This window comes from Urtica dioica, chromosome 6 (genome assembly GCF_054948205.1).
Source record: "Urtica dioica subsp. dioica isolate 48M chromosome 6, U.dioica_male_clone48M_v1_H2, whole genome shotgun sequence".
Taxonomy (NCBI): domain Eukaryota; kingdom Viridiplantae; phylum Streptophyta; class Magnoliopsida; order Rosales; family Urticaceae; genus Urtica; species Urtica dioica.
Genome location: NC_142761.1, coordinates 38622307 through 38681948, shown reverse-complemented (window position 1 = coordinate 38681948; position 59642 = coordinate 38622307). Strand labels below are relative to the sequence as shown.

The window sequence follows — 59642 nt, the reverse complement described above, 5'->3', positions numbered from 1 at the left end:
GAATCCAGTTCGTGACACCCTGGAAAAACCTGGAAGTGTCACAAACTGGATTCACTTCGTGACACCCTGGAAAAATCGGGAAGTGTCACGAACTGGATCCACTTCATGACACTAGTGTCACGAACAGGATTCACTTCGTGACACCCTGGAAAAATCGGAATTTCAACAAAAAACACCATTTTGACAAACAAATCACACTCAAACACAATGGAACCTATTTCAACATGAATCAAAACAATTAAACATGTTCTTATATGTTAAAAATAGGATGACTTTAGTCTCCCCATCAATCTCAGATCCAAGGATCTCCATTTCGTTTAGATAGCTAATGATTAGCATCATATGATCTCTAACGGGAGTCCCAGCCTTCATGCGACATTTCATAAACTGTCGGACCGCTTGTTGCCTAGCTTGACGTCATTGCCCTCCAAACATCTCATGGAGATTGTAGAGCATATCGGTGGCAGTTTCGTAATCACGATGTTGTTGTTGCAACACATTGTTCATTGATGCCAAAATATAGCACCTCACAATCTCATCGGATCGAAGCCAGGCCGCCAGGGCGTCTTTTTCCTCTTGCGTCGAATCTTCATTCGTTTGAGGACAGGGGGTGATGAGAACCCATTTGTGCTTGTCGACAGTAAGGACTATGTCGAGGTTACGTTTCCAATCGACGTAATTGTCGCCTTCAAGTTTATTCGAGGAAAGAATGGTTGAGAGAGGGTTGAGAGACATTTTACCTATAAAAGTTGAAACAAGTTTATGATTAGTCTTTGGTTTAGGATTTAAGTTTTTAAACATTTTATAAAATCCAAAGGTGTATAAACTAAACGATAATTTACTCCTTCGAGATAAGGCCGCAAAAAATCTCCATTTATAAGTAAATGACACATCATTAATGCTTAGCCAAGATGTCAATACACCAATTTTGACCAGCCACCTTTTAAATTGGTTTGATCACTGACATCCTTTCGCAGGGCCTCGAGGGAGGATTACTAGGGATTGAGTCTAAGTGTGTAACCAACCACTTAGTACAAAAGATTGACCTTTATGTTTGTAGAAGTTTTGAATCTTGGATTTGCAAGAAGAAGAACCTTAGATCTTGAAGTTTTGATGAACAACCTAGGATTTGCAGGAAACTTCTTCAAACATTATTGCAAAATGGGTTTAAGATGAGTTTAGCATTATTGCAAAATGGGTTTAAGATGGGTTTACCATTATTGCAAAATGGGTTTAAAATGGGTCAAGGAAACTTACCGTCGACGAGCAAGATTCCGGCGACCCAAGATTCCGGCTGTCTCGTCAAGCAAGCTTCATCAACTTCTCCAGCTCAGACCCAAACGAGGGAGAAGAAAAGAAAAAAAAATCGGCCACAATAGGTTCTCAGAAGAAAAAAAAAACGTAAGTAAATGAGGGAGGGTAGGGTTGAGGGTAGATGGGGAAAAATTAATTTCTCTCACCTACCATAAGTACTACTTTTGTCAAATTTTTCATTTTGGGCTATATTTGGTAAGGGACATTCATATGGTATTATTTGTGTCAATTCCCCATATTATTTCGCACTCTTTGTAAACACCCACATCTTATTTTTATTTTGCCCTCTTTGATCTTAATTCAATCTTACATATTCTATTTTTCTATTGCCTAAAGTTTAAACAACTTTACATTTTTTTTAAACAATTTAAAATTAAAAATAATTTTGTTTCGTTAATGTTGTATAATTGATCTAGTACTATATTTAATCTTTTATTTAGTTAAAGGGGGTGAAATAGGAAACTATAGCCATATTGTCTGTTTTTTTTTATTGTCGATCATTGGACACTGAAGTTTGAGAGAGAACTAAAGGAGTGTTTGGATTCAATAATCTTGAATGAATGAAATACATAGTAAGTCAAGCTTATATACTTGACCCTTCAACACTAGAAATAAGGTGTCATGCAGGACACACTTACTAAAGCAAAATAGACCAATAAGAAAGCAGGAAACGTCCACGTCACTTAATAGCCTTAATAGCCCCCCTCAAACTCAAGTCGGTCAACGAGGCGACTTTGAGTTTGGACCATAGTCGAGGAAAAGCCGAGCTGGAAATAGCCTTAGTGAGGATGTCAGCTATCTGATCACACGCAGGAACATGCTTCACCTGAAGTAAACCTGAAGTCATCTTCTCTCGAACGAAGTAAAGATCCATCTCAATGTTTTTGGTGCGAGCATGAAGCACGGGATTAGCAGACAACATCACAGCACCCAAGTTATCACACCAGACATCTGGAACCCGCGACTGAGTAATACTCATCTCAGACATCAGAGAACAAATCCATGTTACCTCTGAAACAACTTTGGCAATACTCCTAAATTCAGCCTCAGCTGTGGAGCAGGAGATAGTCGGCTGTTTCTTGGAGCTCCAAGCAATTAAATTGCCACCCATAAACACACAATAGCCCGAAGTGGATCTCCTATCTTCACTATCAGCACCCCAGTCAGCATCGCAAAAGGCAGTGATATTGAAGGTTGGAGACCTGGTGATATGAAGGCCATGATCCACCGTACCCGCTAGATAACGGAGAATACGTTTCACAGCCACCCAATGAGACTGCAGAGGCTTGTGCATAAACTGACATACTTTGTTGATTGAGAATGACAGCTCCGGCCTAGTAACTGTGATGTATTGAAGACCACCAACAATGTTGCGATACAACTGAGCATCTTCAACACCATCACTGCCATCAGAAATGAGATGGAGACCACTGGTCATGGGAGTGTTGCAAGAGCGTGCAAACTGCATTTTTGCTTTTCCAAGAAGTTCCTTGATGTATTTGGACTAACACAGAAGAAGACCATCACCAGTTTTGAGCACCTGGATTCCCAGAAAGAAATCCAAATGGCCAAGGTCTTTCATGGAAAACATGGTGCCAAATCGACGAATCATGGTCTCCACCACCGTAGCATCAGTACCCGTAACCAGGATGTCATCTACATAGACAAGAATGAACATCTTGGAGGTTGCAGAAGACTGAATAAACAGGGACGTGTCATTCTTTGAAGCCATAAATCCCAATGTAGTCAAAGCCTCTATGAGCTTGCCAAACCAAGCACAGGGTGCTTGCTTTAAACCATAGAGTGGTTTCTTCAATCGACACACATGAGTGGGATAGTTTGGATCAGTGAATCCCTTTGGTTGTACCATATACACTTCTTCGGTCAAGTCACCATTTAGGAACCCGTTGTTCACATCCAGTTGATAAATCGGCCAGGAGAAAGACAAGGCCAAGGAGATCAACATCCTAATGGTAACATGTTTAGCAACCAGAGAGAATGTTTCATTATAGTCAAACCCGGCAGTTTGACTATAACCTTGAGCTACCAGTCTCGCTTTACGCCTATGCAGTGTCCCATCAACATTATATTTGAGTTTGAAAATCCACTTACTCCCAATAGCCTGTCGATTAGAAGGTAGTTCTGTCAGATACCACGTCTCATTCCTCATCAGAGCAAGGCACTCATCCATCATAACAGATCTCCATTCCCCTGAAATTAGTGCTTTACCAATAGAAGATGGTTCCACGGAGGCACTATAGACACGAGGCTTAAATACCCCATTCTTAGCTCGAGTGACCATGGTGTGAGTATTGCCAACAACAACGTCAGGAAGAGGAGCAGATTGAGTAGCACGAGGTGACTCGGCATGTTGCACCACGGGTTGCACACCTGCCACGTTAGAGGATGATAATAGATGGGAACTTGATCGCACACATTGGCCATTAGACCCAGAGGAAACAACTGGTATGACTAGTGAAGGACGAGACTCTGAGAGAGGACTAGGAACACACTGAGAGGGTTTGGGCTGAAAAAGGGTGGGATACGGAAAAAGTTTTCATCAAAGATAACATCACGAGAGACATAAACTCTACCCTTCCCATCTATGAATTTGTATCCCTTATGACTAGGACTGATGCCAAGAAAAACACACAATGTGGACCTGATATTCAACTTGTGAGCATTGTAGGGCCTGATATTTGGATAACACGCACAGCCAAAAACCCGGAGATGGTTATATCGAGGTAACTGCTTAAACAACATGAAATAGGGAGTTGAATTTTTCAGTGTAGGAGTTGGTAGACGATTATAGAGAAAAACAGCAGATTGGAAAGCATCATCCCAATATTTAAAAGGCAAATTTGCTTGTGCAAGAAGAGTGAGCCCATTCTCTACAATTTGTCTGTGCCTACGCTCTACAAGACCATTTTGTTGGTGAGTGTGGGGACATGGTTTTCTATGACTTATTCCCAAACTCTCAAGAAATTTTGTAAACGGTCTAAACTCTCCACCCCAATCAGACTGAATGCACTTAATTTTGTGAGAAAATTGTAGTTCAACATGAGCTTTAAAGTTTTTGAAGACAGGAAAAGCCTCTGATTTATGTTTGAGCATATATATCCGGGTGTATATAGTGAAAGCATCCACAAACGTGATGTAGTATCTAAATCCATTCCTAGATTGAGTAGGAGACGGTCCCCATAAATCAGTGACTACAAGCTCAAAAGGTGAAGTGTACACAGTCTCAGAATGTGGAAAAGGAAATTTATGTATCTTGCCATAGCAACAAGCATAGCATGTGTCCATTTCAGTTTTATTCAATGAACAAGGGATTTTACACTGATACATAACACTTTGAACTATCTTACATGATGGATGTCCAAGTCTATTGTGCCAAAGTTGAAACATCTCAGATTTTGGAACACACGTAGAAATGAAAGCATTACAACCAGATAGAGACTTTGTACAAGATTCTGACACAAGATTTCTAGACTTAGACTGAGAATTTAGACACACTTGATCCTTGTCAAACACGTACAAGCCATCCCTAAGCACTCCATCCAAAAGAGTAGTCCTGAAAATCTGATCCTTGACACAACAATGAGAGGAATGGAATTCAAAAAACACATTATTATCAAGGAAAAATTTAGAAACACTCATGAGATTTTTTGTAATCTTTGGAACATGAAGTAAGGACTTAAGGTTCAAGTGATGACTGGAAAGAGGAGACTGGAAAGATGATTGACCAATGTGTTTAATCAGTAATCCCTTACCATCACCAATGTGGAGCTGTACAGAGCCGTGGTACTCAGCCTTTAGGTCCAGATTCTGTAGCTCCGCTGTCACATGATTTGTGGCCCTGAGTCTGGATACCAGTCAGAATCCGGTGTGTACCACGACTGATCTTGATTGTACCAACTTTGACTTTGAACATCTTGAGGCATGACAGCGGTCTGAGCAACATTTCCTTGAACAACATCAGATGATTGGCCCTGACGACCAGGATTTTGCAGTTGACTTGGACCTTTGAACGATTCATCGAATCTGTAGAAGCATCCAAGAGCCAGATGACCTAGTTTTCCACACACTTGGCACCGAGGTCTGTTAGATTGAAAACCACGAGGTGTGAAACCACAACCACGACCATGATTTGAGCCGTGATTGAATCCAACACCTCTGGAATTACTGTGATTGTGATTTTGATAGCCGCCATTGTAGGACTGACCTCCGCCGCCACTGAAGTGTTGTCTCTGACTGTGATAGCTTCCTGAACTCCCTCATCTTCGTTCATTGTTGGAGTTCATGACTGTGTAGTGAGCAGACAGTGGTGAAGAGTTCTTTTGCTGAGATAGATCGAGGTCAGTATTTTTCTTTTCAATCCGAGCTTCTTGAGAGAGGAGAAGTGCTTCGATCTGATCAACAGTGAACTCTTCATTCCTGGTGAGTGAGGAGATAATGAGATTTTTGTATTATTCTGGCAATCCTTCACATATAGCTTCCACATGATCCTTTGCTGTGAAGATTTCACCAACCAGAAGGAGTAGATCTATGAGATTCCTAATCTTCAACAAGTAGTCATTCATCGTGATGTCAACCTTCTTTGTGTTCCTCAGCTGAGTTTTGAACTGAGAAACCTTCGCTCGGATCTGCTGAGCAAAGTACACCTCCAGAGTTTTCCAGATCTAAGCCGCTGTGTCGCAACTCACCATTCGAGATAGAATTGCTTCGGTCATGGAAGAGATGAGCCACGAGACCAATAGTTGATCTTGCCTCTCCCATAGACGAAAAGCAGGATTTATCTTCATCCGTTCTTCATCTCCACGTTCTGTAAACTTCGCCGGAATTTCGCCGGTGCCTAGGAGAAAATCTTGTAAATCGTTTCCTCTAACAGTAGAGAGAACCTGTTTCCTCCATATTAGAAAGTTGTTGAGATCAAGCTTCATTCCGACTGAATTGTTGAAAACAATCGGATTCGCTCTTTCTGTTGTAGATCCAGCTGTGTCCTCCATTGAAGTCGTCGATATGGTCGCCATGATCGATCTTCAATTTTTCCGAAGCCGGAATTGGGGCTCTGATACCACACTGAAGTTTGAGAGAGAACTAAAGGAGTGTTTGGATTCAATAATCTTGAATGAATGAAATACATAGTAAGTCAGGCTTATATACTTGAGCCTTCAACAGTAGAAATAAGGTGTCACGCAGGACACACTAACTAAAGCAAAATAAACCAATAAGAAAGAAGGAAACGTCCACGTCACTTGTAGCTGAGGCATGCAAGTCACTTCCTCCTCAGGCTTATAGATTAGACATAGCACCAAAGTATTTGATATTTTAGCCAATCATCTACCTACTCTGAAAAATCAAGCTCAAATTTCATTTAATTAGAAAAATAATTTATCAGATCGAAGTTAATTAAATTAAATAATTTAGTTAATCAATTTATTTTAGCTTAGAAGACTATTTTTTGAAGTAAATTAAATTAATCTAAATTCATTAATTTACTTAGACCTGTAAGCTATTTTATTAATAAAAATAAAATTTCGGCTATTTTTTAAAAGAATAATGGCTAATTGGACTATTGACCTAATTGCCCCTAATTAAAGCTTAGAAACACTTTCGGAGAACATTGGAGAAAAAAACTCTCGTGTGAAGATCAGAAGTTGTAGGATTTTATGAATTCTAGGGATGACGATACCGAGTCAGGATCCTTAGTCCAGGCGTTTTTTTTTAGCTCTCGAGCATCCAAAGTGTTTCAGGCATTCAGTGAGGAAGAGATATTTGCGAGCCAGATCTCGAGGACCTCATCAGGGCCGGCCTAAGGTTATTTAGCCTTAAATGAAAAAAAATTGGGACCGTTTCAAATATATTATAAAGAAATTGGGCCTTGGACATAGTTTACTTTCCAAAAAAATATGAATTTTTTTTCCCTAAATTTTGGTATTTTTTTTAAGGTATGAATAAATATTTGACTTTTTTCACTAAAAAAAATGAGGCCTTAGGCCATTGCCTAAGTGGCCTAATAGTTGGGCGGACCTTATCCCTCATCAAAATGGGACCATCTTCTTGTCATCCTCGAGTCCACCGAGCCGTCGAGCCAAGCGTCGATCGAATTCAAAATCAATCCAATCCCCGGAGTACGAGATCGCGAGGCGGTGCGAGCGAGCCAAGCTCAAGGGGTTCTCGAGGATCCTCTTTGAGATGGAAGAGGCAATCTGATTACCGGGTGAAGTTGCTTGTGGAGGAAGCTTCGCTGATAGAGGCATGGTTCTTCTTGAAAACAATAATCAAATTAATGTCGGGTCACAAGGATTTGATTAGTGAGAACTAAGACTCATGATGGCATGTTGAAAATCCTCAAGGATATGAGGCATATCCCAGATCTCAAAAGAAACTTAATCTCACTATGTATTCTAGATCAACTAGGATAATATTTCATTTTAAAATTGGTGATCTCAATGTGTCAAATGGTTCTATGTATATCATTAAGGTTATAGAAGTTGTAGTTATTTTCTTCTCAATCGTATCCTTATTGTATCTGATTCTTAAATGAAAAACAATGTTTTGAATGTTGTTTTGTAGCAAATGTCTCGCTATTATCCCATGCATGTGTCCGAGGTATTTCCGTTGCGATTATTGACTTGTTGGACGAGCAGTCCCAGGCTCGATACAGAGTTTCTGCGATGTCATGATTCTTTCGACGCTTGCTTTGGGGTATTATTTGAATTTGTTTATCATCACTATGGCGATTCACTTTTCGACTATGGTTGGTAATCTAATATCGAGGGTCACCTTGATCGCTTCGGGAGTTGATAAAATACAGTTGTTGAATCACCACCTACAGAAGATGAAATGGCCTTTCAGCTACTAATACGATCCTTGTGTCATTCTTTTCCTTTGACCCGGAAATATTCATAATAGCTAAATAGCTTAGGTACATAGCATCGAACAGATGGTGGAAAATGAAGAACGAGTAAGTGTGGACATTAAGGATTACATTTGTATTATTATTAATAATATCATTTTTAATCACACATTCAATATAAAGTTGCATAGATCGATCACCCGATAAACTTCATTTTACTTTTCATTTCCTTATTCTATCTAACATGAGAGATTATTGTAGGCAACGAAAAATGCTATATTGAGTTGACAAACCATATTTTAAACCTGTTGTTGTGAAAGTTGCAGTGAGCTAACGGAACACCAATTTACAATTTACAAGTTGTTTGGCTAATACAAAATCTTTGGCTTAATACATATTCCCCTAAACCTGAGTTTCTCTCAATTAAAGTTTTGACATGATTATAAATCAAAAGAAAACAATACCATGCTAATGACATGAAAATAAATCTCCATGAAAAAATAAATTATCATACAAATGCACTCGTAGTGAAAATCATTACTACTATGTTTTTATCAATATAAGTAAAGTCATATTTGAAGTTACCTAACGTGGTTAAGATGGTTGTTCAAGTTGTAGGTTGAACAATTGATTGTTTTTAAGCAAATTAATAAAGATGTTAAACAAGAAAACAATCAAACAGAAAACAGTAAATAACACAAGACAATTGGTAACCATGTTCGGTATAAACAACCTACTCAGGGGGACTGATACGCTCGGGTGAAAACAATCCACTACAATCAATCAATCAAGTTATAGGAATATTAAGTTTGACAAAGATCCATTTTGCAAACACATCTCTCTTTGATTATATCCAATGGATGTGAATCCGAGCTCCCCTCGGATCTAGAAACTCGATCTCTATGTTTCAAGCGATCTTCTCCCGAAGATCAATAGCACGTCAATATGCAAAACACGATCTCACACTCAGTACGATGGTACACAAGCTATGAGTTGTTTTAAGTCTGTTGTCGATGAAGATCTCTGGAATGTAGAGACATAAACAAGAACTAGCTCTGCCTGAGCATGGTGCTGAAGAAGGTTCCCATGAACCTCTTCTACCAGAACTTCTCAACAGAGGTCACAATGATTCTGAAGCATTGAAGAAGAAGCCTTCCCAGAAGAAATCCCGGAAGAAGACCTCTGCCAAGAGGGAATCCCTTGAAGAAAATCCAGATGGAAGAGATGACATTGGTAATGCTGATCCCAAGATGTTCACAAGGAAGCACACCAATGACATTGAAAGAATGTATGTTGCTCAACATGTTCAAAGAGATGTTCAACCATCTTCCTCCAGTGCAGGTTCAACATCTTTTGTTTCTTCTACAATGAGCCAGAGAATTATCAGGAAGATCGAGTCTTAGATCAAGGAGAAGACTGCAGAGATCAAGAAGCTAACTATATCAAGGTTGAACCTGACCAGACTCCTTTGCGATATCAAGTACCCGGTTAAAGAAGTTCCTGCAGAAGATGAAGTCCAAGAAGAAGATGACCCCGCTGCGTAGATGAATGTAATTTTTATTTTCGTTTCTTTCTTTTCTTTTAGTTCAGTATGTTCAGCTCTTTTTACTTTCAACTTAGACTGCATTACTCTCTTGCCTTGTCTTTTTATGGCAAAAAGGGGGAGTATATTTGTTGAGTGCATTTCGTTTGGGTTGTAATAGTTAGGTCTAAACAATGCTTTACTTCCTTTATTGCTTGAACATGATACTGGTTTTGGTTATTGGTTTTTTGCTCGAAGCACTCTGTGTAGTGTCTGTTTGTTTTGCCAAAAATGCCAAGGGAGATATTGTTAGTTCCTCTGTGGCATGGTATGTTTGGCAAAAACAATTTTATGTTAAAGTTGTTCGAGTGAAGCTGCAAGAAGATGTTAAAGACTCGGGCTAGTTGTTCTACGCTATTCTCTCGCGCGACCAAAACTGAAAACTTCATGTTTCTCAGTTTAAAATATATTGGGTATATATTATCGGATATTTAGTTTCAACTCCATAAGATACGCGAGAGATTTGTGACATGACCAAGTATAAAACTCCTTCTGAGTGAATTAGGTCATTGTCCTTGTTGGTAGGTAAATTTGCGCCGCCTTATACCTTTAGCTAGTCTATCTATACCGGAGATCTTCATCGACAACTAGCTATTGGTTCTTGCAAGTGTCTTGATCATCGACAAAGTTGAGCCTGGTAGGCCACGAAAGCTTAAGCGTCTTGAACGTGATGAAGTTATACCACCTGGAGCAACTCGCATGACGTGCAAGTATGTAACAATAAGATGCTCTTAGTGCGGGAAAAGTGGTCATACCGTAAAGACTTGTTTCAGGAGGAAGCAAGAGAAATTGGTAAGAAATCTATACAATTGCTCATTTTATGAAAAACATTGTAGTGTTGAGTTTCACTACATTTTGGTTTGTTTTACCAAATGTACAACAAAGTAGAAAGAGGTCCAAGTAAACCCCAAATCGAGGTCCAGCCAGATAAGGTCAAAGTCAGCAAGGTCAGAGTCAAAGTCAGCAAGGTCAGAGCCAAGTCCAACCTCGGCATGGCCAAAGTCAGAGTCAAGTCCAACCTCAGCATGGCCAAAGTCAGAGACAAGTTCTAACCCACCAAGGCCAAGCTCATAATTTAAGGGTAATGTTTACATTACTAATTCATTAACTCAACTAAATTAAGTAAAATACGTGAACTGAAGTTGTCATATTCTGTTTTGGCATATGAGTCCTAGATTTCAAAGAACTCAGGGACCACGAACTGGCATGAGACTCCAGCCACGCTCGTTGTTCTAGAATTGGCGTGAAGATTAGTCTTTTGTGACTGAAATGGAGACACATCGTGTATATGAACAAACATTTAAATGTTGTTCTCTTTTTGTTGCATTGTTTGTGCTTTTTTTGTTGCAGTGGCTATGCTATAACATGGCTAAACTATTATGTGTATTGTGTATTTCAAAACCTTAAATTCTGTCAAATATTGTGAATGAAATTGATATGCTGTATATATATCATTGTTTATTCAGATTCTGTTTGGCACAATAGTGACATGAAATTTAAACTGATTCCTAACAAAACACATTGACACATTCATTTTTTCACGCATTCAATCAGTAACAAAACACTTTACACATTCAATCAAAATGCAATACAATAACAAAACAAAATACAATTCCTCTCTGATTACTTAAATAGATTGATGTAAAAAACCATTACAATTATAATCATTAACCACAACTTCACTATCTTCACAGAACTTTCAATTTTTCCCAAACAGACATTAAGTTTCACACTGTTTACAACTACTTTGCATCCGTCGACATGCTTTTCGTTGCCGTTTTCCTCTTCGTACTTGTTTATCTTCATCGGCAAGCCAGTAATGACTTGAATCGATCTCTTACACATATTCGGGTCGACCCACTCCAAGAAATCACTGCCAACATTACCTTACCCTCTGCCAAATTAACTCACTCTAATTCATTCTCACCATTGAGGGTCAAAAGAAAAAAAAAAATTAAAAAAATATTACATATTAAGCCATACCTTATAATTAACGCACCCATAAAATCTTCGTCCAGGATTAAGATAAGTCCAAGATGTTCGTTGAACACTAGGGATTCCACATAAACATTTTGGTTGGATGTAAGCATCATTATCAGTCGTTGTGTCCCTGCTCAATGCACTAACGCACAGACGCAATCGTATCCTCGATCTGCCGCTCATGGATTGTGCCATCTCAGATACTGGCCCAAAGAAATCGAAACCCTAGATTCGCGATTTCAATTTTCACCCAAATTCTCGATTTTTAATATACCCACATATCGCTTTAATGAAAGGCTGAAATCCTATATTCTATTTATAATAGTTTCAATAAGGGTATTCTAAGAATTTCGCTAATTTAACCAATCACATGCATTACACATGACCTAATATTGATCACACCATCAATAAATGTTAACAGAAGGACCACAATTTCATGAATGCAGGATGCTGAGGTCTCAAATGCTATTTTTTTTAACTTGGGGGGCACGAGGTTAAATGTGTCAAAATTGAGGGGGAAAATATGTAATTTATCCTTTATCCAATTTTTTCGAGTAAATTAGCGTTATATTTAGTATGCTCATTTAATTTTTCTGTAATGAAAATGAGCAAAAATTTCTTTTAATTGCCAAAAACAACTAAACACATCTCAGACATGGGCTATGGGATTTCAGTCAAAACTCTTATGTTACGCTTATGTTAAACTCTTATGTTACGCTTATGTTAAACTCTTATGTTAAGCTTTTGAATAGATAATTTTGTTAAATCATACTACAAGCTTATTATCTATAATTAACAATTTAACTAACATGTCTTTTTCCAGCGTTGACCTCAACTTTTAAGAAAAATCTTCCAATTCCAAACTGACAATGACAAAAAAAATAGAAGCCCTCGAGAAAATTTTCCAGGAAAGAAAAAAATTAAATTACTTTTTGTAAGAAAAAAATAGAAGGCCTAGTACCAATGTTTGCCTTCGCAAAATGTCCACAGTTAATCTTCATTATGCTTTCATGGGTGAAGCATAAAAAATAAACAAAATAAAATAAAAAAAATTAGGCTAAATCTGCATAACAAAAGCTTGCTGAAGCGATGTCTAATCATAACTGCAGAGCTTTCTTAGTTTATTATTAGAATGTCCTACATCGATTGGATACTTGAGCAATGTGCTCCTTATAAGTGTTTGGTATCCCTCCACTCTTGAGCTAGCTTTTGAGTATGAGTTAGGCCCACACTTCTAATACTTATTTCCCAAGTCTAGCCGTTAGGTTTTACCGTGTTAAATATCTCAAGCGCAAATGAAAGATTGGATTATCAAGGACAACGACCATGGGTGATGCCATAAATTATTTAGGATGAGAGTTCTAAATAAAAAAAATTAAGAAGGCTATTTTTAAGAGCTGATCACTTTCGCCTACAGTTTTTTTAGGGGTGAAATCGGTTCGGTTCGGTTCGGTTTTGGACCAATTTGAAAACCGAAACCGAATTTTTCGATTTTGAAAATTTTGGACCAATGACCGAACCGAATTGGTCCAAAACCGAAAATCGGTTAATCGAAAATTCGGTTAACCGGTTTTATAACCGTTTAAAACTGGTTAACCAGTTTTAAAGATGTTACAATTATCCGAATCGGTTATCCGGTTCAAATCGGTTAACCGATTAAAATCGGTTATACGGTTTAAAACTGGTTATCCGGTTTCAAAACTGGATAAAAAAAATCGATTAAATAACCGATAACCGAATTTTTGGATTTTCAAAACCGATAACCGAACCGATTCTTAAATTCGATTTCGGTTAACCGAACTGAATTTTCGGTTTGATGACGTGGCACCGAATTTCGGTTCCGGATCGGTTCGGTTATCGGTTTAACCAATTTTCAATCAATTTTTGTACACCCCTGAGATTTTCTCTATTCCTTATGCAGTATAAATGTATGATATCACGTTATTTTGTCTTGCATTGTTGATAAATATCTTTGAACATCTTCAAGTACAAACAAGGGGTAAAAATAAATGAATTACAAAAACAAGACAAGAATATTGTGGCTCATATAAATAATGGAAAAAAAAAAGAATAAGAAGCTAAACAACGTGTGCGTCGCTTTCATGATGATCTTCCATAATTCAGTTCAGGACTGATTCTGTTACCACAAAATCTGAACTTTATAAATATATATATATATATATATATATATATATATATATATATATATATATATATATATATCTTTTGGTCTATTGTATCTATGCATAACAGTATGTAACTCTCACATGGTAGTGTCTTCCACTGCAAAATAGTTTTTATAATCAAATAACCAAATATGATTGCTACGTGAACAATACGTTACATTGATATTTTGTAAAGTATTTTGAGCCGGTGAAAAGGCAATTCGTAATGCAAATCAAGGTTTGAGATTATGCACAAGCGGAATGGTTTTTGCGCATGGTTTCTTGTGAACAGTGCATAATGATGAGTACATTTTATATGTGCAAATTTATTATTCCCGAGCGTGAATTTAGCAAGTTCTCAAGTGTATTTGAAATTATATTAGTGTTTTGTAGTGAATTTCAGGTTTTAGGTGCATATTTGAGCTTCAAGACATCACAGGAGTCATTCAGAAAAAACGGGAGTCGAAACGGAGCTAAAACGAAGAGCTACAAGAAAGTCAAAGCTGGTCAACAGACCAGCGAGTCGCGCTGCGGTGAAATCCAGGAACAGAGCACGGAAAATTACATTTTGCATCGCGCTGCATTGAAGCTTGAGCGCGGCGCGGTGGAGTCGCGCCGGTGACGATTCTTGAAGTGTTTATTTCTTGTTTTTGAGCGAATCTGAGCCATTGGATTTCATTTAAAGGCCTAAATAGCCCCAAAAATAACCCTTAAACCTATATATACTACTCTCGTAATCTAAAACCACAACTTTTGATTTCTCTTTATTTTTCTTAGGGTGTTTGGTTGTTTTTTAGAGCTTTTGGAAGAGGAAAAAGTTTTCTTTTCCGGAATTGACAACCCGACGGTCTCCGAACTTCAACTTCAATCGTTCTTTTTCTCTTTTAATGATTTTAAAGCTTTGAGTTACTATTGAACATCAATTTTAACTAATATGAATTCTCTTTGGCTTTCAATCTTTGTTTCATTGCTTTTAATTACTTGGTTATGTTTACCGTTGATTATGAACACCTTTAGAAGCTAATTATCTTATGGGATTGTGATTTAGCAGGATTGATAATGGTTGATGTTGTCGACGAAAATTGACAACATGGAAAGGTTCAGGCGGTTCGACCCAAGGCCGGACCAAGTGGCCGCACCCGAGCCAAGTGTGGGAACTCGAAAGTCTCGAGTTGTCGTTCTTCTAGCCCGGAGGCGTTATCTGAGGGAAGAATGGGGTGAATGAGGGGTGACTGCGCTTCTTGTGAGTTGCCTAGGTACCCGAGTTGCGGGATCAAATTATGACGTAGTTCAATGCGTATGTGTACGCTATTTGAGGCACGAAGCCTGAAGGGTGTGCTCGACAGAGGAAACAGAGCGCGGAGAAGTCCTTGGCGATGTTTCAAGACTATAGAATCGGGTGACCCGAGAGAGAATGTGTGTTTTCTCTTGGAGATGAGGGAAATCTCAGTAGAGAATTTTGTGCCTAGCAGTGTGCGGGGAGATAAAACGCTCGGTTGGAGAAACTGTGTGCAGAAAGTCTCTGGCAGCGTTTCAAAACTCTAAGAGATGAGTAATCTTGAGGAAGAATGAATGTGTCATTGACCCTCTCTGAGTGGGGTATTTATAGTGGATGTGGAGGCCTAGGAGTAGGGGTGGCAATTTGGGTTGCGTGTCGTGTACGTGCAGTGTCTTATTCGTTTTCATGTATTTTTTGACAGACCCAGACACGACCCATTTATTAATCATGTCTAGGAGCAAAACTCAAACAAGACTCACTATTTTTTTGTCAAACCCAGACCCAACCCACTAAGACCCATTTATTAATCGTGTCTCAATGGACCATGTAACCCACGAACCCACTTAGACCCACAGACCCATTTAGACCACTAAACCCATTAGAACACGCGAATCGGTTTAGGCCCTTAGACATGTTTACTTCAAAATATTGAAATTCTCTAAACTAAATTAAATAACAAATTAGTCAGAATAAGTAATTAATAAAAATACTCCATATAATCAACTAAGCCACCAACATAAAGAGAAGTTCAAACACAACCCATTGGGTCATTATGGGTCTTTATCGTGTTTACTCATTAACAACCCATTTAATATTCGTGTCTAATTGGGTCCCAATGGGTTGTCGTGTTCGTGTCATGTTCACCCGTTATTTAATCGTGTTCGACATGGATGGACCCAGATCCATTTTAGGTCGACCCAAACCCATTTACATTGTGTCGTAATCGTGTCGTGTCTCGTGTACGGCCTCAAATTGCCACCCCTACCTAGGAGGGCATCTGGACGCACTTCCAGGAGCGCGCGGAGGAATTTGGCGAGCACGGGGCGCGGGAGCAGACTGCGCGCGCTCCTTCTACGCTATGGCGCGCCGCGCCTTCTGATCGGCGCTATGGCGCGCCGCGCCACTTGTTAGGCGTAGCGCACCAGTCTGCTGGACGCGTGTGCGCGCCTCCTTTTTTTAGGCGCGCGCATGGTGGGTCCTTCTAGGAGCACCCTCCCCGCGTATGTCCACGCAGCGCACGAAGCTCGTGGCGCGCAGACTAGGTTGTGCATGGTGCAACGCGAGCTAGTATGGGCTCACCTCAGGCCCGTTTCGGGTGGGCCTTAGCCTTCATGGGCTTTGATGGGCTTTTTCATAGCCCGGTGTCCGTTGGGCCTCCGAATTCTTGATTCGATGCGGGCTTCATAAGTCACGAGGAATTTGATAATTTTCGAAAACCACCGACAAAAGTTGGAGGGTTCGTTATGGTTAGTTAATGCGTGTTTCCTTCTTTATTATGGATTGTCTCATATGAAATATGCTTAATGCTTTCTAGTGTTTGATCACCATTAGAATTGTTATATAGGATTTTTTAGCTACTCGAGAGAGAATAAAGAATTGTGCTTTCATTCATGTCTTCATTGTTGATCCTAGGTTAGTAGAAAATCTAGGCAATTTATGTAATTGCTTGAACTCTTGTCGTATTGCATGTGATTATTTTAATAGGATTAAAAGCCGAGAGTATAACAATCCGTCAATTACATCGGTTTGCTAGAACACTCGAGAGAGAGGCTAGTGAATATTGTTGGTAGAGTGAGATTAGCATTCATATGAATATATTTTGTTGTTCGAACCCGAAACCCCCGACCTAGTTAATTCCGGAGAATCGTGACCCTTTATTGAAAACTCGTGTATAATTTTTTTCTTTCGTTTCTCTAGTTTTTTTAATCGTCCTAAAACTCCTTCACTTTTTTCTTGGAATCAATTCGCTTCAAGTTAGAGTAAATCTTTAAAAATTGTTAGTTCTTATGGGTCCAATATCCGTACTTAAATCTATACTATTTTTGCGATACGTACGCTTTCGCGTGTGAATTTTTCGCCATACATAATCGGATTAATCAAGAGATTCCGGGTGCGGAATCCGCAATTCAAATACCGCTAGGCATGTGTAAAATATTTCCTTAGACCCGTGAATTAATCAAGAATCCCGTTCAGAAAATTAAAAAAATCAAGTGATTTTTTCGGCGAGAAACCCAGCAAATCCAACTCTAAATCTTCCATAAAACCACTACTCCGTATTTCTCATAATTTTTGGTCATTGGACACTATGATCCTTCTGAATACCTCCGAATTTGATATTTAGGCTTGGTCTTGATTATTTGAACTGATTTGTCGCATACTTTAATTTTTATGGTTATTTTTAATACATTTTATTATATCCAAATTTATTAGAACCTTTTTTATTTGTATTAAAGGTTTTTTATTTTTAGCTTTGATTCCGTGTTTTTTTTTATAGTTGGTTGTGAGTTTAATATGTATTGGAAGCTTCAATTTGTTAGATCCCTAATTATGTTATCCCAGATTGAATAAAAAAACTAACGACTCATCATTTTTTTTTTTGTAAATTGTATGTTAAACGATATGTCAAGTATTGTACTCATATGGTGGTGGTGGCAAAGGTATTCAATACGTTGCATCATACATATGATTTATCTAGACTTGGAAATGATGTATAACTTATAATTAAATAGTAGTTATGTATTTCTTGGAGTCTTTTTAGTTGTATTATTATTGAACTGTTGATTGCATTTTTGAAATGCTAACAAAGACTTTGTATAGATAAGTGCAATATCAGTAAGAGGGAAATTGTGTGCAGTCAATATTTTGGAATATAGAAATTTGATCGATAGTATATTAATCATTATTAATTGTAACCCCAGCGTTGCATAGGCCATGTGAATCGTATTCTGGACCGCGTTCTCGTCCGCTTTTGAGAGGATTTAGAGTGTGTTTGCGCACTTGTTCACAAAAAAAAAAAAAAAAAAAAAAAAACCCATCTATCTTAAAAGAGGTTGGAAAAAATTGTCAATTTAATATCTACAACAAGAATTTAGCACAATGGAATTGACAAGGAAGCACAAAAAGTCTACACTGCATATAGATCCTTTAAAATGTTATGAAATGGCTTTTGATAGGTCAAGCGGCCAAAATGAGTGAGATGATGAACCATATCATTAGATTGATCCGCTTCGTTTAGATGATAAAAATTAAAACTTGGATCCTAAAGTAGCTTAGGAGGTAAAATGTTTAGGAATCGATATCAATTAAGTTATGAATGAAGAAGTCTAGTATTAATGATAACACGTTAAGTGAGATAGTCCTTCCAAACATTTATTCCATTATTCAAACAAGTATTTACTTTTCTTTCTATGTTTTATTTTGTGATGGTTGTCATGATCATGTTAGGTTGTGGTGGTGATGGACGTGGAAATAGCAATAGTGGTTGTGGAAATGGGAGTGGCTTACAATACAACGAAGTTGTTGAATGTGACTTGCGATACAGAGTCACATGTGGCTCACAATACATACCACTGTCAGATGAGGATTACAACTGTTTGCGTACTATGCTTTATTAGCAAGATTGTTTTCACTTACCCTGAAGAGTTCGGAAGCAAGCTTCATATCTAGTGTCAACGTCAGGTTATGATTCCTTTGACTTACACAACAATCAACCACTATATATGTCACTCAAGTCATCACAGGTCTTACTCTTGCAACAAGTATCCACTTTCACTATTAGTCCCCGTCCCCTCCCCATCATCCATGTCTTTGTCTCATTCGGCATTCCATCATCATCTCGCTATACAACGACAATCAAAACAACTATGAGAACAACTTAAGATTTCGTTATCGACCAGGTTTTCTACGCTAGTCCTTTTTTTTTTTTGTAATTTGGCTAGATAGATATAATTATGACTGTCATGTAGAGACATACCTTACTACATATGATCATTCCATGTATTGGTACAAGTATTTCCATAATGTTTAACAACCAAACCTCACAAATGATTTTTTTTCTTTTTCGTTTATGTTGATGTAATTTAGTAGACAATAAGATATGATTTATTTTCGAGTATGTTGCAATGAAGATATTTGCATGTGATTTTATATTTCTAACAAATGTATGAAAATATTTCTTTTTGAATACCTTTATGTTTAGGGTCTATTAGGATAATAGCCAATTTAAACGTTTGATATTGCTAAATAGACAATGTTTGGTAAATCTTAGGTAAATAGTCATTTTCATGTATTTACGTACATAAATCTTAGATAAATAGCAACCTCCATATATTATATCACGTCATTATTTACGGCTATTTACCTAAGATTTACCAAACGACTACTTAGCAATGTCAAACGTTTAAGTTGGCTATTTTCCTAATTTTCTGTTATGTTTATCCTTCATTCTTTGGTTTATTCGTGTTGTAACGATTACTTTTTTCACCAAATATATGTGATTTACTTCTACAATATACAATTTATCTTTAAAATCAAAGTTATATTGCGGTAACAATTGGCGGTTACTCGAACCATACTGCAATTAATCAACGATTTTTGTGATATACCGGAATCCTAATTGTGAGAAAATAAGTTTATGCTATATTTATTAAGTTCAATGTTTTCCATTATCTTTTTTATAAGGATTTTTTTACCTCAACCATTATTTTTTTTTCTTCATATAATTGTCTCGTTTGCTTATAAAAAGTCAAACACCCACAAAACTCCAATTTCATTTCCAAATTAAAAACAGCATTTAATATGTAATTTTTCCGAAAGAAAAATGTCCTTCTAGCTCTCTGAGTAGATAACTTATCTCAGCAAGTCATGTTCCAATTCTTTTTTAATACCACCCAAAAAAAAAAGCTCACAAGTTTGTTGAGAAAATTAGATAAAATAATAAATAAATCGGTTACTTCACTAACGAGTATTTTGTTTCCTTCAAAAGAACAGAGAAGTGTTTTGTCATCAAAGCAACTAGCTAGTAACCGCTATTTTTCTTGTTCCTCGTAACAGAAAGAAAAAGAAGTAGATAAAAATTATATAAATAAATAAATAAATCATATTTCCAACGCCGAGTCTCTTTATAAATACTCTTATTTTAACGTATAAAAAAACCCTTCAAAGTCATTAACTGCACTGCAAAGTTTTCATTAGCGTCACTCTCATTCAGAACCATAATTATTATTTTTTTAAATATATATTCATTTTTCTCAAGGACAACCCGTGACACATCATTTACTGTTCATTGTCCATTTACTATCTTTAATTTTGATGGGGTTGGTTTCACTTTCACCGTGCGATTCAACAAATATTGCACTTCATTACTTGTTCTTGTTCCTATTGATTCTGAGCTTGAGCTATTTCAATGGGTGCGTCAATGGAGATAAAGATATTCCAACGACGCTTGAAGGACCGTTCAAGCCAATCACAGTGCCTCTCGACAAAAGCTTCAGAGGAAACGCCGTTGATTTGCCTGATTCTGACCCGCGAGTCAAGAGAAGCGTTTCAGGGTTTGAGCCTGAACAAGTCTCTGTCTCTCTCTCTTCACGTCATAACTCCGTTTGGATTTCTTGGATCACAGGTCTCTCTCTCTCTCTCTCTCTCTCTCTCTCTCTCTCTCTCAAACAGTCAAACTGCAAATTATCCTTCATTTATGTTTTCGAGAAAGTTCAAAAGTTTTTTTTATTTCATTTTCTTTTTTAATGAAAGAAGTTCAAAAGTTGGTATAAGTTTGTAATACGAATTACGAACTCATTAAAAACTCTATGTTAGTGTATTCGAATCATTTGACTAGAATATTTATAAGTTTGAGGGAAATTGATTTTAAATGTAGTTTTTATTGGAGAAATTTATTTCTAATGAATAATATAAGGTTTATATCCATAGGAAACCAATTTATTTCTCGTTACAGTTATATAACTAAAACTCTTGATGTAATTATATATATATAACGTTGATTAAATCAACTAAAAAAAGAACATTGATATAATTAACTTTATGACATAATAAGATTTTGAGTCGAGATTAGGATTTGGTTTTACAAACATGACATGCATTTTTGTATCATGGGTTTTGTTTTAGATTGGACAAAAAGAAATAACCTTAGATTCGTTAAAAACCTGAGAAAAAGCCAATCTTTTAATTTTTTCTTCTCTTTCCATGATCTATTCTATATTTCATCATTATATCATTCGTCATATTATGATCACTAAACTAGACAGTTAATGTGAACTTTGAAAACAAATTATGATTGCACACATTTGAATACATGAAAATGATATAAACAATAATAATATACAAATATTTATTCTTAAGACGTGCAAAACAGTCTCATAAATTAATGCACGGTAGTTCTTAAAAGTTTATTTAAAATTTAGTAACATACATCGCTGCCTAAAGTCTAGTTGTAGTTTTGTAGATGATAAAAAAAAATATCCAAACTTTTTCTTTGTATTTTCAATATATATTTGTAGCACCATAGCTACTAAAACGCGACAAGTGCAATGTGAACGGAATTGTGCGAACCCGCCTAACCTTATTTTCTCTCAGCGCTTCAGTCCCCCGCGACCGACCTAGTTATCAAGAGCTAGCGCCACATTTTAATTTTATAGTCAAATAACATTAATTTTAGCTTTTTTTTCATCCTCTCTATTATTTTGACCTTGTAGGAGAATATCAAATTGGGGAAGACATAACTCCATTGGACCCTCAAAGCGTTCAAAGCGTGGTTGCGTACGGACGCTATGACCATCCACTCAATAAGATCACAACGGGCCATTCTCTAGTGTATAGCCAATTGTACCCTTTTGAAACCCTTCAAAACTATACCTCCGGAATCATTCACCACGTTCGTCTCCGTGGTATGTTTCTCATTCACGCGATCATCATTTACGTATTTTTTCCATTGAATTTTCATAAAGATTTGCATTACTTGTAGTGCAAGCAACAAAACCGCCAAAAAAATGACGATTGTTTGTAACTCTTTTTTTTCCTATCTTTCTCAAAGGACTTAGGCCCAACACACTTTATCAATATAAATGCGGAGATGCTCTGCATGGGATGAGCGATTTGTATTACTTTAGGACTATGCCGGTCCCGGGACCTAAGAGCTACCCGAGCAGAATAGCAGTGATTGGCGATCTCGGCCTCACTTACAACACCACTTCCACGGTCGAGCACATGACAAGCAACCATCCCGAGCTTATTTTGTTGGTCGGCGATGTTTGCTACGCTAATATGTACCTCACTAATGGAACCGGGTCCGATTGTTACTCTTGCTCGTTTTCTCAAACCCCGATCCACGAAACCTACCAACCCCGTTGGGATTATTGGGGAAGGTAACAAAAAATAAATTTGAATAATCTTAGTTGTCTCTCAAGCATAAAAATGTTATTTCCTTTAGGTATATGCAGCCTCTAATTTCGAATGTTCCAATCATGGTGATCCAAGGGAACCATGAGATCGAAGAGCAAGCCGAGAATCAGACATTCGTGTCATATAGTTCTCGATTCGCGTTTCCGTCGAGGGAGAGTAGATCAAGGTCGACGATGTATTACTCATTCAACGCCGGAGGAATTCACTTCATAATGCTCGGATCCTACGCAAACTACAACCGAACATGTACGAAATTTGAGCCTTTATCTCTCAACCTAATTACATTTCCCCTAAATTATTATCTTTTTTGCTAGAGTTCTCATGACCTGAATGCACTTGGTCGGGCCTTGAAAGCCCGCTTTGAGACAAAATTTGATATTCCACGTAGCATAATTCCCGTATATTTCCTAGTATTTTTTTAAAAATATTTTTCCTTTGGTGTTTTTCCCTCGAATTGTAACCAAATTCTAGTAAATTTTTGTCTCATATTGAATTTTGTACTTTTGAAAATAATCTACTTACAACATTTTCTTTCCTTTGAACCCATAGCCGATCAGTACAAATGGCTCGAGGCAGACCTGGCAAGCGTGGACCGGGAAACAACCCCATGGCTTGTTGCCACGTGGCACTCCCCTTGGTACAGCACATACACTGCTCACTACAGAGAAGCCGAGTGTATGCGAACATCGATGGAAGACTTGCTCTACAAGCAAGGAGTTGACATAGTCTTCAACGGTCATGTAAACTTTTTCCCTCTAGACCTACACTTATATCTCAATCTCTCTAATTCTCACACGTTTTTTAAAACAGGTTCACGCGTACGAGAGGTCGAACCGGGTGTACAATTACACTTTGGACCCTTGTGGTCCCGTGCATATCACAATCGGGGACGGGGGCAATAGGGAGAAAATGGCGATCACACACGCCGATGAGCCCGGGAACTGTCCGGACCCGTCGGAGACAATCGATAAAATCACCGGCGGGTTTTGTGCCTTCAATTTCACTTCCGGCCCCGCGGCCGGAAATTTTTGTTGGGATGAGCAGCCTGAATATAGTGCCTACAGAGAGAGCAGCTTTGGTCACGGTATTTTGGAGGTACGGTTTCTAGTTTCATGATTTAAGATATCACATTTTTTTTTTATTTCTGACGAATTTTGCGGGCATTTCGAAGATTCATTTTGTCTAGCGAAAAAAAAAAAAAAAAATCTACGTTATTCAATTGCCAGTTTTCGTCCAAGAAAAAGAAAAATCGAAGACTTCGAATTTTTGAAGATTGTTAGAGGACAACAAGTACATTAATTTGAAAAATTGTGTGATTCAGTACTAATGGTTCCTCTATGACAAATTGAAAGCAATTTGAACTTAAGCACACATTTAAGAAACTCTGTTCAAATATATTGTTGTGTTGCAAGAGGGAAAAAAAATGTTTTTGACTGTATTGAAAATTGAGAGAGTGATTTGTTTATTTATTTTTTTATTTTTTTCAGGTGAAAAATGAGACACATGCGTTGTGGACTTGGCACAGGAATAAGGACGCGTACAAAGTTGCTGGAGATCAGATTTACATTGTTAGACAGCCTGAGATTTGCCCACACGCTTAGGCTTGTAGAAAATTGAGAAAATTCTGAAAGTGGAAACACATGCAAATATCCTAACGAATTTCGTGATCAAAACAAGACTTCATTCATATGTAGTATATATTTCAAGAGATAAAAAATTCAAATGTTATTTATTCTTCATCTTATTGCCTACAATTGTTTTATTTGAAGGCAATATAACTAAAATGTTATATATGCTTCATCTTATTGAGAATCCTTTATTTTTCCTTCTATAAATAAAAACAGCTAAACAATTTATTAAACAAAGAAAAAATAAATTAAGAAAAGAAAGCTAAAACTAAACAATTGTAATGACCGATGCCATATTTTCCGTGATACTCGAGCAATTCTCGTCGTTCGCCGCCGACCAGCTCCGGCGAGAATGGGGCCATATCACTGGCGCTGCGCGGAGAGTCGACGATCTCGCTGCCGATCTCGGAGCAATCAAGGCAGTTCTCGAAGAAGCCGAGAAGAGGCAAATCAGAGAAGCAGGCATCAGAAACTGGCTCGGAAGGCTCAGAGCCGCGTCGTTCGACATCGACGCCGCTCTGGACGAGTGGAACACCGCCATGGTTCTCCGCGCCGACCTCAAACTCATACACAGACTGTTTCTGCGCCGCCGAATTGCTCGGAAAATCGAGGCCCTGAGAGAAAACCTCGCGAAAATCTCCGCCGAGAAGGAGAATTACACTTTTTCCGTCCCGAGCGGTGCTCGTGGTGAGTCATCGGAGCTCAGATCGCCTCAGACCACTTCGTTCGACGTCGAAGCGTGTGAGGTTCGAGGACGGGACGAAGAAAAGGAGGTTTTGGTTGAGAGACTGGTCGGCGAGAGAATCGGGATCGAGATCGTCCCGATCATCGGGACCGGCGGGATCGGAAAAACTGCTCTGGCGCAACTCGTTTACGGCGACGAGAAAATCAAGAAGCAGTTCGAGTGCAGAGCTTGGGTCTGTGTATCGGATCCTTTCGACGGATGTAAGATAGCGAGAGCGATAATCGAGGCTCTCAGAATCCCCGACGGTGATAAATTGCTCGAGCTCGAAGCTTTGCTCGGCTGTGTCAATGAAGCCGTGAAAGGAACTAGGTTTCTTCTTGTTTTGGATGATGTGTGGTGTGAAGATGACAGAAAGTGGAGTCAGTTGAAGAATTGCCTCAACAGTGGCGGATCGGGAAGCAAGATTTTGGTGACGACAAGGAAGAAGGAAGTCGCGGCGATGATGGGAGCGGAGGATCGGATGATGAGCCTCGATTTTTTGCCCGACGAGGTCTGTTGGTCGATATTTCAGCGACAAGCGTTCTTCGGGAAAGAGAGGTATGAGAGTTTAGAAGAAATCGGGCGGAGAATCGCGGCCAAATCCAAAGGCTTACCTCTCGTGGCAAAGACTTTAGGGAGTCTCATGCGCTTCAAAGACTACAACGTGGAAGCGTGGGAGAGAGTCTTGAAGGACGAGCTGTGGAAGTCGAAGGAGGTCGAAAACAAGGTATTTGTACCCTTCTTGTTTAGCTACTACGATTTGCCTTCCCTTGAAAAGCTCTGTCTCTTGCAATGTGCTTATTTCCCGAAAGACTATGCGATCGACCGGGATGAGTTGATTCAGTTGTGGGTTTCGGAAGGTTACTTGAATGTCAAACAGGACTACAAGAGGAAAGGCGTGGACTGCTTCGAGAACTTGATGAGACGGTCTTTTCTTCAAAACGTAGAGAGAGACGAGGAACGGGATATCGTGCGGTGCAAGATGCACGATGTAGTACACGATTTTGTATTGTTTGTCGCCAGAAATGAATGGTTAAATGTTTCGATGAACTCGGAAGATGTGGATAGAATGAGCATCGTGGACGAGAAGATCTTTCATTGCTCGTTCTTAGTTGAGTCGGGAGCCCAAATTCCCACTTCGATGTACGACAGAAAGACTCTGCGCACGCTTTCTATCACCAACTTGGCCTCCAAAAAAACTTCGATCAGATGGGATTTACTGCTAAAGCTGACTTGCCTCAGGACTCTAAGCTTGGAAAAGTGCGAGTTTGGAAGTGTTCCGAAGAGGATCGATAAGTTGATCCACTTGAGGTATCTAAGCTTACAGAATGTTGGAGGGTTTGTCAAGTTGCCTAAGAGCCTCTACAACCTGATCAATTTGCACACCCTGAAATTGAATGGCTGGGCTTACGAGCTTCCTCGGGGGATCGAAAAGCTCGTCAATCTGCGACATCTGTATTCTGGGGGGTATATTCCTCTTCCGAAAGACTTGGGGAAGCTGACCAGCCTTGAGACGGTTGACCGTGTGAGCGTCGCGGGAGGCAAAAAGACGATGATGCTCGAGGACTTAAACGGAATGAATAGGCTTAGAGGGAGTCTTTCGATTTGGGGCATCGGGAAAATTGAAGACGTTGGTGGGGCCGAGAGAGCACGGCTCGAGGACAAGCAAGGCCTGGCAGCTTTGGTACTGCAATTCAACTTCGGTGATAGAGGCAAACAGGCATTGTTACTCGAAAGCTTAAAGCCAAATCATAACTTGAAACATTTAGGGATTCACATGTACGATGGCCCAACAGTGTGTCCGAGTTGGATGGCTTCGTTGACCAATTTGAAAAGCCTTTGCCTTAAAGGCTGCCTCAAGATCGAATCTTTCGGGCCTTTTTGGAAACTCCCTGCCCTCGAATCGCTTGCTTTGCTCTTCACACAGAAAGTTGAAAGGCTCGGGGTTGACTTTCTTGGAATATCCGGAGAGGTTGGTGATGGGTTGTCTGAAATAATCTCATTCCCGAAATTGAAAATTTTGAAGTTTAGCTACTTTCCCGTGTGGGAAGACTGGGAAGGCCCTAGTTGTTCAGCGCCGGCGATAATGCCACAACTTGTTTCGTTGACATTTGAGGATTGCAAGAACCTAAAAGCACCACTTCCAGAGTTCTTGCGCAGAGCGCCTCTGAAGACTTTAACCATCAAAGATTGTCCGAATCTCGAGCAACACTTTGAAGAAGGAATGGGAAAAGTGGAAAGAATGAAGATTCTCACGTCTCCAACTCCAGAGCGCAGAGCAGCCTGACCCTTCATTTGCCGGTAAACCTCTATTCCGTTTATTCAAACTATTCGCTGTGATTCATTCATAGCAAATAATGTAATGCATTAGAGTAAAGAACATTACATTAGTAACTGCCTGTGATCAGTACGATATGATTTGCGGATATTGCAAAGGAGAATCGAAAAGGAATATAATGTCTACTTAGTAACCATTGTTGATAGAAATTGCATTGTTTGGAAATAACCTTATATCAGTGCTCTCTTTGGTAGGGAAGTCTTGAATTTTCTCACCAAGCCCGTAAACCTTGAATTCACTCCAAACTGTTGGTATGAAAAATAAGTGAATTGAATCAACTCCCAACAGTTATTATGAAACCTTATTCCTCGAGGATTTATGTGAACAAAATTGCAAGATTATAAGCAGATGATTGACAATATCTATGTGTGGACCACTCCATATACACTATTATGTGGATTTACTAGCAAGAATTTACCAGTATAACCTTTCCCAACGTGACCAGTTCTATATTCTGCTTTTGTTGGTCGAAGTATATAACTACTTTTTCGGCAAGTACATGTATTCTTCATGGCAATATTTTTCTCTTTGACTTAGTCTTCAAACTTTGTTGTACTACAGTATTAGGTTGGAAAGCCTCTCTGAAGTGCTGTTTTATCTTGCCCAACTATTACTTGTAAGGTGGTTTATTTTATTGCTTCTGAAATAAGATACATATTTGGGATAATGATGGCAATTTGGGTATCCAATTCCATACTTGGATTTACCTGGTAAGAGAGTCACCGATCTCAAGACTTTTGGAAAGAAAGAAATAACAATATATGAAGAGAGAGAATAATTTATTTATTTATTAGTAATTTTTTGTTGTATGAAGTGGTATACAAGTGGTGTTTTTGAAATCATCAAGAGATCCTCATCTGACGGCCAAAGCTTCATCAGCAAGTTTCTCGGGTTTGAAGACCGTTGGATCATCAGCGAGAGATTGCTTGAAGGACACGTCAGCATAGCAGGGGTCTTTATATACAAGCTTGTTGTAATCCTTGTAATTAGAACATATTCACAAACTATCTGAGATTACATTGGAGAGAAAAATCTTTAAGAAAATCATCGAGTGAGAGAGAACATCGAGTGAGATCAGATTGAAGGTTTCTGGTTGTATTGTTGGTTTGTATTGTTCATCATCGTTGATAGTGGAACTATCCCAAGGCTGGACGTAGGTCATTTAAGACCGAACTAGGATAAATCCGGTGTGCTCCTACTTTATCTTTTACGTTCTTGTACATTGTGTTTGTATTGATATGTTTCTTGCATCACAAGGCACTTCAGTTTAGAAGGCTTGTGACTTTAACAGGGTCGAAAACGTAACAATTGGTATCAGAGCCTACACAATCTCTGCAAGAACTTCAAGATGGGTCTCACGAAAGTGGAGATCGAAAGATTCGATGGTAAAGGCGACTTCAGTCTGTGGCGCATACGAATGAGGGCAATTCTTGTTCAAATGAAGATCGCAAAGGCACTGGAGGGAGAAAAGGGATTCCCGGAGACAATGTAAGCGACTAAAAAGAATGAGGCTCTCGAAATGGCGTACAGCACCTTAATTCTTCATCTCGGAGATAAGGTTATGAGGGAAGTCTCGAAAGAAAAAACTGCTGGGATTTGGTCGAAATTAGAATCACTCTATATGACCAAATCGCTATCCAATCGAATTCACCTCAAAGGCAGACTGTTTGGTTTCAAGATCGCAGAAGACAAGCCAATCAGGGACAGTCTCGATGAATTCAATCGGATCGCCATCGATCTGGAAAACATTGATGTGAAGATCGAGGATGAAGATCAGGCAGTTATGATCTTGAATGCGCTCCCAAAGAATTACTCGAATTTCGTTGAAGCGATGAAATATGCTAGGGAATCTCTAACCCTAGAAGAGGTTCAAGTTGCGCTGAAATCAAAAGAACTAGACTCAAAGTCTGAGAAGAAACCTGTTGGCGAAGGGCTCAACATCAGAGGCAAACCGAGGAAGAACTCAAAATCGAACTCGAAGAATCAACCTAAGAACAAAGGATCAGAGGGAAAGGATCTGAAGAATGGCGAAGAAAAGGAATTTCCTTACAAGTGCTATCACTGCCACAAAGAAGGACATATGAAGAAAGATTGTCCTGACAAAGACAAAACTTTCAGCAAGCCTAAGAAACAGGCAAATGCCACCATTGCTGAAACTAGATATGATTCTGCAGAAGCCTCAATGTCTCTCACCAAGACTCATCGCAATCTTGGGTTCTTGATAGCGGTTGTACCTATCACATGTCACCAAACAAAAGCTGGTTTGAAGATCTCAAGATTGAGCATGGAGGATCAGTTCTACTTGGCAACAACAAAGCATGCAAGGTGATTGGTACATGTAACATACGTATCAAAATGTTCGATGGTATTGAGAGAGTTCTTGATAATGTGAGATTCATTCCTGAATTAAAAAGAAATCTCATTTCCCTTGGTACATTAGATGAACAAGGTTACAATTTTCATTCAGAAAATGGAAACTTGTTTGTATCTAAGGATTCTATTGATGTTATGAAAGGCACTAGGTTAAATGGCCTTTATTTTCTGGTTGGATCTACTGTGGTTGGTTCTGCAAATGTGACTAACAGGGAAAACAATTCAAGGTTGTGGCATCTAAGGCTTGGCCAAGTGAGTGAAAAGGGCATGAATATCCTGGAGAAACAAGGATGCTTTGGCCAAAGCAAACTGGGAAAATTGGAATTCTGTGAGAACTGCATATATGGGAAAGCCTCAAGAGCCAGTTTCAACAAGTCTGTGCACAGAACTGAAGCAATCTTGGACTACATTCATTCAGACCTCTGGGGACCAGCAAAGGTTACATCACATGGTGGTAATAGGTATTACATGTCTCTAATTGATGACTATTCTAGACGTGTATGGGTTTACCTGTTGAAACATAAGAGTGATGCTTTTGAGACTTTTAAAGATTGGAAAATCATGATTGAAAATCAAACTGGTAAACAAGTTAAGAGGCTGAGAACAGACAATGGTCTTGAATATTGTGCTGATGTTTTCAATGAGTTTTGTAGAAAAACAGGTATTCAAAGACATCACATAGTTGTACACACACCTCAGCAGAATGGCTTAGTTGAGAGGTTCAACAGGACAATAATGGAAAGAGTAAGGTGTATGCTTAACCATGCAAGGTTACCTCTCTCTTTCTGGGCTGAAGCTGTCAAAACAGCATGTTATCTCATTCACAGATGTCCATCCACAACCATAGATTTAAAGACTCCAATGCAGATATGGTCTGATCACAAAACTGATTACACAAAACTCAAGATTTTTGGTTGTACAGCTTATGTTCATGTCAAGAAGGGAAAGCTGGAACCAAGAGCTCTCAAATGCATCTTCATTGGATATCCAGATGGTGTCAAGGGTTATAAACTCTGGTGCTTAGAACCAGGTCACAAAAGATGCATGATCAGCAGGGATGTCACTTTCAATGAAGGTGATTTCCAAAACAGGAAACCAGATGACAATATTTGGCCTCTATCTGATACCGAGGTCCTTGAAACCACACAAGTCCAGGTGGAGCTTGGTGAAACCTCTACAGGACAAGCACCACAAGATGATATTGAACAAGAAGGAACTGCTGAAGACCCTCAGCAACCAGCAGAAGCTTGCTCCCCACGTCAAGGAGTAGAGGCCCAGACTCAGGGTTCTGAGAACATTTCTGACTATAATCTTGTCAGAGATAGAAACAGGAGAGTTCCTAAACCTACTCAACGTTTTGGATATGATCTCACTGCCTATGTGGATCAACTCTCTTGGAAGAAGAACCAAGGACCTACACATAAGCGTGCAAGTCAAGTCACTGTAAACAGTGGAAATCTGCTATGCTTGAAGAAATTGACTCTCTGAAGGAAAACAAGACATGGTCTATTGTTGACAAGCCTGAAGGACACAAGATCATTGGATCCAGGTGGATATTCAAGCTAAAAGATGGAATTCCAGGATTTGAAGAGCCTAGGTTCAAAGCCAGACTTGTGGCAAAAGGGTACTCCCAAACTGAAGGGATAGATTACAATGAAATCTATTCCCATGTGGTCAAACACAGGTCTATCAGGACTATTCTAGCACTTTGTGCACATTTTGATTGGGAATTAGATCAAATGGACGTCAAGACAGCTTTCTTGTATGGAGACCTGGAAGAACAGATTTTTATGCAGCAACCTGAAGGTTTTGAGGTTGGCTCAAAAGGTGAAAAGGTGTGCTTGCTGCACAAGTCCCTATATGGTCTGAAACAATCTCCAAGACAATGGTATTTAAAATTTGATGAGTTCATGATTAGTCATGGCTATCAAAGAAGTGAGTATGACTGGTGTGTTTATTTCAAGGATCTGAAAAATTATGGTTTCATATATCTGCTCCTCTATGTAGATGACATGTTACTTGTGTGCAAGGAAAAATCTGATTTAAACAGGTTGAAGGCACAGCTCAATCAGAGGTTCAAGATGAATGACTTGGGACCAGCTAAGAAGATCCTTGGCATGGAGATAATTAGAGACAGAAGGAACAAGAAATTGTGCCTCTATCAACAAAGCTACCTTGGAAAAGTCTTAGACAGATATGAGATGTCTCTATCAAAGACTGTATCAACACATATACCTCAACACTACAAGCTGTCGAGTGCTCAAAGTCCTCAGTCAAAGGAAGACATCTTGAACATGGCCCGGATTCTATATGCAAGTGCTGTAGGCAGGCACGGATCCACGTGGGGGCCAGTGGGGGCAGTGGCCCCCACTGGAATTTTTGGAGAAAAAATTTTTGTACTTATATTTAACAAAAAAATCGGAATTGGTTATAAATCGGATTTCAAATTGGGCTTAGTAACCCACACGCCCAATATAAAAAGCTTAAATCATTAATAATATTTAACCTTTTCATTATTTTTGGTCTGGCTGCTGTCATTCGCAGTCCGAGAGGTTTTTTTCTCTTTGCATATTGAGTTCACGAATTCCAAGGTAATTATTAGGTTTTATTTATTATCTCTGCAGTGATATACTCAAGATTGTTTGTACTTCATATAGGGATATGCTTTTTTTTTTTTTTTTTAAAAAGGATTGCCGTTACCACTTACCAGTGCATATGGCCATATGTGATATGGAAATAAAAGTCAAAAGCACTTTATTTTATATGCAACTTTTTGAGCTTTAAGAAATCTTTTGTTTTTTTTAATTGTATTTTTTTTATTATATACTAGGACTAGGTCTCTTGTTTAAAGTGCAAGTCCAGTGTTTATATTTTATTTTATTTTTTTGCTTTTCTCTTTTGCTTTCTACTAAATTCTTATACTTTTCCTCCATATTTTATTTTGGAGCTATCAGCCAAAAAATATGGCTTAACCAGCTTTTATAGAAGAAGCCACTTTCTCTGTTTCTTTATTGAAATCTTTCTTTATTTTGGGTCTTATCACTACCGTATACAAATTACAAAGTTCTTTGATTTTTTTTTCTTCTTTGATTTTTTAGTTAAAATATTTTATTGATTTTCTTTCTTTTTGTTAAATAGGTATGGATAAATATTTAAAAAGAGGATTAGACTCTCCGTTTCAAACAGGAAAAAATTATGATATTACAAAATCAAGCAAAGAAGAATTTAATCCAAACACTCTCGAGACCGATCCTGGAAAAAGAATACCAATATCAGATTATCATCCAAATCTACAAAACGACGTTCGAAGAGCTTATATGCTGAAAGGTCCTTGTCAGCCGAAGCTTGTTAAGTTTCCTCCTACAAAGTTTGGTGACAGAGAAAGACGCTTTAATCATGCTTGGTATCACCAATATGCTAACTGGTTGGAGTATAGTGTGGCCAAAGATGCAGCTTATTGTCTTTGTTGTTATTTATTCAAACAAAATAACGGAGATCAAGGAGGTGGAGATTATTTTGTTGGCGACGGATTCAGAAACTGGAAAAAAAAGGAGAGATTGGATATACATGTAGGAGGCCATGGCAGTGCTCACAATCAGGCGTGGAATAAGCTTGAAGCTCTACGAAAACAAAAGCAACATATTGAACATGTTTTCATCAAGCAAACTAATCAAATGCAAAGTACTTATGCATCACGGTTGACTGTCACAATTGATTGCATTCGATTTCTTCTACGACAAGGTCTTGCTTTTCGTGGTGATGATGAAACAGAAAACTCAAAGAATCAAGGTAATTTTCTTGAACTTTTGAAGTTTTTGGCGAATCACAATAGTGACATTGATAAAGTTGTTCTTAAGAATGCTCCGAAGAATGATAAAATGACTGCACCAAGTATTCAGAAGGAAATTGTTAATGCGATTGCCGTGGAAACTCTTAATGCCATCTTGAGAGATATAGGTGGTGGATTTTTTTCCATTCTAGTTGATGAATCTCGCGATGTCTCAATGAAAGAACAAATGGCTGTTGTTTTACGCTATGTCGATCAAAGTGGTTCTATAATTGAACGTTTCATTGGTCTTGAACATGTTGCTACTACAACAGCTATATCTCTAAAAGAGGCAATTGATGGATTATTTTCTAGACATGGATTGAGCATTTCTAGATTGCGGGGCCAAGGATACGATGGAGCTAGTAATATGCATGGAGAGTTCAATGGCTTAAAAGCACTTATTTTGAAAGAAAATCCGTGTGCTTTTTACATTCATTGTTTTGCTCACCAACTCCAACTTGCTCTTGTAGCGGTAGCAAAAAAACATATTGAAGTTGCAAGTCTTTTCCTTTCTATTGCTAGTATTGTCAACATTGCTAGCGCTTCGTCTAAACGGTGTGACGTTCTTCATCAATTGCATGCAATCAAGATTTTTGAGGCTATCGATAATGGTGAGATTTGTAGCGGAAAAGGATTAAATCAGGAGACCATGTTGAAACGTACTTCGGATACACGTTGGAGCTCACATTATGATTCTTTAATCAGCTTGATCATCATGTTCTCATCCACAATTGATCTTCTCGAGATTATTGTTGACGAGGGGTCAAGCTCAGAGCAGAAATTTGAAGCAAATAATTTATTAAGTATCATGCAATCCTTTGATTTTGTATTTACGCTACACTTGATGAAGGCAATATTAGGGATTACAGATGAATTGTCAAAAGCTTTGCAAAGGAGGGACCAAGATATTGTAAATGCTATGACTTTGGCAAAAATTTGTAAGCAAAGGTTGCAATCGATGCGAGACAATGGGTGGAAAGATTTCTCTGATGAAGTTTTTTCTTTTTGTGAAAAGAATAACGTGGGAATGCCTAACATGGATGATGTTTACATACCCCGAGGAAGGTCAAGGCGTAAAGGTCAAAGCGTAACGAATTCGTTTCACTTTCGTGTCGAGCTATTTTATTCTATCATTGACATGCAACTTTTGGAGTTAAATGATCGTTTCACTGAGGCGAACACGGAGCTTCTTTTGTGTATAGCATGTTTGTGTCCTACCAACTCTTTTTCTGCTTATGACAAGCAAAAGTTGATCCGTCTTGCCGAGTTTTATCCTGAAGACTTTTCTATTGCGAATCGTTTAAAGCTCGATAACCAACTCGAAACTTATATTTTCGACATGCGTTCTAATGCGGAGTTTGCTAACCTTAGAGGGCTTGGGGATCTTGTAAAAAAGATGGTCGAGACAAAGAAAGATCAGGTATATCCACTAATATATTTGCTCATCACAGTGGCATTGGTACTTCCAGTTGCTACCGCTTCGGTCGAAAGAGTATTTTCAAGCATGAATATTGTGAAGAATCGTCTACGCAATCGAATGGGAGATCAACTGATGAACGATAATTTAATTGTGTACATCGAAAAAGATATTTCTGATAGGATTGATAATGAGACAATTATACGACGATTTCAAGACATGAAAAGTCGACGTATACAATTGTAGTTTTTGATATTTAATTATTTAATGAAGTTTTTTTATTGCATTCTTCTTGTTATGTTTATCAACCCATTATAAATTTTTTTGTGCCCCCGCTCGATTAAAGTTCTAGATCCGTCACTGGCTGTAGGTAGCCTCATGTTTGCCATGATCTGTTCTAGACCTGATCTTGCCTATGCTATTAGTCTTGTGAGCAGGTTTATGTCAAATCTTGGCAAGGAACACTGGAATGCTGTCAAATGGGTTCTGAGATACCTAAAGGGTACTCTTAAACATGGAGTTATGTATGGTTATTGTGATACTAACAAAGTGCAGGTAGAAGGTTTTGTTGACTCTGATTATGCAGGAAGCATTGACACAAGAAAGTCATTAACAAGATATGTCTTCACCGTGTGTGGTGGAGCTGTAAGTTGGAAATCAACTCTCCAGTCAGTAGTGGCTCTATCCACAACTGAAGCTGAATACATGGCAATCACTGAAGCTGATACCTAAAGGGTACTCTTAAACATGGAGTTATGTATGGTTATTGTGATACTAACAAAGTGCAGGTAGAAGGTTTTGTTGACTCTGATTATGCAGGAAGCATTGGCACAAGAAAGTCATCAACAGGATATGTCTTCACCGTGTGTGGTGGAGCTGTAAGTTGGAAATCAACTCTCCAGTCAGTATTGGCTCTATCCACAACTGAAGCTGAATACATGGCAATCACTGGAGCTGTGAAAGAAGCCTTATGGATGAAGGGAATCATATCTGAACTAGGTTTCAAGCAGCCTCAAGTGATCATCCACAGTGACAGTCAAAGTGCTCTTTATTTGGCTAAACATCAGGTGTTTCATGAGCGGTCAAAACACATTGATGTGAAGCTGCATTTTTTCAGAGACATTGTGAGCAAGGGAGAGGTGAAGATTGAGAAGGTGTCTACTGAAGACAACCCTGCTGACATGATGACAAAGCCATTACCAAGCAACAAATTCAGTCATTGCTTGAGGCTGGTCAACATTGGAAGCTGTGGTTTTGAGGAGTAGATCAAGACGTGATTTTTTCACTAAATGATGAGAGATGATGTTCAATAAGGTGGAGAATTGTTGTATGAAGTGGTATACAAGTGGTGTTTTTTGAAATCATCAAGAGATCCTCATCTGACGGCCAAAGCTTCATCAGCAAGTTTCTCGGGTTTGAAGACCGTTGGATCATCAGCGAGAGATTGCTTGAAGGACACATCAGCATAGCAGGGGTCTTTATATACAAGCTTGTTGTAATCCTTGTAATTAGAACATATTCACAAACTATCTGAGATTACATTGGAGAGAAAAATCTGAGAGAAAATCATCGAGTAAGAGAGAACATCGAGTGAGATCAGATTGAAGGTTTCTGGTTGTATTGTTGGTTTGTATTGTTCATCATCGTTGATAGTGGAACTACCCCAAGGCTGGACGTAGGTCATTTAAGACCGAACCAGGATAAATCCGGTGTGCTCCTACTTTATCTTCTACGTTCTTGTACATTGTGTTTGTATTGATCTGTTTCTTGCATCACAAGGCACTTCAGTTTAGAAGGCTTGTGACTTTAACAGGGTCGAAAACATAACATTTTTCTTTTCGTTCAACAAAACCTGGCGAGATGTGAGTTTACCCGAGAGCCAGAAACCATATTCTATATCTGTTATTATTAAGCCATTCACGAGAACCAGAAACCATATTCTATATCTGAACTTTTGTGTATTTTGTGATTTTTTTTTTATCTATGATGGGGTCTTCTCATGACGAGTTAAATCTCTTACGCCATGTTTACTGGGGAGCCTCTGAAGTCTGAACATTGTTCTTATGCTGAGATGTTTTGAGTTTCTAAATGAATAAATTTGTATCAGTTTACAAATTTTGTATTTAATATTGAAACCGTGGCAAAACATGAGTGTGACTAAACTTTTATTTATATTGTTGCCTTAATTTTTTTGCTTTTTCATCATATCAACTTAATGATTTTATATATAGTCAAATATTGGTCATATAGTTGTTGAAACTGAGAACATTATATGATTGTAAACAAATTGATATTTTGTTAGGGTCTCTTAGCTATATAGTCATTTGACTTATATCGTTTTGTATAATAGTCAACCTTATTGGCAGATGTCTTTTTGCTGCACGCGACACCGGGGAAAAACAGTAGATGCCAGGCAGCGGTCAAGACCGGAATTCTAGCAGTTTTCTGGACTCCCTGAATCCGAAAGAACAAAAGTATTTTTGAAGACGAAGTCTGGTGCTTGGAGGCGATACAAGATGCACTCAATTGCAACATCGCACTTTGGCTATACAGCTCTTACAAAGAGTTCAAACTATACTCCTTGGCAGATCTCCAACGAGAATAGGGATAGTGCCATTTAGATCTGTGTGTACAGGGCATGGGGTGCCCCTTTTTGCGTTTTGCTTTCTGTTCTTTTGACCATCCTTTCGACTTGTGGGAGGATAGTTCGGTCCTATTTTTTGAACCACATCTGTTCCTTATCTTTGTTTATATGTAAATCTGGCTTTTTCCATTATTAATAGAAAAGTTACTATTTAAAAAAATAATAATAGCCAACATTTTTGTAATTTTTTTGTAAATAGTCACCTCAACTTATTTACGGCACTAAAAAAGACAGAAAAACCCAAAATAGGCGGGAATATTTTTGGGTATTTTTTTTCTTTTCAGTGCCGTAAATAAGTTGAAGTGACTATTTACAAAAAAAAAAATTACAAAAGATTGGCTATTTAGCAATTCTTAGACTTTTTTAGCTTATTTGGTTGGTTTTTTCATTTTATTATATACATGCTTGAAAGAAGGAAACAAGATGTATGAGAAACACATGAAGAAGCTGCTATGAATGATTAACCATTTAATTATATTTTCTTCGCTTATTTGACACACATCACATGAAGAAGATTAAATTATTATAATAAACAAGTAGATATTATATCATATATGGCGTTGTGATGTAGAGCGTAATATAGGAAAGAGAGATAATCACAAATTGCAACACAAATGTTGACTTCTTTTTTCTATTTCATAAAATCTACCAAATACTTATAGAGTTGAAAAGGGCGTAAAAAAGGAAATAAACCATAATCAATGCACCAAATTCTAAAATTGAAATGAAATAAAACTGATCTCAATTGATGCTCAATGCCATAATTTCCGCATCATTCTAATGCTCATCAATACCCTTTATTGCCATTATTGCCGCATCATTCTCCCGGAGTGGAGAAAATTCGTCCTCGAATTTGTAAGGGTGTGTTTTTTTCTTATGGACATTGAGTGGTTCACAAAGATTGATCTTCTCGGCCTTCACACGGGCGGTTTGTCGGGAGGCTTCTTGTTAGGAATCAACATGGAATCCACCTCTATTTTCTTTGTGTCATCATCGATCCAATATAGGATACTTGCTCTCGGTGGGCGTTGGTTTGCCACACTCAATGGGATCGTCTCGATGACTTCCCTCGAAAGCGAAAAAATAGTAATTCTCTCCGTTGGATTTAAACATGACTTCATCTCAATTTACGTGCTTGGTACAGCCACTTCGGTGACCTTACTTAGCGCCAAAATTTTGTCGTCGTATCCGACTCCTTCGTACTCCGTCTCATAGTACACGGGCTTGTCATACCTCGGCTCATCGTATACGTTCTCGGAGTACACGAGCTCATCGTAGACAGCTTCAGCATACTCCGCCTTGTCGTACACAGGCTCGTCGTACTTCGGCTCATCCTATACGTTCTCGGCGTACACGATATCATCATACACGGCCTCATCGTAGATGGCTTCGGCGTACTCCGCTTCGTCGTAGACGGCTTCTTCGTACACAACCTCGTCATACACGGGCTCATCGTAGATAGCGTCGGCGTCATACACGGGCTCGTTTTCCGCGGTTTCGTCATAAAACACCGCATAGATATTGGATTCGTCAAGAGGAGCCCGACGGCGTTGCGGATCGCTGTTGAACAAGCGCTTCGACGCAGCGGGTTAGGACCTCCAATTGTAGACGTAATCCGGCGAATTCTTCACGTCTATATGCGTCATCCAAATCAGCCTCCAGGACTCCTCCACGTCGATTTCTACGCGCCATGGAAGGGATCGGAGTGGCTCTGATACCAACTGATGTAGAGCGTAATATAGGAAAGAGAAATAATCGCAAATTGCAACACAAATGTTGATTTCTTTTTTCTATTTCATAAAATCTACCAAATTATATCAATGAAGAATAATTACTTATAGAGTTGAAAATAGCGTAAAAAAGGAAATAAACCATAATTTCCGCATCAATGCTCATCAATACCCTTTATTGCCGTTATTGCCGCTATTGCCGCATCACGTTGGCATCCGCACCATATAGTTATTTAATTTTATTCCCTCACTGTCCATCTCCACAGTCGCTGACTATTTTCCAATCATTGTTAACAAAATGAGTTTCTTGTTATTGTGGTTGTTGCAGTGATAATTGCCATGGCCGAAGTTATAATTTCCGCGATCCTCCAAATCATTTCCTCCTCCGCCGCCGAACAGCTCCGCCGAGAACGAGGCCTCGTCGGCGGCGCCGCGAGTAGAGTCGACGAGCTCGCCGCCAAGCTCGGCGCGATCACGGCGGTGCTTGAGGAGGCCGAGAAGAGGCAGGTCGACGAGGCCGACGTGAGGCACTGGCTCGCCGAGCTCCGAGGAGTCTCGTTCGCCGTCGCCGATGCTCTCGACGAGTGGGACACCGCGGTGGCTCTCCGGTCGACTCTCGGCCCTCTCGCCAGATTCCGGTGCTTCCCGGGCGGTAGAGTCCACCTTCTAGGTCTCCGCCGCCGGATCTCTCTCAAAATCGATGGCCTGAACCGGAGACTTGCGACCATCTCCACCGAGAAAGAGGGCTTCAATTTTGCCCCTCGGAGAAGCTTTCGTGCTTCTTCCTCCGAGCTCAGGCTGCCTCAGACCACTTCGTTTGACGTCGACGTGTCCGAAGTTCGCGGACGAGAAGCAGAGAAGGAGTGTTTGGTTGGAAGGCTGTTGGCTGAGAGCGTAGCTGGGATCGAGATCGTTCCGGTGGTTGGGACCGGAGGGATCGGAAAAACCGCTCTGGCTCAGCTTGTTTACGGCGACGAGAAGATCGGTAAGCATTTTGAGCTCAAAGTTTGGGTCTGTGTATCGAATCCGTTTGATGAAATCAAGATCGCCAGAGCGATAATGGAGGCTCTTAGAATCCCGGGGGGAGAGAAATTGCTGGAATTCGAAGCCTTACTCAAGGGTATCCATGAGTCGATTGAGGGAAGGAGGTTTTTGCTTGTCCTAGACGACGTTTGGTCCGAAGATGACAGAAAGTGGGGTCAGTTTGAAAATTGCCTCAAGAGTGGAGGATCGGGAAGCAAGATTTTGGTGACGACGAGGAAGAAGGAAGTCGCGATTGTGATGAGAGCGGAGGATCGGATGATGAGCCTCGAGCTTTTGCCCAACGAGGTCTGTTGGTCGATATTTCGACATCAAGCGTTCTTCGGGAAAGAGAGGTGTGAGAGATTAGAAGAAATCGGGCGGAGAATCGCGGCCAAATCCAAAGGCTTACCTCTCGTGGCAAAGACTTTAGGGAGTCTCATGCGCTTCAAAGACTACAACGTGGAAGCGTGGGAGAGAGTCTTGAAGGACGAGTCGTGGAAATCGAAGGAGGTCGAAAACAAGGTATTTGTACCCTTCTTGTTTAGCTACTACGATTTGCCTTCCCTTGAAAAGCTCTGTCTCTTGCAATGTGCTTATTTCCCGAAAGACTATGCGATCGACCGGGATGAGTTGATTCAGTTGTGGGTTTCGGAAGGTTACTTGAATGTCAAACAGGACTACAAGAGGAAAGGCGTGGACTGCTTCGAGAACTTGGTGAGACGGTCTTTCCTTCAAGACCTCGAGAGAGACGAAGATGGGAATATCGTCCGTTGCAAAATGCATGACATAATTCACGATTTTATATTGTTTGTCGCCAGAGATGAATGGTTAAATATGTCGATAAACTCGGAGAGAGTGAATGGAGTGGACGGAAAAGTATTCCGTTGCACACTATTAGTGGAGCCCGGAGCGGAAATTCCCATTTCGGTTTACGAGAGAAAGGCTCTGCGGACGCTTTCTATCACTAATTTTGCATCAGAAAAGACCTTGATTAGTTGGGATTCATTGGTAGCTCTGACCTGCCTTAGGACTCTGAGATTGGATACCTACGAGTTGGCAAGGATTCCAAAAAGGATAGATAGACTGATCCACTTGAGGTATCTGAGCTTACAAAACGCTGGAGGGTTTGTCAAGTTGCCCAATAGCCTCTGTAACTTGATCAATTTGCACACTCTGAAATTGAATGGGTGCAAATACGAGTTCCCAAAGGGGATCGAAAAGCTTGTCAATTTACGGCATTTGTATCTGGGGAATTATTTTCGGCTTCCAAAGGGCTTCAGGAAATTGACTGATCTCGAGACACTGGATTGTTTGGCGGTTTCGGGCGAGAAGAGGACAATGGTGCTAGAGAATTTAAACGGAATGAATAGGCTCAAAGGACGTCTTTCTATTTGGGGCATCGGAAAAATAGAAGACGTTGAAGGAGCCAAGAGAGCAAGGCTCGAGGACAAGCAAGGCATTTCCGCTCTAGAGCTGAAATTTAACTTCAATGATAGAGGCAAACAGGCATCGTTGCTCGAAAGCTTGAAGCCGAATCCGAACTTGAAACATTTGGTGATTGAGATGTACGATGGCCCAACGTTGTTTCCGAGTTGGATGGCTTCATTGGATCATTTGAAAAGTCTTTGCCTCGAAGGCTGCTTCAAGATCGAATCTTTCGGTCCCTTTTGGAAACTCCCGTCCCTCGAATCGCTCTCTTTGCTCTTCATATACAAAGTGGAAAGAGTCGGCCGTGACTTTCTAGGAACATCGAGCGAGGCCGATGGGTCATCAGAAATCATGTCATTCCCGCGATTGAAATATTTAAAATTTAGTTGCTTGCCCAAGTGGGAAGTTTGGGAAGGCCGTGATTGTTCAACGCGGATGACAATGCCACGATTGGTTTCGGTGACAATTGAGGCTTGCAAGAGGTTGAAACCGCCACTTCCAGAATTCTTAGTAAGAACGCAGCTGAAGATCTTAACCATTGAAGATTGTCCGAATCTCGAGCATCTCTTTGAAGAAGGAATGGGAAAAGAGGAAAGAATGAAGGCTCTCGTGTCTCCAAACTGAAGAACTTAACGAAGTAAACCTCTGCATTTGCCGGTAAAATTTCACTCACTGCACGTCAATTTTTTTATTTTCCTTTTTTCCACGAAATATCAACAGTGAATAATAGGATGTTAGTTTTCCCTTTCTTCGACTGAAAAAATTGGGAGCAAAATAACAGGGTGATACTAGTTTTGTTGCTCTTTGAAAAGCACTAGCCAATATTCTTTAGAAATTAATGTTATACCGATTTTCTCTTTTCTAGCGATCCCTGAATTTTCTCTACGTACTGAACTGGTAATCAATGCCAAAAGAACTGAAGCTTCTCTGGGATAGTCAAAAGACCAACATTATGCATTTTCAAGCTTAGTTCGGCTAATTCTCTGATTACTCGAGGAACAACATGAAGATTCAAGATATGCAGAAGGGAAGGTTTTATTTATTGACTGGATTTTGCTCTTCAATTTTATGTTCAAATCCCCTGTTTGGTTTTTCTTGCCTTCAAACCTATTTATACATAGAATTTAGCCATCTTCAACGCATGTTTAAGGATCCAAATATTGTTATTTGAAATTTTGAATTAGTAAATGAAGTGCAATGGTATATGTAAAAAAAATGAATTTGCAGAGATGGGAAAATTCATCAGCTGAATTCAAGCAAAATGTTTACTTGAATAAAAAAAAAAGTTGACTAGCTACATTGAATGTTGGCCTACACTTGGGACCATTAAATTAACATGCCTAAACTATCTCAAATTAATACAAACTTTTTAAAAGTTATGAAAACAGAAACAACATTGCAAAACATCAGACGCTACACAGACAAGGGGGGCAGCTTCCAACTTTCTACCAAAACTTTGCAAAGCATCTCTTTCTTAAGAAAAAACGACGACATTTTTTTTATGTCGAATTCGTGTCCGTATTCCTAAGAAAACATGAGAAACGACGACACAAACGCGAACCAAAGTGTCGTTGAAAGTTTAAGAATCGAAAGATTTTTGGGATGCGCTCTCGAACTGTCGTCGTCGTTGTCGGGGAACGGCGGCGTCAATCCCGGATTCTTGTTTCCGAAAGCCGGCGGTGTCAGAAGCGGTGTAGGGTTGTTCATCGATGATGTGGTTGGTGCGCTTCCTCCGGCGGTGCTGCGATAAATCAAGCTCAAAATCAGTCCTCTGGCGGCAACTAATATAAAAAGAAACTTTGATTTTTTAATCAAGTTAAAAAGAACATATTATTAGTTTTTTTTAATTATTTGCATTTTTAATATAAAAATTTAATATAAAAAAATATATTCCATATATACTTATATATAATATATTATATATAGTGGTTATTCAATTTTGAGATGGGTAGCTGTCACAAATAATGAATTGATTTCTTAACTATATTACTATATTTTAGTTTATCCTCATATCTTTTCTTTTCAAAATTTAAAAATCAAATTGTTCAATCAAGTGGAACCTGTAATAATTCCTAGAAAAAATAAAATAAGTTTTTAGTACACGGTTTAACCGACTCTTTTTTATCTATTATGTATTGAATTTTGCCGGGCAAAATTGAAATATTAAAAAATTAAAAAGAATACTTGGTTTGTAATTTTTTTTTTTTTAAAGAACATAAGTGCAATTGCAAGATAAGTATAATCCAAGATGGCCCTTAAGAGCTCAGGGACCAAGATCTAAAAATACACACAAAATTACTATGTAAACCAAGATCTAAAAACTCGATCTAGACTGCTTTTCCAAAATTAGAATATATGTATTTTTATGATCAAATTGGCCAAATGAAAAACACTTTATAGTGATTGCTGAGTTAAAGATCCATGCTGGTCAAAATATATGTGATGACACTTTGTCTCTCTGTAATACTACAAAAGTCATTTTGGAACAAGAGAAGCACATGAATAATAATAATGATGATCGTAATGGCTGTGAAACTGTGGCAGATAAAGCAGATTCGTTACATTGACGACTCAATGGCATTTTCCGAGTGATTTATCCCAAACATTAACCACTTTTTTTGGATTCGGGCACCAATACCAAATTGGAATGTATTATTATAGAAACAATTTTCTAAAGTAAAAAATTGAAGATTTATTGCTTAGTCTAACATCATTTATGTAAAAGAAAATATAGGGAACCATTTCAATTTGGTATTTACGTGATAAATAAGGCTCGTTTTGTTCATTTGCTTTAAACATGCTAGAAGACTTTTTCACTTCTGTAATATTTCCACACTTCAAAATAAACTTGCAAAATAAAGCAAAAGCCTCAACTTCGTATCTTAAAAGCTTTAAGCCTCTGGGTTCAAAATAAATAAATATTTTTAAATAAGCCTGCTAAGAAAAGTTTGCATGTTGGACCACTTTCCACTCATAAGGATCTTATACTCTTTATAAAAATAAAAATAAAAATTATATTTATAATAAATAAGGAGGAAAATAAGCAAAAGGAGAACAATATTGCTTATAGAAGGTTTGATCCAAATGTCAGTTTTGATTCATGCTATATATTTGTTGCTTTTATTCAAGGGCTGAGCAAAGGAAGTCAATAATAGCGTGACTGACAGGTTAGATAGAAAAAAGAACAACCTGTTCCTAAGTATGTGTGTGTGACTGTTACAGCACAGTATAGTCCATAATTATCCCAGAATTCTGGCGACCAACTATCATCTGACCGTTGGTCTAATGAACACATTCCAATGGTCGAGAATCTCAAGGCTTTGGTGTTTGAATCGAAATATCAGTACTACAAAGTTTTAGCAAAACCAAATCAGCGAGCTATTTCAGGCTTTGACAGACAAAATGTCTGAAAACACACATACGTACACACAACACAACGACACATCAATTTTTAAAGAAAATCAACGGTTAGATTTCTCAGACCTCCCATGCAAGATGACACGTGTAACTCGTCTAGTGAACTCTCTGATTCTCTCCATTTAAGGCAGAGATTTTTAGGGACGTTTGGTTAAGTTTTCTGTTTTCGTTTTTTGTTTTCTGATTCTAAATTCTAGAAAACAGTTTTAGAAAAATTGTTTGGTTATGAATTTAGAAAACAGATTTAGAATGAGAAATTTCATTAATTGGGCTTAATAAGCGCCATTAAATATCAAGATTAGACTCTAATGTTTTAAAATATCTGAATATGGACTTTTATCTCAAAATCGGACAAAAATACCATTGATTCAAAAAACCCATATTTTTCTTTCATTTTCAAATGATTTTCATCACAAATTTTTTTCATGTTCGAATTGGTTGCGCTAGGATTATAATTTTCAGTGGTCGAACTCACCGCTGAGCTCGTGGGGTTCGGGGCAACGCCCCGAATTTTTTTTTTTTTTTTTATAGGAATTTGGGTATGTGTTCAGTTTTGATTTTGAAGGTTTCACATTGTATTTCATCGTACAGCATCGTACGACATCGTACGATATCGAATGTGTTCAGTTTCGATTTTGAGAGTTTCACATTGTATTTCATCGTACGGCAACGTATCGCATCGTACGACATCGTACATTATAATGTACGATAAAATTCATACACATTATAATGTATGATATCGTACGATGTCGTACGATGCTGTACGATGTCGTACGATGCGATACGATACCGTACGATGAGATACAATGTGAAACCCTCAAAATCGAAACTGAACACATACGATGTTGTACGATGTCGTACGATGCTGTACGATGCGATACGATGCCGTACGATGAAATACAATGTGAAACCCTCAAAATCGAAACTGAACACATACGATATCGTACGATGTCGTACGATGTTGTACGATGTCGTACGATGCGATACGATGTTGTACGATGAAATACAATGTGAAACCTTCAAAATCGAAACTTAACACATACCCAAATTCCTATTAAAAAAAAAAAAATCGGGCCGTTGCCCCGCACCCCACGAGCTCAGCGGTGAGCTCGACCACCGAAAATTATAATCCTAGCGCAACCAATTCGAACGTGAAAAAAATTTGTGATGAAAATCATTTGAAAATGAGATTAAAATATGGGTTTTTTGAATCAAATGTATTTTTGTCCGATTTTGGGTCAAAAGTCCATATTTAGATATTTTTAAACATTATAGTCTAATCTTGATATTTAATGGCTTATTAAGCCCAATTAATGAAATTTCTCTTTAGAATCGTGTTTATGTTTTTTTTAAATTTGTTTAGAAAACAGAAAACAATGAAAAGTTGTTTTCTATTTTATCTCTATACAATTGAATGAAAAACATAACCAAACAACATTTAAAATATTCTGAAACGTAATTCTAAATCTGTTTTTTAGATTTAAAAATTAGAATAAGAAAACATAATTTAAAAACAGAAAACGAATTTAGAAAACTAAACCAAACGGTCCCTTAATTTTTATATTTATTTTTTGGGCAATTAAATAACACAGCTCACAGTTGATTATGAGCAAAAAAAAAAAAAAACACTAGTGTGACTGTACTACAGGTCCATTGTTGACAGTGCATCATATATATATATATATATATATATATATATATATATATATATATAATCTTGTCAAATATTATTCGGTCATAAAACACTAAAAATCACTCCCTAAACAAAAAAGTTCACATTTGAAAAAAAAGAAAACAAAAAAACAAAAAAAAAAACAGCCAGTAGCGTGAAGATGAAGACAACACAAATTCAACTAACAAAAAAAAATAAAGTGCAAGCAAACTAATATATTTATTAACTAAACATAAAAAAAATAATGAAATAAACTAATACATGCATCCACGTACCTCAAAGAAGATGGATAAACACAAGAACCATAACCTGCAAACATACAAAATAAAATCACATCACATCACATACATAAATTTATAGATATAGATAGATAGATATAGAGAGAAGAGAGAGAGAAAGAGAGTGGTTACTGGGGTCTGACTGTGCGACGGTGGCGGAGGAAGAGAAGTCGCAGGATCCGGGAGCCATGGAGCGGCGCTGATAGAAGCTGTTGAAGGCGTATGAGGCGTGAGCCTGAATCGTGTTCGGCAAGAAACACAGCCCACTCGCCTGAAGCGGCGTACAGTCAGCGCCGCCGATCCCACACGCGTAGTCCAGCGCCGTCTGCAGCGCCTCCACGCTCGCGTCGCTCCGAGCCACGCACCACGTCGTCGTCGCCGCCTCCACCACCGCCACCGCAAACACCAACGCCAACGCCAACCCCACCGCTCTCATCTCTTTATTGTGGTTTAGACTTTAGAGAGAGAGAGAGAGAGAGCAGAAGAAGAAGGAGAGAGAGAGAGAGGAGCTTTTGTTTTCTTTTTTCTTTTATATTATTATGTATACTTGCTTTTCTTTTTTTTTTCTTTTTTTTTGGTGCTTTAGATTATTTTATGATTTTTAGCTTGCAATGGAATGTTCTTTGCTTTTGGCATTTATAAAATAAGGGTGTGTGTTTATAACTTTATATGTATAGCAAATTGTTTACATGACTCAATGGCCATTGGGCTTGGTTGTATAGCTTTACGAGATACTATATCTATATTATGTGATTTGTTTTCTTATTGTTATGCACCGATGTTGATACTTACAATCTATTTTGAAAGGTTACATTTATTTATATTTTTCACCTCTTAGTTACTATTCATGTTCACGAGAGCATTTAAATCGATCAACCCAATCACTCCATTAAGACTACGTTTCGATTCATTGCACCTGGGTACAATCCGAAGAAGCCAACTTCATAAAACTCGCTTCTAAATTCTTAAAATCTATTTTAAAGCTCATTTTGAAACCGTTGCTACATGGAGTTTGGCGTTTTGGTTCATGTAATTCTCTTGTCCCTCATATTATTCCTCGCATCACACAAACCATTATTCATCTCTTTATACCAAGATGCGACGTGGTTTCGCTGACAGTTTTTTAACTGACCATGTTAGATGTGCACCATCTGTCTCTGTTTCGAATCAGAGACATTCATTTTGTTTGTCTCATATAAAAGAGAATGTCTCACCCTTGGGTAGAGAACTACACACAGGCTCGGCCCATACAAAGATACTAAAGCAAAGGTTTTAGGCCCCTCAATCAGAAGGCCCAATTTTTTTTTCATTTATATATGTACCAAAATATGTACACGGACTCCATACCAATTAACCCATCTTGACTGGACTCCATACCCATCGGTTAATTGGGTTAATTGTACCAAAAAAGAAATATGTACATGGACTCCATACCAAAAAAAGAAATCTGTACATGAACTCCATACCAAACAGGCTTTGACTATTGGAATCTGGTCCATGTGCACACAATGTCGGGTCTGGCAGTCTGGCACACACAATCAATAAATATCAAAGCTTTTTTTGTTTGTGTAAGCACTACACTGTAAAAAAGTAGCAACATTTCATCTTCTCCCCAAAAGAATCAAGAAACAGCGAATAAGTGACGATGGCAAAATCGTTTCTTTACCAACATGAAGAAGGAAGACAATGAATTAATTTAAGGTTTTATCTATCTTAATTTTATTTTTCCTTCTTAGTGTGTCTTGCTTGTTTCTTATATTTAAATTAATTTTTGTGTGTTCAAGTGTGGTTTTTTTTTTTTTTGTCAAAGTGTGAATTTTTATTTCTTGGAATTGTAGTGTTTTCTTGGTTTAATTTAAATATGTCTAGTAAAAAAATATCAATCGGGGTATGATAAAATTAAGAAAAAAAGAAAAGAAGAAAATTTTATTCAATCTCAAAAAGGAGCACTTGAAAATTTTCTTACAAAAAGACATGAAACTACAAGTGAAGCAATAAGAGAAGAAAATTTACCTAATTCAAAGAGACGTGACAAAGTGGTGGTAGAAGAAGGTCTAGAGAAAGAGATTAATATTGATGAAACATGTGATATTGTAATAATTGATGAAGAAGGTGAAAAAATCATAGAAGAAGAGGAAATTGATATGGACACCAAGGGTGATAAATGTGATTTTATTGAAAATTCTACCAATATTTTTGACCCGTCTAAATGGAAAAATATAGATCATAAGTTGAGAGATTTATTGATGGAAAAAGGCCTCATTAAAGATAATGATATAACATTTCCAAAAGATGATAATTGTAGGCATTTTTCAACTTCTTTTTACACGAGAAAATTACTAAATAGGGAAAGATGTGATGGAAGATGGTTAGTCTATTCAAAGGAATCGAGCAAAGTGTATTGTTTTTGTTGTAAATTGTTTGGTACGAAGTCTAGTGTAAACCTATTAGGAAATGATGGAACAAATGATTGGAGAAATCTTGGTGCAAAACTTAAAAGTCATGAAACAAGTGATGAACACATGATTAATATGAAAGACTGATTTGAGTTGGAGTTGAGGTTGATTAAAAATAAAACAATTGATCGGAGTGCTCAAAACATAATTAACAAAGAAAAAGAACATTGGAGAAGTGTTTTGGTAAGAATCATTGCTATTGTTAAAAACTTGGCTAAGAATAACTCGGCATTTCGGGGAACAAATGAAAAGATTTATCAAGAAAATAATGGAAACTTTCTTAGTCTAGTTGAGATGGTAGCGGAATTCGATCCGGTAATGCAAGAGCATGTGAGGCGTATTAAAAACGACGAGATCCGTAATCATTACTTGGGACATGGAGTTCAAAATGAGTTCATTCAAATGTTGGCACATGAAATCAAAACTACAATAGTCAAAAAGTTAAAAGAGGTAAAATACTTTTCTATTATACTTGATTGTACTCCGGATACAAGCCACCGAGAACAAATGTCTATCATATTAAGGTGTGTGGATATGTCAACAAGTCCAATTCGAGTCGAAGAATACTTTTTGGGATTTTTAAATGTTGATGATACATCCAAGAAAGGCCTCTTCAATACACTTGTGAGGGAGATTGAAAATTTGAAACTTGATATTAATAATGTAAGAGGACAAAGATATGATAATGGATCTAATATGAAAGGAAAACATCAAGGTGTGCAAAAAAGATTATTGGAAATAAATTGTAGAGCGTTTTACACACCGTGTGGTTGTCATAATCTTAATTTGGTGCTTTATGATGTTTCAAACTCTTGTGTTAAAGCTATATCATTTTTTGGAGTTTTACAACGCATATATTCATTGTTTTCCTCATCAGTCAAGCGATGGAAGATATTGAAAGAAAATATATCTAGTTTGACTGTAAAACCATTGTCACAAACTCGTTGGGAAAGTCGAATAGAAAGTGTCAAAGCAATTAGGTATCAAGTTCCAAAAATTAGAGATGCATTGTTAGACCTCGCAGAAGCAAGTGACGATCCTAAAATTAAGAGTGAAGCAAAATGTCTAGCTGAATATGAACTAGAAGATTTTGAATTTTTGCTAGGCATGACAATTTGGTATGATATCTTACATGCTATTAATTTGGTTAGCAAGAGTTTACAAAGTAAAGATATGCATATCGATGTGGCATTAGATCAATTGAAAGGTCTTGTTTCATATTTTGAGAGTTATAGAGAAAATGGATTCACATCTGCCATGATTTCGGCAAAAGAAATTGCAAATGAGATGTGAGTAAAATCCCAATTTCGTGAAAGACGTGTGATTCGTAGGAAGAGACAATTCGATGAGTCAATAGTTTCCGATGATACTAAATCTCTTGAAGAATTATTTCGAATTGATTATTTTTTTATACATGGTTGATCAAGTTGTTTCCTCAATTCAAATTAGATTTGAGCAGTTTCAAGAGTATGATAAAATTTTGGATTTCTTTTTACTTTTGATAAGCTGAAATTATTGGACGAAAATGTTTTGAAAACATAATGCTTGAATCTTGAAAATATTTTAAAACATGAGGAATCTTCGGATATTGATGGTTTAAACTTGTTTTCGAAATTAAAAATATTAAGAGTTGTTTTTCGAGAGCAAACTAATGGTCCAATTGAAATACTTGATTACATAAAAAAAGTGGATTCTTTTCCGAATGCTTGTATTGCTTACAGAATTTTATTAACCATTCTCGTGACTGTTGCCTCTGCAGAGAGAAGCTTTTCAAAGTTGAAATTAATAAAAACTTACTCGAGGTCAACGATGTCACAGGAACGGTTATCTGGGTTGGCTATGTTGTCTATTGAAAAGGATTTGCTGGAAAAATTAGAATATAATGATTTGATCAATACTTTTGCATCGCAAAAGGCAAGAAAAGTCAAGTTTTGAAGTTGTGTGCGTGTGTGTGTTTTTTTGCTTTGCAGGTTTCTCATGTTGTGTGTGGTGTGAATGAAGAATATTGAAGTAAAGAGTTTGAAGATGAAGTTCATGGTAAAGATAGTTGACAAACATATTTTTATTGAATATTTGTATTATTTAATGGTATTACACTTATGGTTACCATATGTGAAGTTTATTTTGTGTGTGTTAAAAAAAAGGACCGATTTTGTATATTTGTTTTAGGCCTCAAATTTCGTTAAGCCGGCCCTGTTACACACTTATGTAACCGAAACCCTTTTGAAGAGAAAACGTGTGTCTTTTTATTTGGTGTTTGTGTCTTCCCGGCGAGAACAAACCTAGCATTTACAGTGGTTGCTGTTGGTTGCTATACATTGATACACTGAGAGAGTGTTAGAGTAAAAAGTGAAGGGAGCTCGAGTCTAGGGGGAGCTTAGTGACTACCTAGAATAGTTTGGAGTTGAGAATAATGGAAGGTTATCATCCATTTGTATTCCGTCGTTGTACTCATACTATCATCTAGTGAAGTTACTCTTTTCACCGGGATTCATATCCCCCCAAAGTAGGGAGTCAACTTGAGGCCGAACTGAGTTATCATTCTTAGTGTCTTTTACTTGTCATTGTTTACTTGTTGTATGTTGCTTGTTGTCTTTGCAGTTGTTCTTACACCTTTTAACAACATCTAACAAGTTAGCTTATTCAGTAGATCTAGACTTTCATAAACGAAAAAAAGCCCGCTTATAAATTACTTAGAAACGACAATGATCGGTTTTGATCAACCGTCTACAAAATGTGTTAGAAGCGACAAAGTGAGCGAGAGACCAATTAGAGATGACCAATCGCTTCTATAACATTTCGCTTCTAATTAATCATTCCTGGAATATGGCAGTAAATATTCTTTTGCAACAACTTGCTTCTAAATATCTTTAATTTTATATCATTAATTTTGTAATAAATATTTATTTTTTATTTTTTTAGAAATTCAAAATTGAGCAAAACAATAAAATAAAATCTCATTTATTCACATAAACCAAGCTGATACACATAATAATATCATAAGATAACAGAGTAACAATAATAAATAATTAAAAAAAACTAATAAACATTGTATCATACGTATAAATATATGTACAAACTAATTCAAAATCATTGGTTCTGGGATTGATCGGGAAATAACATGTGTTCTCTCTCTCTCTCTCTCTCTCTCTCTCTCTCTCTCTCTCTCTCTCTATTTCCACGGCTATACCTCACCACCACCACCACCCCAAACCCCATCCGCCCAGCCACCACTTGCTCTTTCTCTCTGTTGCTTGATTTTTGTTTGTAAATGATTCAACATACTGATGATTGTTGCGTTGATTGCTTAAATGTCTCGTGAAGTGACCATTAAACTACTTAAATCTTAATTATTTAGTTTACTTATTAATTTGTTATTTTAGTTTGTGTAGTTGATCATAACTCAACATGTGGCCTAGAATCAGACGTATGTATTACAAAAACTAGTGTTGATGTGTGGATCGGAGCTGATTGATTAGCAACGATTGAAGATCTTGCGACGATGACCAATGGATTGAATTATATTATAAGGGTTATAAGTCAAGATTATACGGGTATTAGTCGAGTTTTAGGACTATCTCTTAGCCCTAACTTTTTTCTTTAAATACTCAATTCACCGATTTTGGTTGTAGAGTGCAAGAAAGAATTGTGATAACCTCCGACTTTAATTATTAGGGAAATCCACAGTGACAAAGTGACCGTAGTTCTCGTACATAGAGAGTGAATCACAATAAATCTGTGTAATTTTATTTTTCGCGATTAATTTATTTTGTGATTAACTCGAATTTAAAGATAAATCCTGACCAATAATATGATTACAAAGGTGTGAAAGTGACGAGTAATATTAAAATACTGACGCTAAAAGATTATTTTTGCAACAAACATGAATAGAATGCAATAAAAAAAAATAATAAATAAAAAGAAACAAAAGAGTGGAAGTCTAAGACTATAGACGTCCAGGCGTTCGACACGAGTGGCTACTTACATGTCCTAATACTATGGGTTAGTCTCTAAGAGGGGCGCGTGTGATCTATCACAATTTCAGTCACGCGCGCACCCATATCCTCCTCACGCCGTACACGTGGCACTGCCTTATGCCTTATCCATTTGCCGCCTTATTGCCCCGCTAGGTCACAGGCTCACGCTACTTAGCCCGGCAATACACATACTCGGTTACGCCACATATTAACACACTAATATGCTTCCATTTTTGCGATGTGGGACTAATTAATTACTTTATTGGAAACAAGTATTTTGGCAAGCGAATGTATAAAACACTTGCACATTCATACTCGTATATGAAGTATGAAGACGTGTTAGTAGACCGTACAACTCGCTGACAGTTTATTTCTTTCCTTTTTAACAATTTCAGCTATTTATTTTGTGTTTTCACCGAATCATTGCTTCATGGCAACAAAAATAATACTTCTATAATCCACGGCTTTTCACTAAATTTAAAAATAAAATAAAGCAAAACCATGCAACACCGTTTTAAATTCACAATAAGGACTGAAGATCCAAAAACAACAAACTCCTAAGTTTTTGTTTTTGGATTATACCAAAACTATAATTATTTATAAATAAAAATAAATTAATTTATTGACAAGGTTATCAATAAATAATTGTAATTATTGACAAATATGTCCGGGCATTGAGAAGGAAGGACGCTTTGTCTTTGCGAAAGACCATGGAGAGATACCTTCTGTGATCCATGGATCTCCGATCGGAAACCCGTATCCACTATTACAAATATAGGCATCGGGTGTGACGAAATGCCCAAAATGTTGCACCCGAAAGTTCTTCGTAAAGACTTCGGGTGCGACATGTCGCACCTAAAAGTGTCACATATTAGGTGCGATACTTTTCGGTGCAACATGTCGCACCTAATACGTTATTTTAATTAAAATAAATAAATTTGTATGCCGCCCATCCTCCCCCTCCTCCCTCGCCGGCCTCCCACTCATCCCTCACCAGGCCTCAGCCTTCGACGGGCGAGGGAGTAGGCGTTGTGCTCTATTGGAGGGCGGATAGCAAAAGATGACGGCCCTCGCGGTCTTGGACGGCGGAGGTGATTGGTGCAAAAGAAAAAATTTCAATTCAGGGCAGTAAAAATAAGAGGAGAGATTTTAAGCCCGCCTAAATATTTTAAAACTTTTAGGTGCGACATGTCGCACCCAATGCCAATTTAGGTGCGATATGTCGCACCGGATACCCTTCCGCACAAAAAAAAATGAAATTTGTAGTAGTGATACAAGCTCCTTTTTGAATTTTTTTTAATCAAACAAGCTATTGGATAGAGAAAACTTAGCGAACTGAAACATCTGAGTAGCTAAAGGAAGGGAAATCAACCGAGACCCCGTTAGTAGGTAGAGCAAGAGCGGATTGGGGCACATAAGAAATCAAAATAAAGAAACAAATGCATGTAATTAAATAAATAAATAAAAAAAAGGTAAAGCTGGGCATATAAATAAGACACAAAAGAAAGGTCCAGATAAAAATAATTAGTGAAAAAATCACGAGATTCCCAGCTGTGGTCATTATAGCAGTTCCTCCGGAACCTATAAAAATAGGTGGGAAAACATTTCCTAAGGACCAAATCATCCGATGGATCAAATTTATCCAGTCAAAATAACCAAGAAACCATAATAAATACTAATATTTGTGGATTATTAAAAATACCTCTATATCTGTTATTTTTAGTTCTTATCAAATTTGTCCAAACATTGTTTTTATATTTCTATATTTTTTTATGAATCGTTCTTTGAATTCTTTGTACTTTTTCATGATTTAAACTAATCCGAAGCTCAATCTTTGATTGAAAAATGGGAAATTCATGGAAATTGAAGTCCCTACCACGTAGTAGTGCACCTACACGCCTGCGTCAATGTTGTTTTTCAACCGGAAGGCCGAGAGCAATGTATTTATGGAATAACTTGATCATAATATTATAATTAAAAGCAATTAATAAATTTTGGTCAAATTTTTTTTTAATGATCATAATAAATTACAAGAAATTTGAAATCCCTAATTAAACCATGGATTGAAATACCAGAGAAACCGAGAGAAAGTCGATCAGTATACCAGTTTTTGACACTTAGCGATATGAACAAAAATAGATACCGAAAAAATCGCCGGTTCCTAGCAGAAAACCATATTAGTTACCTAAATCCCAAAAATCAGGTCAATTTTTTTAAATTTTTTAAAATTTCAGCTAATGATCGGGGCCGACTTTTGAAAATTTTGAAATTTTAAGTCCATGATCGTGGGCGTTAAATCATAGAGGGTTGATTGCTACAATGGATGTGTTGAATTGCAAAAATGTGATGTATTGTAATGAAGATATTGTAGACTATTTAGAATTTTATTCTATGTATATAAACACGTTTTTATATAATGATGTGTTCATTGGATACCCCTCGATAAATTCGATATTTGTCGATAAACCACAATAATAACGATAACTTAATTAGTACATTTTATGATTACCCTCACTGGATACCCCGGTAAACCATTGGTATCTCTCGGTAACCCGAAAAAATCTGAATCCCGGTACGATATCGGTAACGGTATTTCGACCCTTAAATCAAAATACGATTTCGATGTTTCATATTTAGATAAAGTGCAGCTAAGAGAAAGTTGTCCAAAAAGTTTACATGATTTCTGTGACAGTGAGATGGCGAAAAGAAATTAAAGCGAACTCTATGTTTCACGCACGACAAGTAGCACGTGAAAATAGGGGGGGTTAATATTAAGGCGTCACTTTCCGGAAACGGAGAATGATCCCTAAAAAGGCAAAAAATAAGACACGTAACACGGGTCTCGATGCAAAACCACGGGCAAATCTCACCATAACACGTCTTTTCAAGGCCTATCTCCTCGGATATCCTCTACTACGAGCCCATCTCCTCAAAAAGTCTTGTTTCCAAGCGAATATCCTTGAAATCCTCATTTCAGAACACATGTCCTCGGCCATGCCTTATGATGGGCACATGTCCTCAGCCATGCCTCTTGTTGGACCAAGTGTCCTCTGCTAAATCTCGTGTCCTTGGCAAGACCTCCTGCCGAGTCCGTGTCCTCGGCCAAGCCTCATACTAGGCTCATGTCCTCGGCCAGACCTCCTTCCAGACTCGTGTCTTTGGTAGGATCTCCAGCCGGCCCACGTCCTCGGCCACGCCTCTAGTTGGGCCAGTATCCTCGTCCACACCCTCGTGTCCTCGGCCGAACCACCAGCCGGACATGTGTCATCGGCTAGGCCACCATCCGGACACGTGTCCTCGGCTAGGCCTCCAATCGGGCCCATATCCTCGGCCACACCTCCTTCCAGGCCAGTGTACTCGGCTGGGCCTCCAGTCCGGCCCATGTCCTCGGCCAGACCCCCGTGTCCTCGATCAACTTACCCAAACCAAGCCAAAACGTCCAAAACCCACCAAAAATCCCCTCCCACAATTTCTTTTCATAAAAATGGGTCCCACAACTCATTAAAGGCACCAAACACTCCAAAAACTCTATATATATAAAAAAAAAAAAAAAAAAAAATAAAAACAAAAAAAAACTCATAATTTTACCACACACAAGGAGGCCACAAAAATTACACCCGTACACAAATTGTCTCTTATTCATATTCTCTCAACAACACACACATTTTCCAAGAACTTTACATCATCTCTCTATTCGCTCATCAACTCAAGAACACCATATTCTTTTCTCATTACCTCAAGAACACCTTATCTTTCTCTCATCACCTCAAAGACTCAATCTCGCTGGAATTGGAAGAAAATCACTTTCACCATCTTTTTCTCAAAGACTCTCTCACACACAACCATGGTCTCTTCAAGATGCCATATTATTTTCCCTCTCAAGGTGTTTCATGAGCCTGTTAAAACACTATCCTTAAGCTCATCACTTCATATAAAAGGAACATCTCATTATTTTTCCTAACTCTTCACTTTATTTAGGAAAAAAAGGAGCAAGAATGAGTTAAACCAACGTTATGATCTTCCCACGACTGAAGAAACTATCTCCACACTATTAGAACTATGACATTTAGCTACGAAAGTATTAGCGACGACTTAATCGTCGCTAATCACCCTTTTAGCGACGAATTTATCGTCGCTAATTATTTGGTGCCAAAACTTCTAAAGTTTGGCGGCAAAGATAATTAGCGACGATATTTTCGTCGCTAATTATTTCTATTCGCCGCTAAGTTCGCGGGAAAACAATTAGCGACGATATTGTCGTCGCTAATAGTTTGGAATTAATATCGAATTAATTTCGAATTTTAACGAAATTTAAAGAGGGAAAAATCCCCCCAAATAATTTAAATGAAATGATTTATTTTATCGTCGCTAAATGTGTAAAAAACTATTAGCGACGATTAAATCGTCGCTAAATGCCTGGTTATGAACTGAAAATTTTATTTCATTTAACTACGAATTTTAAACATTTAGCGACGATTTAATCGTCGGTAAATGTCTTTAAATACCAGGTTGCGTATCAGTTTCCCCCATTTTCTTCATTGAATCTTCATTTCTCCAATCTCTCCCAAAAACCCGATTCTCCTCCGCCGTCGTCCGCCGTCCCCGAAGCTCCGGTAAGTCGCGCTCTCCTCTTGTCTCTCTCTCCTCACATCTCTCTCTCCTCACGTCTCTCTCTCTCCTCAGATTTGTCTCTCCGAAGCTCGGCGCCGTCCTCCGCCGTTTCGCCGCCGACGCTGAAGTCCATCTCGTCCGCCTCTTCCTCTGCCTGCACGGCTCCTCCTCCATCCGCCACCGCCGATAAGTTATATATATATATATATATATATATATATATATATATATATAAGTTATATTTTATATCATTACATAATTTAGTATATAGATATAAGTATTTATATAATTAGTTATAATTATATAGGGTATAAGTATTTACATAGTTAGTTATATATAATTATTTAGGATATAAGTATTTAGGATATAATTTAGTATTTAGGATTTAATTACGATATAATTTAGGATGTTTGATAATTTAAAATTGTAAATTAGGATTAGAGATTAATTATGTATATAAGTATAGTAGATTAGAGATTAATAAATTAGGAAATGTAATTTTGTTAATTACGATTAGAAAATTTAAAATTGTTTCATTTTGTGTAGTTGGCCTCGACGCTAGGAGATCGGTATAGTTTGTCGCTTAATTCGCATCTAATTTCGACCGATTCTCTAAAGGTAATAAACTTAAATTAATGAATTAGTTTAACGAAAATTAGGTAGTTTATGTGAAATTAATTAATTGGTTATGGATTGAAATTGAAATTGAATTTAATTTTTGATAGAAATGAATAAAAATGTGACATTAATTAATTGGTTATAGATTTAAAAATGAGTAAAAATATGAAATTAATTAGTTGTTTATAGATTTAAAAATGAATAAAAATGTGAAATTAATTAGTTGTTTATAGATTTAAAAAAGAATAAAAATGTGAAATTAATTAGTTGGTTATGGATTATGTATTTTAATAATCGAACCACTGAGGTTCGATTTATCGTTAGTTTTAGGATGTTTATGTACAGGTTTTAAAGTTAAAGGCTTGATGCCGGGTTGTTAAATTTATAGGGGAGGTTCTGCCGAAATTTCGGTAGGATCGTAAAATTTCATATGGCTACGGCTACAGGAGCCGGAGGCAGCGGAGACGGGGATGACTACCTATCCCGTCTCCCGAATTATTGCTAGTCGGCGCCCGTACGCGATGGCGTCGAAGAAGCCGACGAGGATATCAAACCCGCCGTGCGTGGGCCGACGCTCGGAAAACGATCTGAGCGTGCACGGTGCCTCGGGGTGAAGGAAGTCGTTATTTATAACGAGGAGTTTCAGTCGTTCTTGCAGCCAGAGCGAGAGATGGATCCGGATCTCGCGACGTTCGCGAACACGCTCGGGTTGGTCGTTCGAGACAAGATCTCGCCTACGGTCCCAAGGTGGACGACTGCGAATGTGGGGCCGGCGAAGGAGGCCGAGATCCGATCAGCGATTCGAGACAAGTACGACATTCGAGTCGATGGCGACGCAACCGGGAAGAAGAAGGTGATTGTCGATGCGGCAATCATTCGAGACG

At 38.1% G+C, this 59642-nt stretch overlaps 5 protein-coding genes across 6 annotated transcripts; 4 read left to right on the top strand and 1 right to left on the bottom strand.

Moving 5' to 3' along the window:
* Positions 1-20492: 20492 nt before the first annotated feature.
* Positions 20493-24294, top strand: LOC149393987 (purple acid phosphatase 15-like). Its single transcript, XM_089618230.1, has 7 exons — positions 20493-20802; positions 21890-22081; positions 22228-22558; positions 22624-22841; positions 23145-23335; positions 23406-23690; positions 24083-24294. Exons 1-7 carry the CDS (start codon positions 20493-20495, stop codon positions 24194-24196), a joined length of 1641 nt encoding a protein of 546 aa, XP_089474356.1. The 3' UTR covers positions 24197-24294.
* Positions 24295-24400: 106 nt separating this feature from the next.
* Positions 24401-28432, top strand: LOC149393986 (putative disease resistance protein RGA3). Of its 2 annotated transcripts, XR_016299955.1 has the most exons (3): positions 24401-27248; positions 27847-27995; positions 28100-28432. XR_016299955.1 is itself a non-coding variant. In XM_089618445.1 (2 exons), exon 1 carries the CDS (start codon positions 24505-24507, stop codon positions 27232-27234), a length of 2730 nt encoding a protein of 909 aa, XP_089474571.1. In that variant the 5' UTR covers positions 24401-24504; the 3' UTR covers positions 27235-27248; positions 27847-28432. The 2 variants fall into 2 exon arrangements, 1 of the variants encoding a protein (XP_089474571.1); XM_089618445.1 differs by having other exon boundaries at positions 27847-28432.
* A 5242-nt stretch (positions 28433-33674) lies between these two features.
* LOC149393985 (uncharacterized) lies at positions 33675-35150 on the top strand. The gene has a single exon (XM_089616336.1). It carries the CDS (start codon positions 33675-33677, stop codon positions 35148-35150), a length of 1476 nt encoding a protein of 491 aa, XP_089472462.1.
* A 4405-nt stretch (positions 35151-39555) lies between these two features.
* LOC149393984 (putative disease resistance protein RGA3) lies at positions 39556-43054 on the top strand. The gene is made up of 2 exons (XM_089616867.1): positions 39556-42386; positions 42595-43054. Exon 1 carries the CDS (start codon positions 39618-39620, stop codon positions 42351-42353), a length of 2736 nt encoding a protein of 911 aa, XP_089472993.1. The 5' UTR covers positions 39556-39617; the 3' UTR covers positions 42354-42386; positions 42595-43054.
* A 4-nt stretch (positions 43055-43058) lies between these two features.
* Positions 43059-47834, bottom strand: LOC149393983 (Carbohydrate-binding X8 domain superfamily protein). The gene is made up of 3 exons (XM_089616868.1): positions 47229-47834; positions 47094-47127; positions 43059-43470 (listed from the first exon to the last, which is right to left on the bottom strand). The coding sequence occupies exons 1-3, from the start codon at positions 47530-47532 to the stop codon at positions 43254-43256; spliced, it is 555 nt and encodes a 184-aa protein (XP_089472994.1). The 5' UTR covers positions 47533-47834; the 3' UTR covers positions 43059-43253.
* Between the last annotated feature and the right edge of the window lie 11808 nt (positions 47835-59642).

Excerpts from the sequence above, each read along its gene's own strand:
- LOC149393987 (XM_089618230.1), top strand. The coding sequence starts at position 20,493 with ATGGGGTTGGTTTCACTTTCACCGTGCGATTCAACAAATATTGCACTT. Across the intron at positions 22,082-22,227 it reads TCACCACGTTCGTCTCCGTG|GACTTAGGCCCAACACACTT; the intron begins GTATGTTTCTCA and ends TCTTTCTCAAAG. Across the intron at positions 23,691-24,082 it reads TTGGTCACGGTATTTTGGAG|GTGAAAAATGAGACACATGC; the intron begins GTACGGTTTCTA and ends TATTTTTTTCAG.
- LOC149393986 (XM_089618445.1), top strand. The coding sequence starts at position 24,505 with ATGACCGATGCCATATTTTCCGTGATACTCGAGCAATTCTCGTCGTTC.
- LOC149393985 (XM_089616336.1), top strand. The coding sequence starts at position 33,675 with ATGGCTGTTGTTTTACGCTATGTCGATCAAAGTGGTTCTATAATTGAA.
- LOC149393984 (XM_089616867.1), top strand. The coding sequence starts at position 39,618 with ATGGCCGAAGTTATAATTTCCGCGATCCTCCAAATCATTTCCTCCTCC.
- LOC149393983 (XM_089616868.1), bottom strand. The coding sequence starts at position 47,532 with ATGAGAGCGGTGGGGTTGGCGTTGGCGTTGGTGTTTGCGGTGGCGGTG. Across the intron at positions 47,128-47,228 it reads CGTCGCACAGTCAGACCCCA|GTTATGGTTCTTGTGTTTAT; the intron begins GTAACCACTCTC and ends GTATGTTTGCAG. Across the intron at positions 43,471-47,093 it reads GTTTATCCATCTTCTTTGAG|CACCGCCGGAGGAAGCGCAC; the intron begins GTACGTGGATGC and ends GATTTATCGCAG.